This window comes from Ochlerotatus camptorhynchus, unplaced genomic scaffold (assembly GCF_037179485.1).
Source record: "Ochlerotatus camptorhynchus isolate MF236.1 unplaced genomic scaffold, CSIRO-AGI_Acam_v1.1 ptg000340l, whole genome shotgun sequence".
In the NCBI taxonomy this organism is placed as follows: Eukaryota; Metazoa; Arthropoda; class Insecta; order Diptera; family Culicidae; genus Ochlerotatus; species Ochlerotatus camptorhynchus.
Window position 1 is genome coordinate 455,385 of NW_027040828.1, and position 72,089 is coordinate 527,473.

The following is a 72,089-nucleotide window of genomic DNA, read 5'->3' on the forward strand; positions in this document are numbered from 1 at the left end:
GTCAGGGTGTCGACTCAAAGTCGAAAAAAAACCCTGACTTTCCCTGACTTTCCAGTCGGTTTTCAGAAAAATTTCAGTTCACAAAACTCCGTTATGTTAACCTAAGAAACTGCAACGTGATGTGCTTTATTATACCGTAGTGCAAATTAAGGTTAGTTTAAAATGAGCAGCAGGGTAAGCTTTCGAAAATATCAGGAATAGCATACTCATGGCACGTACAACAGAACTTGATACTAATACAATTTTTACAGAACATATGACCGACTACCTACGAAGGATGTTAATAGGCCTAGGGCTATAAATACATATTATAATATAATAATGAATAACTACTGCTTACAACTAGGCTTACTATTCATTACTAAGTAATAATAGGAATGTTTAATTAATGTCACCAAGCTCTCAATTTGTGTTCATAATTTCACAGCCAAATAAAAATCAACTCGTAGACGATCCTTTCTCTTAACATATAAATTATTGTAAAATAATAGAGCAGTGATTATTCTTGCTTTGGCAACCGAACCTGAGGACGCACTGCTCATGCATTAGTTAGTTTTGTACTCTCTGGAACTCCATATGACAACCGCAGACATGGCAAAATGAGTTAAGTTTAATTATCATTAACATTTTATTATAACGAGAAATTACAAGTTGAATATGTGTTTATTTTCGGATTACTTTTAAAAATGTTTATCATTCGAGCAGAACAATTTTCTCCTGCAAACTCTCGGCTTCTTTTTGAGCATCTTGAGCTATCGGAATCAAGAACTTCTTTCATACGACGATCCTTGTCTACATAGAAAGCGAATACGATTTTTCGAACTCGCTGAATAAGTTCATTCAAAATCTTTAAGTTTTCCAACCCGCCTGCATGAGTAACACCATCATAGATCTGACGTCGCGCTACGACTGAAGGCCCACATGCAATGTGGGCGCAAGCGGAACGGAAACGGCAAGTTTGACAATTGTCACAAATGACATCAAGATACCTAACCGCAGTCGATTTGATTCTAACTAGTTTTCAATCCGACAAGTAGGCTTACTCAGATCGGGCTTTTCCGCTACCACTGCCGATCCACTGTCATTGCGCTTGGGCCTTGACTCTTCCCTCATGTATTCAAAAAGATATTCTGAATTTACCGAAAAACCTCTCTCTGTATTGGCGTTGCCATGCGATAAGCAGCAAATCATTTTCACAACCAACAATAGTTCTGAATACGCCGACCAATAATGAGTAATCCATCCAATAATTCATTAATGAACCTTTCCATAATGCCTCTAACCATTTGAGACATCGCGTTGCAAAAAAAAGGCACCTCCGTCTGAAATTCGCATAGAAATGGCTCAACTTCGACAGCAACTGATTTGAAGAAAGCTAGCTTAATATCACGTTCATACTACAGAGTTATAACGGTTGTCAAATAATTGCAACACAGAAACCACCATCAAGATAGTGCTATAACATGTTATAAATCTGTAGTCTGAACGTACTATTAGCCATCAGCAGTGAGTCATTCAAACAGTTTTTAACATCTTGGTAGGAAGCTGACGTTGGTTCGATTTAGTCTTTCTGGACGCCTTGAATAAATTTTCGTATTTGCGGAGTAATTTTGATTGCCCTCTGAACAGCAGCACTATTTTCCAACCATCGGTGACCGCAAAACTTTAACGGGAATATGGTAGATCCAGAATACATCGTGATAAACGCTCGTCTTGCTGGTACATCTTTGAAGATATTGTAGATACCACGCAAATATTTGACAACATCCCAACTGATACTGCAAACACTATCCTTGAATGCATTATGCAAAATATACAGCCCACAGCTTCCCAGATCTATCAGCTTCTCGGCACCTTTTTGTACATCTAGCATCAATTCGCATTGGGCCCATCCATGGACACTTGCAGCAACTTGTTCGAAGAGATACTGGCAAGGGCGTCCATAAACGCAGCGAGTAGATCTGATGCCCAGGATCTTCCCAAAAACTTTGACGTCATGCACTGATAAAATTTCAAAGATTGTTTTTATGTGTCACATGATTTTTTGCAATGTGATCAACATTATTTTTTCCCTGACCTACACTAAAATTCCCTGACATTCCCTGACTTTCCAGATCATAAATAGAATTCCCTGACATTCCCTGACTTTCCAGGTTTTCAGGTAGTCGACACCCTGATAGTAACAGAAATTCACACTACTTTTTCGAACTGTGTAGGTTCCAAGTGTTTTACACTCAAAATAATCGACACGTTGTTGTTACGTGAAAAATCACGTAGGGTATCTCATTTTCCTTTGCTGTCAATTTTACGTGGCCCAAGTAAACTCTACATGATACCACTTATATGTGAACCGAAACTCCTTTCGAAATCGTTAGATTTTTTAATGACGTTTACGTGAATTACACATACACAGATTCTACGTTCGTTTCACGTAAACCCTAAGTGATTTTCACGTCTGAAAAAAAAAATGAGTGATTCACTCATAGTGCTATACAATATGGCGCTAGTTCATTGTGCATGTTTACATGCCATTGAAATCCAGATTGGTTTGGTCTTTACTGAGAATGTTTCGAGTTGTAAGTATAATTAATTAAAATTTTACAAGGAGACTATTGTTGTTTGTTTAGTATGACGACAAAGAACCATCATGTATGAACCTCAAATCGAGCTTCAAGTCAAGTGGAAGTTATAAGCCGATGCATTTTGTTAGTGTTCTTGTCTCTGTCGAATTTTATTTCATTATATGTTTAATGCCAATGTGTTTTTTGTCTATTTATGTATGTCTATTAAGAAATAAGGAATACATTTTATTAAAATCGAATCGGAATTAAATAATCAGTTAGAATCACTATGCATTTTATCGAAAGAATCACGTAACTTCTACGTGATACTCCAGTGACGATGAAGCTCACTGAATTGAGCGCTTCCATATGAGAATCACGTTAGTCTTACGTGTTAAATGCGATGGAAAAAATCTATGTGTGTTTTCACGTAGCATTGATGTGAGGATTATTTTGAGTGTACTTTTAGTAAAACATTTGTATGTGTCAATATTTATTACTATTAATTGAAAAAAAAAGTGAATTATATCTACTTTCTACTGGTATACAATATACTGACGAGGAAACTGAAGGAATTGATTCTATAAAAGAATAACTTAACGCACATGCTTTAATGAACAACTTTAAAGAAACTTCGTTGAACGTCTTTCTCTTCCGGTAGTATAGAGATTAGTGACGTTTAACGCACGCACACTAGCGGATGCAACACCGTGTAAAGTTGTTTATTATTTTCCTCTGGCTAACCTAAAAAATGTATGAAAGTAGACCTGTCAAAATGAGTTTGACATCGATTTGTTATGTATTTTCCTCGGATATTCTCTAACACGCTCTCACATATCGCCCCAATATAACCGGACGTGAAAATCTCAATAGTAACGAATAAATTGCATCAGCCTACGAGATGCCGGTCGGTCGCTGCACTCATCGTAGTTGGCTGCGTCAGCAAAGCTGTCAAACGTGAAAAAAATCGAGGGGCACGCACTTATTACATACATTATGTGCATCATAAACATTTGGCGCATTTTGCACAAAAGTAAAAAAAAAACAGAACCACTTTTCAGAATTCTCTTGGCTTTATCTTCAGGATTTGAATGAAATGCTTCAAAAAATTCCCTTGAAATCAAGAATGAATTTGCAAATGGCCTTTCCTGCATTTGTGAACCAAAATGCAAACGTCAATTTGCCGAAACTCTTACCTCGCCCACACAAACATCAAAACTTTACCCTACCTGATGAGAAATTAATTTGCGTGGGCGAAGTAATATGCTCAAAACATTAACCTTTGAATCTTTATTTACAAAAGCAGATACGTTTATTCTAAAATTTCCCTCAGAGTTGTGTCAATTTTTTGCATATTATATCCTTTGAATTCTTTTCAGAATTCGCATCAAATTCTTCCTAGAGTTCACCTAAAATTTTCTTCCCAATCCTCATAGAATTTTCCTCAGTAGTTTGTAATTTTACTCAGAACTACATTGAAATTAATCACTGAGCTCTGTTACCGTTTGGGTAGTTTACCCTATATCACCAGCACTGAGCGTTGAGAGTGAGTGTAGGTCAATGACATTTATATAAGGTCTGGGCCAACAAGCAGCTTGCTGGTGTTAGAAGCAAAAATGTTGTAAACATTGCTGAACATCTGCGAACAGATAGAAATACGTCACTGCCAACAGCTGTTTCGTGTAAAAAGATAAACATTGCAATAAAATACGCACACCACAAACATTTGCACACGTCACTAACACCAACAAGCCCTTTGGCCTTGTATAAACGTCATTGAGTGTATCGGTATATAGGTATCGGCAATCTAGCCCCGTAAAGTGGGTAGATCACCTTTTCGTGGTACGTTACGGGATGTAAGATCTACCACCGATTCCTAGTCCTGACTACTTCAAACTAGGGGAACAGGATTTTTCAGTAATTCAAGGAACACATCTTAGTCCTTGTTACTTTTTATGCCTCGTTGATACTGACAAGACTCGGCTTTGTCTACCGAGGATGATCTTGAAACAAGGCAAAAAAAAATGAGTTAGTTGTCTTCATCTATGTGATTCCTAATCTTCTCTTCGTTGTTCCTTAGTTTGAAGTGGTTAAGACTAGGGTTCTGATGCATGGTCATTATCGGTGTCATCCTTAATTTTGTTGCTTAGGGATCCAATTTTGACTGACAAAGGGGCGCGCCTTTGGAGGGTGTTTCAACACTCCGAAGGGTATAAATAGCGGGACCGTTCAATTAGAGTCGGATCCTTGCGATAAATGCAAGAGTGGCATCTGTAAAAAAATCGAATACTTCATCATTTCTCAATAGTGATGGAGTAATACGACATGCACTAAACTAAGGACACGGGATATACTACAATACATCAATTTACTGGTCGCAGTAGTATTAGGTCCCGAACAGAGGAAAAAAAAAATATCGGCAATCTATACTGCTATTAAGTATGAACGAGCAAGGCCGACTGTTGATATCAATATACTATTGAGTTATTTACGAGGTTATTTATTATATTAAGCTATTTATTTAACTGTTATACATAAAGTTATTGTTTATTTATCTAATGTTCTATGTTATAAAACTTAATTTATTAAAAACAAATGAAAATGTGTAAAGGATAACAGAACATATTAAACATACCACTCCAAAGAAACGGTCAAATTAAAATTATCAGAACACAATTTGTTAAACATAAGGTACACTTCCCATACAGACACCACAGACAGGATCGGATCATAGAAGAGGGAAATAAATGGAAAGTATGAAGTAAACAGGGAGCCTATCATACTCCAAATAGGTAAAAATCGAGGTTACTACTGGGTCAGATCGAATGGGCAAGTTCTTTTCCACTTCAGCTCTTCTCGAAGGAGGTTTGGAGCATAGTTCGCAGATAAAAGCCAAAGTGTTTAAACAAGTGATAATTCAAGTCGAAGTGACTTTCCAGTTAAATTAAGTGAAAGAAAAACTCTGGAACGCGTTAATCAAAAGAATCAGGTAATATACCTAACCCAACTGCCCAGTAGTTTCCCTATAAATAAGACCTCCCATTGTTTTACTCCCAAGGAACCATTTTCCTTAGTTTAAGTCTCCGCTGTTCAGCGTTTAGCCACGGCACGCTTTCTAGACCGTCGGAGCGGTAGTTTCAAATCTGGGTTCTTATCATAGATAAAGGTAACTCTAAGACCAGAAGGTCTCAAAGAGACGTTAGAATTTCGACTAGAATGGGGTACGCTTATAGATTTACTTGGGACCAATAGGCTAGTCAAGTAGTGAGCCAATTTGAAATCGTTAGTTTCCACCGGTTGTTTATACTATGAGATCAGCACTATGGTAATTTATGTCAACATTTGATCTTGTGACCGGAATGTGGATCTTGGAAGCCACTAGATGATCATTCTGATGATCCAGAACACCATGGCCAGTTCTTGTCGGTACGGCAGTCAGACGGCTGAAATAGGTTACCTCTAGAGACGATTCGTTTTCGACGATGGAATAATTGTGAAAAATGCCCGACGGTTGGCTGCAACAACAATTTCATTAATATTAAGCAAATAGATCTAAACTATACGACGGGGATGGTGGAACACCTACGCTATGCTGTTATTCGTACGAAAAGAACTACGAAGGAACTATGAGCATCGCGCTTGATGAATCCTTACAGTCAGTATTGGAAAATTTCACCAAAACTCAATACGACTCACGATTTCCTTGATGAACTTCGTGAAATATCGCAAACTTTCCCAACGCTGCTCACATTCTCGCCCACATGGTTTATCCAAAGGTCACTCATCGGAGGCGTTATTCCAGAATACAGTTCTTATTTTTGAACTTAGCATTTCATACGAAGCGTACAACGAAGGATCCGAGCAGGATCTTCTGCGAGAGTTGAGGTACATTAACAATTGTATTTATGCAGAATGGACAATAAAGAAGAACACAAGCTTATTATAGGGGGTGGCCAGATTTGAATCCCGGTCTTGCCGAGTGTCTTCGGGACAGAAATTTTCACATTTTCTCCTGTGTTTTTCCTCGGATATTCTTGTCAGTCATTAGCCTCAATTCGCATGGACTTCGATGGAATGACCACAGGACTTTATAGCATAGAATGCTGCGCCCACGTCTGTAAGGGGGAGATGTTTGATAGTTTTCATCGGTGGTACATTGCAGAAAGTACCTCAACTGCATCAAATCGTAGCTTGGTAGGCAAGGAGGTGGTAGAAGGCAACATAATCAGCAATACGATAGGCTTGGGTTATATCTTTGAGGACACGCACTTCTGAGTCGATCAGATGAATTAAAACTGATTCGACGATGTTGCTCCTAGCGTGGGATTGCAATGTCGCTCGTTCCAGTTCTGGGTTTACTTTAGTCGGGGGGGAATTTCATTCTTCATCGATCGGGTTTCTCCTTTGTTTCTGTACACCTGCAAGGAATCAACAATTCAAAAGAACATCGAGCAATGCGGAATTTGCTTGAACAACATATTGGTTTGATGGTTTCTAGTTCTTCTTACACCTCTTGACCCGCTAACGCTCTAATGAGAATGAAGCTGAATGCTTGCCATCCATCCATCAGAGAAATTGAGAATGTAAACACAATCACAAAAGTCATAACTTTGAGGGTTACCAAACTCATGGAATATTGATGCCTTGATAGGCATATTTTGATTGACCTTGAGAGGCACGTTCGGCACAGCGCTCGGCCCAGCTTTCGGTACAACTCAATTACTCGGCACGAATTAATGTGTACAGAGTTGAATACCCCTAGCCTGAAACTCTACGATCAGTTTCATGAATTGAACACTTCAACAGATCTTCCGATTTTCCGCATGGCCACCAGTGTTCCGGACTCAGATTCAAATTCATTCCCATGTCAAGTGCATTCAAAAGATTTTGAGAAGGTCTTAGAACAGTTTCGAGAATTGACCATTTTTACGAATGTTCAGGGTCATCCTGAGAACCACCCATCCCTAAGTTCACATTTCGATCCCAGATTCGAGTGACCCAAAAAAAAAAAATCACGTGTCTCTAGAATCAGTTTAATTAATTGACCACTATTACGGATGTTCCAGATCTTCCGGACGATCATCATGTGATCCCAGAGTCTACAGTCAAGTTACAGATCAAAATTCATTCAAAACTTCAACTGATGTCAAAAGAATTCAAAGAATTTCTGTTCAATATGATGCACATAGGGTTTTTGATTCAATTTCCGTCCTACTAAGCACAACCCGTGCTTTACCTCTCTTTTCTGAACGAGTTTAAACAAAAAATGGAATATTTATGTCAAAGATGGTTTGATAAATAGTCACAAATTGTTGAGATATTGTCTAAAATCTAACACTGCTTCTTGATTCTAAATTCGTTCTACGAGTTTCAATTCCGTCCTAACGCATTGAAACGCCTTTAGATTTTCTTCGTCCTACGGATAAACGTAGAAAAAGGGGATTCGCTAGAAGCGCTTCTTGTGTTTTGAGAACAATTAGCGTAAATATTTGTACAATGCGCTCTAACAGGATTTATGTTGTAGCTAATGAACTAACGCATCGGAACAAACCTATTATTGAAATGTGCACGGTGAAATCATTGATATTATTGATCTTTTCTGATCGATAGAACGGAAATGGGCGATTACGACGAAGTAGTGCTCTACTACCCTAAATGGAGCGTCATATATCATATAAGTTTACATTATATATCATGTAATGAATAAGTTTACGTGAATGAATGTTTACATCACAATTAAAATTCAGAATTTTTATCTGTGTAGGATCACAGCCTTCTAAGTCTACATTCCGACTACAGATATTCAATCACGATTCATCACTACATCAAGGCTAACAATTGAAATGGCCTTAACTCCATTTTGTAAACAAACCTCGTAAGACCATTTTCTCGCGAACCGAAGTCCGCAAAGGCAAACCAACATAATGAACAGGTAGGGGAAATTCTCCTCCACCCGATTGTGGTTAAGGTTTGCGACAGAAGGTTTCGGTTCGCGAGAACATGGCCTTACAAAAGTTTGTTTACAAAATGGAGTTAAGGCCATGTGATTTCAAATGAAATTCTTGAATCAGTTATAATAATTAATTCGTCAATTACAGATGTTCCAGATCATTCGGAGGACCGTCCTAGTCCACATTCCGGTTCCATATCCAAATTAATACTTTTATCATCACTACAAATGATTTCATAACAAATTTCACATTAAACAAAATAATGAAGCGGGGCTACTAAAATAGCTTTAACAGCGCACCAATACGGTTGCGGTTCTGAGAATTACCCAGAAGCTCTCTTCAGAATTTCCTTGGATTTCTCTCAAGAATTTCTTCGGTACTATTCCGAAAACTCGATTCTTTGGAATTATTCCCGGAGCATTGGAGCTCAAATGGAAATGTTTTCAGAATTCATGTGGAGATACTCCTCAAAACTTTATTCCGCAAAATGGCTTCTCCTCTGAATTGCCATGGAATTCTATTTCTGCTGTAGAATCCTACTTAAAATTAACTTGAATTCCTCGATAAAACTTCCTTGAAAATATCCAAAGCATTTTGTAAGAAATTTCACGCACATCTTCCTTTCGAATTCCCTTTAAATTGGCTCAAAACTCCCTTGAGTCATGATTCCAAATTCAAAAAAAAATTAGTGTCCTAGATAATATCATAGTTAGGGTTCGTCCATAAACCAGTTCGATACTTTATGTTAACGAGTACATATACGAATTATAAAATTTAAAATGTGTATGATATTTGTCTATGGAGCGAAGGGGGCTCTGAAATCTGTTTAAAATTATTTCCGTAGTTCATGGAAGGGCCTCTTTAAACGATAAGCGGAAAAGGGTTAAAAGAAATATTCAAAACGATTGTTAAACAATCCTTCTCAAAATTAATCAAAATCTAATTTTCACTTAAATTTAAAACTAGCCGAAATCGATACTTTTACGGTACTACCTACAACACTAAAAACCGTTTTGATTATGAATGATGATCTTGAGCTACATACCTTTATTTACACTTCTTCAGCACTGCTTGTTTCCAACACAACGACAATGCGATTTTCCTTTTTATTTACATCACAAAACTTTTCTTCGCAATCACGTCGGGGCGGGTGTGTAGGTACTTTCTCGCCGCTTCCAAAATTCACATAAATCCAAATCAAACGTAGTTTCGTTGATTCGAGCTTCCGTTTGGCACGTCCAAATCACACAATCACTACCAATTGAATGACGACAGCATCACACGTAGCAGCTGGGATAAACCATGCGTAGCATCACCGAAAAACAGAAACTTGTTTTCGGCATAAATTATTATTTAGCACCCGATAGAAACTCCGGCACGGCACCGATTTTAACTCCCGTTGTCCACAGTCAGTCGCTCTCTGTGATGTAAGTGTTTACCGTAAACGTTGTTCATTCGTTCCGCGGATCCGGACCGAATGACATTCCAACACACGCACACGTCCACAGCAGTTTCATTCTTTCTGCAATGTTTGTTTACGTTTTTGCCGAACTTTTTTTACACACGCTCCCGTTCGTTTTCGGTTTCACTTACACAACTACATAGCTTCCCGATGCAAGGGGGGCACTTAAATAATGTTTCAGTCATGAAGCGACCTCTTCCTCTCAAAGCGAGAAACTTTGTCTGCTTTGAAATGACCGTTACAGTTTGCTGAATGGCTCGGGTGATGGTTTTTCAGAATCGTTCTTCTTGCAAGGTCTTCAATGCCGAAAAGAGATGTTGTACAAATGAGTATTCTTGTTTCGGAAGATCTCCAGGATGGGCAGCCAACAGTAGCGCACTTTGGAAGCTCATTTCGAAAAGGAATATCCATGACATTTTGTGATTTATGATGGTCATCGGTTGAATGTTGTCTTTCGAATCACCAAAATCTGGCTGGAAAATTCAGCGATGACTTTCTGTCAATCACGTATTCCGTATTCTGGATGAAGCAACAACGTTCGCTTTGGTCTTTGGTCAGAATAATCAGTGGACCCATGGTACTTTGTTTTTCTGGAGGATCAGTGTTCTGAAATGAAATCACACTTGATTTAGTTTATGGGGTAAGTATGTGGCGATGAATGAATTTTAATAAACTTATATAGTTGAATAATAGCATAATAGCACATATCCATTAGTAAAAAATTTAGAAAAGGGCACTATTATTCAAAAAACTTGAATAATACACTATTTTCTACATATTCTCATCAAAATTGCAATATGCAATATTGACATATGCAGATATGCCTTGCAAAAAAGCGTTATTAAATGTGTAGGCACAAAAAAAAACATGTTGAAGAAACTCGAATTTTAGTACCACCAGTATTCTTTTTTTGGTACCTCTTTGGCTGAATAAACAAAATCATACTGTAAACCAAAGTGGTACATGTTTGTTATACATACTAATACATTATCTGAAATTATGTTAAACTTTAACAATGTTGAATATAATAATGAGTGGAAGTCTGAAGACGTCTTCTAATGATAGTTTGGATTCCGAGATGCTGGTGGATGACCGGAAATTAGGCAAATCTCATCAATATGGATCTTTAAAAATTGATGAAAGTTGTAAACCAAGTTACGAAACAAATTTGGAGTCTCAACTGTATTCAAGTGTACCTCAAGACGAGTGATTGGGCACGAACCTTGGCTTTGGAGATTTTATTAATCTATTTTTGTTTAGCGTGTTCTTTAATGCCATAATATCAAGCTAAACATTGCATTAGGTCCTAAGTAATGTTGATCTATTCTCTTCGTCTTTCCTCTTTCGTTATAAATTTGAGAACATAACCGTTTCTTGTCGTGTTTGTCGTATGAGATGCTAGATTAATGCTTCTTTTATCGATATGTGTGCTGAAAATACATGGGAATGTCTTTACATGGCCGTGGGGATACAAAGAGAAAGTCGACGAAGAGAATCTGTCAATGTTACTTCCCAAGTAACAATTTTGGTTTTATGAAGGTTCAGAAGATCATGATTTAGACTTGTAGAATGCTTTAAACCGCGATAAAACTTGCAATGCTACTTGGGTTAGGACCTAATGCAATGTTCAGCTTGATATGTTTAATTTCTGACTACGTTTTGAGCTTACCGTTTTATTTACAGTCCATCCTGCTTAATACGAACTGTTGTCTAGATTAATATTTCAAGATACAGACAGGTCATTTATCTATTAATTTCAGAATTCATTCGATATTCTAATTGAGTAACCACAGCTTTGCAAACATGCTTCATGCTATTTGTACCAAATGGTTTAAAGAAAAACAAAATGTAATCTTCTTCTTTTTCTTCTTTTGCTATTATGCCCCAACTAGAACTTAACCGCAGACAAACAGACATAACTCTTACAATCACATTCTTCGCAAATAAGGTTTTAGTTGGGAATGTGCTTGCATTTGCCATGGTGGCGCCACTGAAGTGTTTAGCAAGCCACTACATTTCGAACTTATCAGTGATGCCAGTTCTTTTTCAGGACAATTCAGGCATAACATTTGATAACGGCACAAAAGCATTTGTAAGCAAACTTTCTAAGGCCCTTTACACGCGAACCAAAGTACGCCCACGCAAACCAACAACATCATCGTATAGGGGCAACTATCACCTATCCGAAAGTGGTATTGGTTTGCGTGGGCGTACTTTGGTTCGCGTGTAAAGGGCCTTAGAAAGTTTGTTTACAAATGCTTTTGTGCCGTTATCAAATGTTATGGCTGAATTTAGTAGATGTCAGCTCTTGAGAATGATAAGGGGATCAATGCATCCCAGTGGAGACATATACAGTAATGACCCGATTTATGACCCCCTTTATGAAATTCTATTCTAATGTTCTACGAAACCCATGCGCTTTTTCAGTGGTCTTATTACACCAAAGTATACCTTAAACACCCATTCTTCAAGATGCATGAGAATGATTTGGAATTACGATTTTATGAAATTATTTAATGATAAAAGTCTGATGCGATGAGGGGCCGACGAAATCGGATCATTACTACTGAACAAATCATTTTAATTAGTGTAATCTCATAGAGGTAACTCTAAAACTAGTAGGTCCCGAAGAAACGTGCTCAACTTTTTGGCTCAGCTCTAGTACCAACAATCAATACGAAACTAACGACTTTAAATTGGCTCACTACTTGACTAGCCTATTGGTCCCAAGCAAACGATTAACGTACCCCATTCTAGTCGAAATTCTAGTACTACGCAATGTTTGTTTTGATTCGCTATGAAAGTTTGACAGATAAAATGAGGGGTTATTGGTTTTTCCTATGTTTCGAGGGGTGAATCGATTAGCTTGGGACCGAAGAGAGTACCAGAGCTGAGCCAAAAAATTGAGCACGTTATTTCGAGACCTTCTAGTCTTAGAGTTACCTCTATGCTAGTACTATCTTCGGTCCCAAGCTAATCGATTCACCCCTCGAAACATAGGAAAATCCACTAAGTGATGCATAAGCACGTTTATAAACTTGTTTCCAGCAAAAGAAAAATAGCACTAAACAAACAAAACAAATCCCTAAAAAGACTGAGCTTCTGTGAACTTCTCCTACGGATCCGTATTTCTGGCAAATTCAATCAATTCTACGGAAAATTTCGTAGAACCTACATCACTGACTTCCATCTGTTTTGTTTTTATAAACACAGCTGACGCGCGTTGACAGAATGAGGGAAAAGTAGCTAGTGAAAAAATGCATGAACGAGGGATGCTCCGGTTGCAAAACAATTCTTGGGAATGTGCATGATAGAGGGTGCTGGCAACCCTTGGAAACTAACGATTTTAAATTGGCTCACTACTTGACTAGCCTATTGGTCCCAAGCAAACGATTAACGTACCCCATTCTAGTCGAAATTCTAGTACTACACTATGTTTGTTTTGATTCGCTATGAAAGTTTGACAGATAAAATGAGGGGTTAGTGGATTTTCCTAAGTTTCGAGGGGTGAATCGATTAGCGTGGGACCGAAGATAGTACCAGCTGAGCCAAAAAGTTGAGCTCGTTTTTTTCGGGACCTTCTGGTCTTAGAGTTACCTCTATGGTGCTAGGGTGCATGCAAAATACGCTCGACGATATTTTTTGAATAATGTTCCTCTAAGAGCTATGTCTGTTTGTTTGTACAATTATGGTCAAATCTAAAGCTATTAAATATTCTTACCTTACACAGAGAATGGAGAACATAGCGATGCTTGTGACAGTTGACGGATTCAGTAGGATTTGCATAATATTCACACACAAACACAACACAACACACACACACACACACACACACACACACACACACACACACACACACACACACACACACACACACACACACACACACACACACACACACACACACACACACACACACACACACACACACACACACACAAACGCGCGCGTGCGCGCACGCACGCAGCGAGAATGCGTTTTCGTCTCTTACAGCTCCTGCATGGCCAGAATGATATTCTGTAGAGCCGTTCGCGCATCGGACGGAGGCAATCGATCCAGCACCTGCATTGCCGCATGGCTGTGCTTCCTCATGAGGTTTTTCGTCCGTTCCAGTCCCGGTCCGGTTCCGATGGCCCGGTGCAGATTTCGGTAATCAATTTCGTCAACCGAACTGCTGCCTTTTTCCAGCTCTTCGTAGATGCTGGGCTCGTACTCCAGGTGAAAAAGTACGGGCGCCGAGACCAGACTGAATTGGGCTCCCAGGGGCAAACTGCTGGAGAGGAACGGCTGCAAATCGATGCAGGCTTGCCACGCCAATGAGAGATGCCTGCCGAATAGGTAGCCTTGCTTTTGCAGTTCTTCCGGCTGTCCAGCCAACATCAGTGCACCCTGACAGCTCTTTCCGAGAAGGCTTCCTCCGCCAAGCACGTGCCGCAGGGACCATTCCTTCTCGGGATTGCCCATGGCATTTTCCATCCTCATTGGTTGGGTGTTGTCTTCTAGGTCCCCGAAACCGAGCTCTTCCAGGGTGCAGTCCGCTGAAGACTTTCCACCCACCTCTGAATCCGGTCTGGATGGAAGTGGGTAGTTCTGTTCATCTCGGTCCCCGATGAAGTTGGATTCAGCCAAATCTCGATAGGCCGACGAAATGAGCATGTTCAAATCTTGGTTTCTGAAAGCAGCAGATCTTGTTATTCGTTTGTGCTTGAAGGAAATAGAGTATAGAAAATACCTGAAAGAAGCAATCTGTTGACTGGCATTGGCCAGCAGGTAATCTCCTCCAAGCAGTGCCATTTTGTTACCGAATATCATTTCGCTATCTCCACTCAGATCATTGCCAGCATTGTCCATCGCTTGCAAATTGATCATCCCCTGGTGGATCAGATGCGACGTGCGGATCATTTCCGTAACTTCGGCCAGCGCTCGTTGGGAATGCAGCACTCCGGCACTTTTGTCCTGTTCCATATCCGGAATGGAATCCGCATGGCCAGCGGCCTTGGACACCAACAGCACGATCAGTCCCCAGGCTTGCTGATTCTTGTCGTTGTAGATCAGTGTTCTGAAATGAGTTCCTTTCGGTTAGTTTCGGGTGTGATCTCATATAGCACAAAGATACATAAAGAGTTTTTAACTTGACTTGTTTCCCTGATTCAATGTTTGCTTGTTATTTATGTGTTGTTCGATTGTACAAATATTCAGCGTTAGCCATTTATCAATCGATACAACGAAGAAACGTGTCTGGCAACGGTAAAAATATGAATTTAAACCACGCCGCTTACGACTTTGAGTGTAAACTTCTTCTGAATCGACCCCACAGAGCACACCTGTGTGGGCAGTTTCGGCAATTTTGAATTTCTTTTTCAATCCCGGTCATCGTGCGTTTCTTCGTTCGTTCGTTTGGTCGGTTCAGATTGTTACTGTTTTGGTGGCCAGCCTACATTTTCGGCGAGCTAGACGCGGAAAGCAGCCGGAAAGGGTGGTAACAATTTGATTTTACTTTCCATTTCGAATGTACTTTTCATTTTGCCATCGGCGAAAAAAAAATGGTTTGGAACTGTAAGGAAAGCCGCCCATAGGTTTGTTTGTATTTTTTTATTCTTCGATTTAAACGTACCGGTTTTTGTTTGCATTTAGCGAAAGGTGCATGGTGCAAGGGTGCAATACAAACCTACAAATGTTTCGTTTGCGTGGTAACTGAACTAGGTTTTTAGCCTAGTAGGTTAATTAATTCATTGTTGCACGGTTGATACAAAATGCTAAAACGTTATAAAATCCTTTCTTAATACTAGTATTGTTCAAAATAACAATTTTAGTTCTATCCTTCATAACCAATGTAACCCCTTTAACTTTGAGTGAAACACGAGTATCCGGTCACACCCACACTAGACTTAGATTTAAGTATCTTTTGATAAACTTCAAATCTGATAGCATAGCTCCGTAAAGCACCCGTGAATACGAAAATTATAAATCGCAGCTCTAAAGAATCAAGCATGATTTTGTAGGGGGTATGCATTTATTTTGACAGAAGAACCACGGGGTCATAATCAAGCAACAATTTTGGTTTTATGAGACTATGGTTTGAACTTGTACAATTTTCATTCAAAATGTATAAAGATTTTTTTTTTCCTTTGATTTGTTTTCCGTCGATCTTGTTTTCCGTGCTGAGCACCAATGCTACCGACGACAGGGAGGCAGCTCCCACACCTGGACCCTACCTATCGACCCATCAACTCATGAACCGGGGACCAACGGTTTTACTTCCCTTCCGAAGTAAGGCTTGATCAGAGATGTTATGCCTCAGAACATCCCGGCGGCGCAGACTGGGATTGAACCCAGCCCTGCTGGGGTGAGAGGTAATAACGCTTACCACTACACCACCGGCGCCGCTAATGTATAAAGATTATCGCAATATTTTATGGTGCATACTGTAGTGAGTTATTTATCATGAGCATTTCCATAAACGAAACAGCTTGAAGCACACGGCGAATGAGAACGATCCAAATTTGAGTTTAGTTCACTCATAATCGCCAAAAGTGCAGGAACTCAGCGGCTATGCACAGCGTTTTTTTGTTTAACTGCAACATAAACTGGACTATCCCAAAAGTGCAAAAAAGTAATTTCCACACAAACTTCAAACCATTTGCATGACCTCTAAACCATCATCAATATTTAACTTTTAGGCACAGGCTCATATTTTGGGGTAATGGACCAAACTGGAGGGAGGCCAATTAGATTGCAAATTCTTTTTTCAAAATGAAGCGAGTATTAATAAGTGCAACAGTGGCACAGTATTTCCGTCTGAGTGACGGGGAGGGGGGATGGTTATTGTGTAAAAATTACGTTATCAAACAATCTGTTTTTTTTTATTAATTACCAGTGATATCCTAGGAAATTATAACTAAATTAAATGAAATGATTAGAACTAAAAAAAAACACATTATTGAATTCAAGAGCTAATAATTCAATCTTCTGGGAAACATTTGAAAACAGTGATCTAAAATGGGAAAATGAAGTACACCGAGTCTTTTTGATCTGTTTTCTCTAACATGAGAATCCTAGAAGACGATTGTATAACCAAAGAGCTTTAAATGTGAACAGTCCCCTATACAATTAAAGAACATTTAATTACGGTGCAGTCAGTCTAGCGTGTTCATCATATGGAAGTGTTGCATATTTGTCGAAGAATTTATGTTGTTTTTTTTTTTTTTTTTTTAATTACTTTATTTGTACAGGCTCAATCGAATAAACTTTACAGAGCCAAGTTATCATTTTCTTTATACATAAATGTCTTAAATCTAAAATTAAAGGATTGGAACCGATTACTCGCGGTCTTCTCGAGGTTAGTGGATGACAATTGTTTGGATCGGGAGAGGGAAAAGGAAATTTGGAATAAGATTTATGATTCAAAAATGTCACTATTTCTAAAACATATACTTAATCCTATCGACGTTATATCAACTCTGTAATTATACAATTATTACAGAAACAAATCTACAAAAAAAAAATACACACACACATACAAAACACAAACTAAACACAAGGTTAATCAAACTTACAATCTATGGTTAATATTCTTCAAGAAAACATATATGAGTTGCATAAACTCCAGATCGCGTCTAGCCAAAATATCCCGAACTGGAACATTAGGTTGTCTACCTCGAGCCCGAAGGGAATCGTACAACTCGGATCTGACTCCACGGTGCTCAGCACATGACCAAATAATGTGATCTGCGTCCTGGTAACCTTGTCCACATTCACAGAGATTACTGTCCCCCAGCTCAACACGGAACAAGTGAGCGTTTAAAGAGTAGTGATTGGACATGAGGCGAGACATCATACGAATGAAGTCTCGACCCACATCCAACCCCTTGAACCAAGGACACTTCGACACCTTAGGGATGATTGAATATAACCATCGTCCCAAACTCCCTTCACTCCATTTATTTTGCCAGCTGGGGCGAGGGACTGTTGACGATAAATGAAGAAAAATTCGTCGTAGGCGATTTGTCGATCGTAAATATCGCCTTCCATAGCGCCCACCTTTGCAAGCGAGTCCGCCTTCTCATTGCCCGGAATCGAGCAATGAGATGGGACCCATGCAAAGGTGATGACAAAAGATCTTAAAGATAAAGCACTTAGAAGCTCTCGTATTTTCATGAGAAAATACGAGGAGTGCTTTACCGGCCTCATGGAGCGAATAGCCTCGACAGAACTGAGATTATCCGTAAAAATAAAATAATGATCTGGTGCAAGTGAGGCGATCGTTTCTAGCGTACAATGTATTGCCGCCAGCTCAGCAACATATACGGAACAAGGAGCTTGAAGCATTCGAGAGGCGCTATGAAATTCGTTATAAATACCAAAACCAGCGGACGCCTCTATTAGTGATCCATCTGTGAAGAACGATCTTGCGGAATCAACTTGGCCAAACTTTGCAGCGAAAATTGACGGAGTAATCATGGAACGATGATGCTCTGGGATTCCGCGAATCTCTTGCGTCATTGATAAATCAAAATGAACAGAACTGTCGAAGTCGGAGAAGCAAACACGATAGGGATTATGCTGCGAAGGGCTGACATCCTGTGTTATGTACACGTAGTACAATGACATAAAACGAGTTTGAGGGTTTAGCTCAAGAAGCTTCTCAAAGTTTGCAATCACCAGTGGGTTCATAATTTCACAACGGGTGATGAGCCTGAGGGATATTTCCGAAAACCGATCAGAGAGTGGCAACATGCCCGCTAACACTTTGAGACTCATCGTATGAGTCGAGTGCATGCATCCTAACGCGATACGAAGACAGCGATACTGGATCCGTTCCAGTTTGATGATGTGCGTTTTAGCCGCCGACTGGAAGCAAAAACTACCGTACTCTAAAACCGATAAAATCGTTGTCCGGTACAACGTTAGAAGATCTTGCGGATGGGCTCCCCACCACGTTCCGGTAATTGTTCGGAGAAAATTGATCCTTTGTTGGCATTTGCGCTTCAGATACTCAATGTGGGATCTCCAGGTGCATTTGGAATCGAACCAGACCCCAAGATATTTGAAGGACATAGAATGAGTGATCGGTTTACCCAAAAGTTGAAGCTTTGGTTGTGCTGGGCTATGCTTCCTAGAAAAAACGACCAACTCAGTTTTCTCCGTGGAGAATTCGATACCTAGCTGGATAGCCCAAGTAGACAAATTGTCTAAGGTATCCTGTAAGGGTCCTTGCAGGTCGGCCTCTCTGGGTCCTGTCATAGACACTACTCCGTCATCTGCAAGTTGTCTCAACGTGCAGTTGTCCCTTAGACAATTGTCAATTTCTCTGACGTAGAAATTATACAGAAGGGGGCTTAAACATGAGCCCTGGGGGAGGCCCATGTAGCTAAATCGTGAAGCTGTAGAGTTTCCATGAGAAAAGCTCATATGTTTCTCTGACAGCAAATTGTACAAAAAGTTATTAATTAATGGAGAAAGGCCACAAGCGTGGAGTTTGTCTGAAAGGACTTCAACCGATACTGAATCAAAAGCCCCCTTAATATCCAAGAAGACAGAAGCCATTTGCTCTTTATTAGCAAAAGCCAACTGAATTTCAGTGGAAAGCAACGCGAGACAGTCGTTCGTTCCCTTGCCCCTACGGAAACCAAATTGAGTATCTGAGAGTAGGTGGTTCAACTCAACCCATTTGTCCAGGCGAAAAAGGATCATTTTCTCCAACAATTTTCGAATACACGATAACATCGCAATGGGACGATACGAGTTGTGATCTGACGCGGGTTTTCCAGGCTTTTTAATAGCTATAACTCTCACCCGCCTCCAATCATCCGGAACAATATTAAGCTCCAAGAACTGACCAAACAAGTTCAACATGCGCCTCTTAGCGACGTCTGGGAGGTTCTTCAACAAGTTGAACTTGATTCTATCAGCCCCCGGAGCCGAATTGCCACACGAAAGGAGCGCGAGTGAGAGCTCCAGCATTGAAAAAGGCTGGCTGGTCTCGTCTACCGAATTCGTCGTTTCGCGAGGAATCATCTGTGCCGGCACAGAATCAGGACATACTTTTCGCGCGAACTTGAGAATCCAACTATCCGAGTACTTCTCGCTCTCGTTGTTTGAAGACCGGTTACGCATCCTTCGCGCCGCATTCCAAAGCGTATTCATCGACGTTTCGCGCGATAATCCGTCCACGAATTGCCGCCAGTATCCGCGTTTCTTGGCTTTGATGAGGCTCTTGAGTTCGCGTTCAAGAGCCGAGTACGCTTCGAAATGTACGGGTGTTCCACGTTTCCGGAAAAGCTTAAACGCGTCGGACTTTTTACGATAAACCTCAGTGCATTGCTGGTCCCACCAAGGGGAAGGAGGTTTCCTACGGAAAGACGTTCCTGGAACCGGCCGAGTTTGAGCTTGAAGCGCGCTGTCCAAGATCAGATTGGAGAGGAAGTTATATTCCTCCAACGGTGGAAGCCCTTCTACCGACGTTAGGGCATCTTCTATCACATTCTTGAACTTTGTCCAATCGATATTACGGGTAAGATCGTACGCGACGTTAACGGGTTCCGACGGATTGAACCCACTGGCAATTGAAACTTTGATCGGCAAGTGATCACTACCGTGGGGATCTTGGATCACATTCCACGTGCAATCCAACGATAATGAGTTAGAGCAAAGTGTGAGGTCTAATCTACTTCCATTCGAGGATGGGCCAGCCAAACGTGTTACTTCTCCATTGTTAAGAATTGTCATATTAAAGCTGTCGCAGAGGTCATATATCAAAGAAGAACGGTTGTCATCATACAGTTCCCCCCAGCCTGTACCGTGGGAATTAAAATCTCCCATAATCAACCGTGGAGCAGGTAGTACCGAACAGATATCTGAAAGTTGTTTGCGATTAACAACGGCTCTAGGAGGAATATAAACAGAAGCAATACAAAGGCTCTTACCTTTAATAATAGCCTGACATGCGACAACTTCAATACCTGGAAATTGTGGAAGATTCACTCTATAGAAGGAATGGCACTTTTTGATCCCCAAAAGTACTCCTCCTCCACGCGAATCCTCACGATCCAGTCGAATAATGTTAAAATCATAAAAAGGAAGATCGATATCTGAAGAGAGCCAAGTTTCACAAACAGCAAATGCATCACAATCATTATTGTGAACTAAAAACTTAAAAGAATCTAATTTAGGAATGAGACTTCGACAATTCCACTGTAGAACAGTGATCAAATCCCCGACCTCGTTTGGAAAATTATCCATCGAAGGAAATGATTGCTGCAATGAGGGGCCACTTCAATGTCAATTGCTTCAAGAGGGTCTTCACAGAAGGAAGCATTGCCAGAACAATGCTTTTGAGAGGATCAGAAATATTGAGGTACTTGAGAATATCGTCCACAATTTTATCAAATGAGAACAACCCGGATGAAGAAGGGGCTTCTGTTCTTAAAAATGGGCCATCAGGGGTTTTTGATGTCCCCGGGAGAGATGGAAAGTTCTGGTTATAGTCAGTTCTGCGGAAACCAGGAGGAGTTGAAACTTCCTTTTTTCCATCACTCCTTGATTTGGGCAAGCTGATTTGGGGTTCCTTATCTGCAACTTTCCGCGAACGGATGCGTTTTCGTTTCCGTGCAGAACCTTCCGGAAAACTAAAAGAAACTCCCTCCTCAGCCAAGTCAGAGTCAGACTCGTCATCAGACAAAACAGCAAAGGGATTTTTGTCGTTGGTTGATGGTGTGGCTGTCTTTAGCATTGCTGCAAAAGACTGCCTGGAACGCTCCTTAAGAGAGCGTTCTAGTTTCTCCCCGCGTTGTTTGTACGCCGGGCACGACGAGAGACCATGAGGAGTTCCCTTACAGTACACGCATTTTGGTGCAGTGACTGTGCAGGCGCCATCCTCGTGCTTCTCCCCGCATTTGGAACAGCGTGCCTTGCTGCCACAGTGAGAGGCCGTATGTCCCAACTGTTTGCAGTTTTGGCAGTTCATGACCCGAGGAACAAACAAACGCACAGGTAGCCGAAGTTTTCCCAACTCGATGTAGTGAGGAAGGGCTGAACCAGAAAAGGTCACCCGAAACGAGTCTGTGGGGGTAAAGCTCTTTTTACCCTCGCTGAAAGATACTGAGTTCAGCTTCTGGACTTCCAGTATCTCAACCGTGGGAAGCAAGGGGTTCTTGAAACGGCCAACCGCTTGCTTCGCCAAGATCTCGGGGGTCAGACTCGCTTCGGTGACCACACCTTCGCTCTCCACATTACGAGCAGGGATGTACACTCTATACTCGAGTGTAAAGAGCTGGGAGGCAGCAATCTCGTTAGCTTGTTTCAGGTTAGAGACGACAACGCGAAGTTTATTGTACCTCACCTTCGAGATTTCGGTCACGGCCGAGAACCGCTTCGTCAGATCATTAGTAATTTGCATTACATTCAAAGGTTTCTTTTTGGGCTGAAAGTAAACAACCCATGGGCCAGTCGAGTCTTCTGGGTAGGCTCGCGATCGGGGGCTTATCTGTCCCTGTCCATTACCAGACTGAGATGACGAAGCAGGGATGGCATCATCTGATTTCTGGGATGACAGACGTTTTCGACCCTTCTTGCTATCGCGTGGCAAAGTGGTGTCATCTTCCGACAAAACGTCCATTTCGTCTTCCGACAAAATGTCCATTTTGCCGTACTAGTGGGAGCGAAAAACGCTCTACCACTGCAACGATAATCAAAATTACTCGGACACAATACACGAAGAAAAAAAAAAATACTAACACAGAAACACAAACTTAAAATTTAACAGATGGGAGAAAGAAAGAAACAAGAACAAAAACTTATCTGATAATCCTATACTACTATCACCGAGCGTTTACACAGCAGCAGCGGAGCGACGCGCAGCTTTGATGATCTTCGATCCGCGTGTGCGGGCGGTCTTCGTTGATGTGTGCTTGTATGAAGCTCGGCACTCAGCTGCACACACGATGATGGATGAGCGGTTTGAATGTGGAGGCAGATGCTGACACTCGATGACGATGATCCGTGTGCACAGGTATGCGTGACCACGCACCGATGGTGCGCCAAATGATTGGCGAATTGCCAATCGCAAAAACAATGTTCGATGATGCCGAAAACACACTTTCTTCTCAGAAAAAAAACGCACTTTTTGATAAATTTATCGGGAATTATGCCAGGAATCACTAAGCGAGAAAAACTGATTATTTACGTCAGATAATAGCGAGAAAACTTCCAAATTAACGGAGCGCGTAACAAGTCGACCGTACTTCTTGCTAGGACGCAGTGGTGTGAAAACTTATTCTGATTTATGTTGTTGTTGACTGTATATATTATAAAATAAAAGCTGAACACAATGAAACTGTTTATTCTCAAGACTACTAAACATTTAACAGACTAATCATAGTATACCGAACTACTGAATCTATATATAACAATAATTTGAAAATAACAATCTGGTTTTTTAAACGATAAAATGAAGCCTGGAAAATGGAGCATTTTTGTAAGGTTATCGTTCAGCTCATTAACCCATTTAATGAGCATGCCACCAATATCGCCACATATTTTATAATTTGTGACGTAAAATCATTGTAACTTTCCACTAGAAGCTAGTTCAAGCCTCTAAGGGGACATCCATTAAGTAAGTCACGCTCTGGGTGGGGGGGGGGGGGGTGATGCTTTCCAACTCAATGGTTCCAACACTATTGAAATAATTTCTTTAAACAAAACCTGTAGGACCATAATGTCCACATGGGAATGTTCAAAGTAAGCGTCTGTAAGAAAAATATCAGGTGAATTGAATGTTATGATAGTCAATTTTAATAACCGTTCTAAATTTTGTTCTGAGCCGATCTTTCGATTTATACTTGTCTAACTTGGCGACCTTTATGAGCTTCAAGTAGACGGGTATCGTATGGAGGAATGGGAATGTTGTTCATTTCTGCGGCCCATAACGCTACGGAAGGTATGAGACTCGGCTCTCCGGATGCCACATGTTCCGATGCCAGCTCCCACCAGCTTAAATGTCCGTAGTCATTATCACAGGATCAAGATCCTAGTGGGTGAAAACCTCGGTGAAAACTATACTTATAACAAGATAGTCATTTCCAGATCTGTATTTTGAACGATACATTTAAACGAGCAATAGTTGAAAGGTTCCAATGGCCATCAGTATAGCTTTCTCCTGGGACTGGATCAACGAGTCACGTACGATACGGTCAGTGGTGTGTAGTTAATTCTATTAACATTGAAACTCACAACTGTTTGACACCGGGACTTCTGCACCGTCTCTGAAGGGGACGTGACTACATCTCTGACTGCTAGTCTAAGCCAGTCGGCAGTTGTTGGGGTGGACACCAAAGGCCTGTTTTGCTCCCGGGTCTCCGGGCGTTGGCGAGGTAGGGAGAGTTTTCGGAATTATGAGAAGCATTACAAAAGGGTTAATTTAGGCTTTAATTGAATGCTTTAATTGATCCAATGGCGGGCGGGAGGTGAAACACTTACGCTGCTGCAGTAGAGAAACCGGCCGCTGTCTATGTCAAGCTGCCGATCCTCGTGGCTATCGGCGGCTGTAGTGTGAACTGATCCCAGATCCTAGGAGCCCACGAACGTTAGCTGTCCCAGAGGTTGCTATTTCGGTCTCCGAAAGGCACAGTACCACTGCCTTATAGGCTCTTCATACACTGCCTTCCAAAAATGCACTCTAACAACGTGCCTCACGTCTCTGAACCCCATCCAAATTTCATCAGATCCACTCTGTTCCACAGCTCCAGATTCACTGACCTTCTCTCCTCTTCATCATAGCTCATCCACCACCCTTTCGTTATGCGTTTTTCTATCTACTACAAATTGACCGTTAACTTTCTGAGCATACTGAACACTGTTTCTTTTCCTATCGTCCTATATGCAACAAAAAACTGTTACCGTTCGGTTATAATATAATAAATGTTAAATGTACGCAAAATCAGATAAGATTTGAATCCAAACGTCAGATAAACAAACAAATGAAATTTGTTTATAGGCTATAGCAACCGAGCAAACAAACCATCGTTAGATATTTCTTAAGTATTTCTTAAGTTTTTATAAATATTCCCGGATATCTATAGGTATATCGATAGAAATACCAAATTTAGAGTGGGATGCCCCTAGGGTTTTATAGCAAGCTAGCCTTTTTAAGGGAATAATAAATAAGATGGATAAATAGAAGAATTGCTAAAAACGCGAAAGAGATAGGGTTCAAATAAACACCTGAATAAGATGATTTATCGACATATATGTTTTCGCGTCATATCCGATCCTTTTATCACAGACACACAGACATAACACTAACAATCACATTGGGGGCGACCCCGGCGTAGTGGTTAACATCCATACCTCTCACGCCAAAGTCAAGAGTTCAAATCTCACCCCCGGACAAGTCACGAATTACCCAAGAGTGTTAAAGTGACTATAATAAAAAAAAAAAACAATCACATTCATCGCAAATAAGGTTTTAGTTGTGGATGTGCTCGCATTTGTCATGGTGGCACCACTGAAGCGTTAAGCAATCTACCATATTTCGAACTTATCAGTGATGCCAGTTGTTTTTTTAGGTAAATTTAGTAGATGTCAGCTCTTGAAAATGATAAGTGGTCAAGGCATCCCACTGGAGACATGTAGTATTACGATGTGTAATATTACGATGAACACAGAGTTTGAGAACAAATCGTTTTGATGACTGTAATATTCTATCAACGTTTACCAGTTATTGATGTGCAATACATCACCATGAATATCATTGATTGAAACATATTATATTTGTTTGCTGTGTACACATTAATGTGATGAGCGGTGGTAGAAATGGCTCTTATTAGTGATGCATTACCACGTTTGAAAACTTGTTTCCAGCAAAAGAAAAATAGTACTGAACAAACAAAACAAATCCCTAATAAAAGTCTGAGCTTTTGTGAATATCTCCACGGATCCGTATTTCTATATTTCTTGGGATGCCGCCATCGTTCGTCTGTCACCATCAAATCGCATCGCATCTCACTGAACTTAAATCCTGTGCAGGTAAAGACTGTACTCGAAAAAGTGAGACACTCTTAGCTAGTTTCGGTGAAAAGTTCATCAATTTTTACCCACACCCTTCCTAGACTGTCGGTATTTTCATTTCTTTCAATACCACAATGGCCGAGCACCCAGTACAATGTAACTTCGTTCCTTTCGGCCAATTGATTAAAGAGAGAATACATTCCCACACTAGCTTCGATCGACATCTGAAAACCAAGCGCATTAACAGCTGCTTAGGTGTCCAAGAATATACAAATCTTGGTAAACCTGTATTTCTTTATTAGAAAGATATTCACACATTCTATAACTGCTTAAATTTCTGCTTTAAATACTGTGGGACTATGTCCCATTAGTACAACTTTACTGACATCACTTACTGAACCTCTTCCTGACAGCTGCACAAGATGGGACCATCACCAATCGATTCCTTGTATTTATTTACATAGGTATATGTAGCTTGTTAGCCTGCAAACTAGTGCCATCCAATTAAAAACGATTACGAGCCCGTTTTTCCCACTGTGCGTTGGAAGACGACCCTTGCATTGAGAGACACTGCCATAAATTGAATTGTTTAATTTTGAAAATTATATCGGTTTGTATACATAATCTGTAGGAGCTTCCTTTTATGAACACATCTCGATTGTTTAAATCAAGATTTAAATGAAAATAATAACTCCACTGTTTGACACTAGAATATTGGGAAATATTTTCAGTCGATTTGGCAACGTGATTTGTTCTGTTTACAAAAGCTGCCAACACTTGCCGAGCAAACTGTTTCAGCTTTGTACGTGATTTTATCGTTGTCTACGCTACGAGTTTGTTTACTGATTTCTTTAAATTTTAAACAACATTAATTGAATATGAAGTGCATTGCCAAGTTTTTCCTTAACCACGGTCGTGGAAGTGCAGCGAAGTGTAACAGTGTGAGTATTTTCCGGTTTTCGAAAAACGCTGAACTTCGTAAAAAATGCCTGGGGATTCTTTCTTAGTAGATTCTATGCGTTTGTGCAGTGTATGATACAATGATCATCATTATTTGATGGTATCTAGTTAAAATGTAATGCTTCTTCCAGTATCACTTCGAGCACACGCAATTGTATTTTGCTAAAGAAGGTGGAAATCTGAAAATTCTGACGCTGCCCGCTTATATGGAATTTACGATTGGAAAACCATTTTTTTTGTTCATATCCATCTCAAAATTCACCATTTCACTCTGTTTTAAAAATGGATAGCTATGCTTGTAGGGAATTTTCTCAGCTACATTTTTTCTAAAAATATCTTTTCGATCAAATGTACGAAACAAAAGTTATTAATGAGTCATGTCACTGATGTCTTATGATTCAGCTCAATCAACTGTTCAGCAGGCAACATTGGTCTTTCTGGCGCGTAGAATACAGTGTTGCCCACAAACAGCTGCTTGATCATGCTATAAGATTATCAATCTCTTAAACAGTCAATAGCTATTTAACGGAACAAACAGTGCAATATGGAAGAAGGCTAAATAACAATGAACAAAAGTTAAGATTTCCCATACTAATTTCCATGGTTTGTGCCAAGTCAGTTTTTTACCAAATGAGTTCAATTTCGGGAAGCTAATCAAGAACCGATTTGGAACCGTTTGGAGCGAACACTTCAAAATTTGCATCAGTCTACTCAATACCCTTAATGTTCAATTGACTTTGATGCATTTTCTAAACATTCAAAAGCAGCATTTCAGAGTGCAAAAAGCTCGCGTCGTTCTATTTATTTTGCTATTTTACACAAAATGACACGAGCTTTTTGCAATATGAAATGAAGCCTCGAAGAAAATTGATCTTAATTTTTTTGAAACTACATCATTTATTTGAACCATAAAGAACCATTATTAATGATTAAGACACTTTAATTATTTATCAGTAATTTTTTTTTTTTTTTTTACTAGTAAAATTTGTTTTATTCAGAAAGTTAAAAAATAATTACAGTACAATCATTCAAACTTCGTTTTCCAAAGCAAATTCTAATGCGGTTACGTCGATTACATTATTACATTGCATAATAAAGGTGACATATTTTATGAACAGTTTGAGTAATTTATATTTTTTGTTTGTGTCTATATTCCTTAATTGGGGCCTCAAGAGTTCGTCAATCGAGAGTCGGCGCCATCCATTGAGTAGAGTTGTTATCTTTCGCTTCAGTAGTCTCCAAGCTGGCTCTACCCTTACGCATTCGCTGAGCTTGTGCTGCAATGTTTCACATGCAGCGTTGCAGTGTAGACAGTTTTCTCCATCGGCTCTGTTCATTCGATACATCAGTTTTCGGTGCTCAAGCTTTCCGTTGACCAACAGAAACAAGGCGCTCCGTTCATTCGAGTTCAGCTTTCGCATGGATATGTTTTTCCAGATTTGGCGCCAGTTCGCTGTTGGATGCTCATGAGTTACCTTCGGTGCTTCAGTTTGGCCTATGAAATGGTTATGAATGCTATCGGCGGAGAGGTTTTGTTGGATTTGCGGAGGGAATGTTGGGAGACTTGAAAGAATGAGTTTTATACAAGGACAGTCTGCAGGTGGGGTAGGATTTGTCTGGGTAAGAATAGACCTGTAGAAAGGAAGGGAACCGATATCACTCACATGTCGATGAATGAGAAGCGCCTTGCACTTCATGGCTGGTAGCTGGAGTTTTAAACCCCCTGCTTCTCTGCTACGCGCCAGCTGTTGCATTGGAACTCTCGCCGTGATGCCTCTCCATAGGAACGTGCCCATCGTCCGAGACGGTTTTATGACAGGTGTGCAGGAACTCACAGTCTCCCAGTGTTGGTGAGTTCTTTGCCGTTAATGTTCACGAAAAGTTCACTATTTTGCTATACAGAAATTCAAAACAAAAATTTTATCTGCGGATTTGAACAGTTTTTGACCTGTTTCATACTACCGGAAGGTGTATTCTGGTCACAAATGCCGTGCCAAACTGATTTCCTACTCAATTAATCAATCTTTGATGTGAAATTCGCTAATAAACACGAGGCGCATTTCTTATAGCAAACATGCCATAACAAAATGGGCATGGTTCATTTAAGTAAACAAACTAAGGCCGATTACATAGTAACGCGGAGCGTCGAGCAACGCGTGTTGTTTGTGTTTGCTGAATTTCAATAAAGCGTCGAGTGATGCGTGCTATGACATACTCAACGCGTTTTTGAAAGCGCAGCTCGCATTGTTGTTGGTTAAAATAACTGGTCTTTACGCTAATTCTAAGCTACCCAATTTTCAGTAAAGGAGATTTAGTAGAAATGTTAAATATTTAATGTAAGATGTTAATTGCTGAATGTACATGTCAAATGCTAAATGCTTAATCTTCAATGATACATGTTAAATGTAAATTGTTAATTGTTACACATTACATGTTCATTTGTCTTCTTGTTAGTACCAACTTTTAGCACTCAATTTTGAGTAGCTCTAGTTTCGATACTCAAAATTGATACGAACAAGATGACATATGAACATGTAACATGTAACAATTAACAATTTACATTTAACATGTAACATTTAATATTCAGCATTTAACATTTGACATACACATTCAGCATTTAACGTCTAACATTAAACATTTAACATTAGCAAATAAACTTTGACATGCACATTTAACATTTAACAATTAACATGTAACATTTTTACAATCACCATCTAGAATTTAGCATGACATATTTAACATTAATTTAAAAATAACCAATTTAATATTTAAGACTTAACATTTATCATTTAAAATTTAACATTTCAAATTTCAAATTTAACATTAAGCATTTCGCATTTAAAATTAATCATTTAAAGTGTTACGTGTTGAATGTAACAATTAACATTTAACATTAAGCATTTAACATTTAATATTGACAATTAACATTTAAATCTAACGTATTTTATTAGCATTTAGCATTTAACTTTCAGCATTGAGTATTCAACATTAAGCATTTAACAATTAACAAATAAAATTTAAAATTTTACATTTTGCATTTAAAAATATACATTTAACATTAAGCAATAAACATTTGACATGTAACATTTGACATGTAACATTTAACATGTTACATTTAACATTTAAAATTTAACATGTAACATTTATCATGTAACATTTAACATGTAATATTTAACATTTAGCATTTAGAATTCATCATTTAGCAATTAACATTAAGCATTTTTAATTTTACATTTGAAATTTAGAATTTATTATGTAGCGTTTAACTTATAACAATTAACATTTAACGATAACCATTAAACATTTTACATATAACAATTTCTTATTAACAGTTTGTATAACATTTAACATGTAACATTAAACAGAACAACAACGGCTATATTTAAAACGTCCGATCTACCGATGCTATTTATACGTAATCGCAATTTCCTAGTCGATCACCATTTAAATTCGATGGCAGTACAACAGTCTTTTGCGTGCACGCGCGTGAAAACACTTCATGGAGTGCTTTGACGCTATTGCTGACGCATCGCAACGCGTTTACTATGACATGTGTAAGCGTTTCACCAAGCATTTTGCATGGACGTTCATCAACGCAGCTCAGACGCACACGCACACGCGCACGCGCACGCTTCGCAAAACGCGTTACTATGTCATCGGCCTAACACTTCTTCCGACTGTTACACCTATGTATTAGCCGTCTCGGGGCAGTGTGAGTTGCTCGTTTTCTACTTCTTGAAAGAGTGCGATGTCTATATCCAGCGTGCGTAGAAAGGTTTGTAGTGCGTTGAGTTTTGTCGAGTTGGTGATAGTGTTGATGTTTATCGAGGTGATATTGTAACTGCAGAGAGCCATTATAGTTCGCAGTCTACCTCCTCGCTCGCATCACCGTCATAGTGTTGTCGCTGCTTCTTGCCTGGAGGACGACCACTACGGCGCTTGCTGCTTCCAGAGGCAGATGACCCATCGGATTCGTTACCATCGGTAGTTTGTCGTGTGACCATTCTGCTGACAGAATTTATCAGAGCCGTCGGCGCCATGAGAGTAGCATTTTGCTCAGACTGATTTGTTTTCGCCAGCTTTGACGCAATTGGGTTTTGTTTAGGTGACTTCGGAGCAGCGAGCGTAGGCTGCACGCTCGGTTGTTGGGATGGTGGATTTTTACGTTGTTGGTTCGTCTCAACGGGCTTCGGTCCGAACGGTTTAACGAGAGGCGATTTCTCCTTCGTTGCAGTGGGTTTCGTGGCGTTGGGTTTTGGCGCGGTGGGATTCGGGCCGATGGGGTTCGGGCCGATGGGACTCGGGCCGATGGGTTTCGGTCCGGTTTCTTTTGCTACATTGGCATATGTCTTCTGCACAAGTAATTTCTTGTTTTGTACACAAGAGATGCCATTGTGGACGAATTCGCCGCAATGACGGCATGTTTGCAGCTGTCCGGAGTAGGTCACATTCGTTGACTGACCGTCGATAGTGACGTAGCTTTCGATGTTACGTTGCAACATCATGCGCACAATCCGAGCGCCGGTCGGGCGTCCAGCAAAGCGGTATTTGATGTCCCAGACTTGCTCGGTCACCGAGAGAACCTCACCGTATGCGCTTAGAGCTCGAGCGACTTTTTCGTTCGTGGTGAGCTCGGACAGGTCCGTTAGCTTCACCTCTACCGATCCATCCTCCAGTGTGATCCGAAGCTTGTACGTTTTGCCGTCGACCTCGATTTCGTGGATGTTGTCGTGCTCGGCAACGATTTTTTGTGCAAGCTCCAGGTCGACAACCTTCACAAAAGCGCATCCAAGAGCCCTACTTGGCTGGAGCCGGAGAACCTGCTCGTATTCTAGACCCAACTCGATTGCAGAGCTGCCAGGTGGTTTTATAAAAAATCTGCATCCACTCTATTAAAAAATCTGTATTTTCTGTATTGACGATTTTTTTCTTAATTAATCATGTTTTGTTGTTTTACAAATACAGTGCATACAAAATAACCATAAAAAGTGCTTAACCACCTATTCGGGCTATCGTACTAACCATACGGGATATAAATGCGCCATTTGTGATATCGTCCGTACTTATTTATAAGAGTGATATGAAGCCGTTTGAAAATGTATGGAGATTTTGGTTTCTATTCATTATCTTCCTGATAAGCAGTTTTAAATGCAAAAAAGTGCACGAGTTCATTACTATTTGATATTTTTAATATAGATGAATACAATTAATTACATCATTTGTGTGGTAGTTACACCGAAAAGTCGAGAGATGTCGCCCCGCCAGTGCTGGTAAAATCATTTTTGCAGTATGGAGAATATCAGAAAATCCGCAATTTCTTACGAAATACATTTTCAATGCAAGTAAAATGTTTACGAGTACTTGTATTTGTACCATTTTAATGTGCTCGGGCACTTTTCTTGTATTTAACATACATGCTTATATTGGAAATATTCAATTAATACTGTAAATCCCCATACAATCTCAAATCGTTTACCAACAGGTCCATATGCATCCGAAAGCGGTTGGTCCTCTGGTTGTGAACGGGCGTGACTGCGTTTTCCGTTGGAGGGAGTGAGAAAAGCATAAAAGAAACAGCAACGACGCGAGCAGATCCCACTGCAAAAAATATGGTTTTTAGCACAACAATTAATTTTGGAGAGAAGGGGGTACGCTGATAAAATCGAGCAAGTTATCTTGTTTTCTCAAGCATTTTATAAAAATCTGTATAAATCTGTATTGTAATTTAAAAATCTGTGATAAATCTGTATTCTGTATCGGGTCTGTATTAAGATTAAAAAATCTGTATAATACAGATAAATCTGTATAAATGGCAGCGCTGCTCGATTGCAACGAAATCATGAAGCTCCTCGAAGGACGGCTTCTTCGGCACGTTTTCGTAATGAATACGAAACGTGTTTTCGCGTCGGACACTCATCGCGGCGAAACTACGCGGCGACAAGAACTCGCGAAACAAAACTCTTCAAAATAAAGAAAACAATATAGCTTGCGAATGCCTTCCAGCGAGAATAAATCGACTGCTTCGCTTGGAAGTTGAGCGCTAACTGATCAGAAATTTTTACTGGGCTTTTAATTCCGAAAAAAAAACTGGTTAAAATTATCATTGCTCACTTATGTGACCGTTACTCGCTAATTATCAACAATATTGACATAATTTATTTTTTATCAACCCCGACTGTATATCCGGCTCTCGTTAAACTGACGACCCGATAATCCGACATCACGGTCTCTTATGGAACTTGTTTTACATTGTTACCTTGATTTGTAATCCGGCCAGAAATTTGTCGGAGTAGCGAGAGGATACTATAATTTACCAATTTTTCAATTGTTTGAGTTTAAAAGTTGAGTTGACCGAACAGATCCGTATTTCAAATGTAACTGGGTAGCTAAAAGTGAAATTAGTGTGTAGATGCAAATAGGCGCGCAATATTTATGCTGTTTGTTATGCGCAAACGTTTACAAAACTACGGGTTTACATTAAATCGCATTGGTGTCTTCTGCGCACTTAATAATAAGGAATAAGGGCGCCGAAGACACCAAAACGATTTAACGTGAAGCCATAGTTTTATATGAGTTCGCGCACATCCAATAGCACTAATATTACGTGAAATGCGAAATATTAAATACAGCTTTAGGATCTCTGAGCAGTGCCGTTTGCGAAAGATTTGTGTAGTCCATTTTTGGCCAGCAAAATATTCAGGTTTTGTCAAACTAATTTCCATTAACCTGATCTAATCTTCATATCATACCACTTGATTTGCATATTTATCTTTTCTTTACGTTCGCCACGCGCAAAATCCTATCTCTTGCATGATTTCTCACCGCTTGTGGCAACATGGAACTAGGTGTCCTGACAATATAACCTAGGCCTGGCAGAGACGTAATGGATTTCGAATTATCAAAATCGAACCATTTTTTTATTGCTGCGCGGTCGAAACGGATGCGAAACGCTTTCGACAGCAAAAATGATTATTGATCGCACAAGGTCTTGAATTGTTTTTAATTTGACAAGTAAAAGTGATTTATATTTCGAACCTTGTAAAATGAGTTAATCTGAATTAAATAGAAGTTGCAGATTTTGTGTAGCTTCATATAACGACTTTCTTTGGTATGAACATATAAACAATTATACTCTGTCAAAAACCCTAGCAACTAGTCATCAAGGACAAAGCTAATGACAAATAGCTAACTATCAATAATTATTCAGAAAATTATTGTGCAACTTGAAAAACATGGTTGAGCCGAAGATTTCAAGGCTGAGCGAACGTTGTATATTCATCATCTTGTTCTTTGGCTTCATTACGTTCCTACTGGAACCACCAGTCCTCAACTTTGTGTTCTTTAAGCACTTCCACATTTGTTAATTAAGGGCGTTCTACTAGGCCTTAACAATTTTTATTTAGTATAATTATGTGGCAAAAACAATCATACCGATAAGTCGAAAAAAAAATCCAAGACTCGAGCTCAGCCGCCCCCAGCATGTACTTGTCTTACAGCTGCACCTTTACCGACTGAGCTAAGGGAAGCCCTGAGAGACCTTAGGGTGATAGATATCTTCATCTAGACCATAATTAACCATTGCCAAGATGAATCGATTTCAGTTATAGATTGATGCATGCAAAAATTCCTCATCCACCACGATTCCATCTGACCTTCACTGACTGGCCATCGACCCCCGTAGATCTACGCTATCATTCCTTCAACTTCGCAACGCACAAACCTACCCCACGTAAATTATGAAACAGGATTCTCCTAAAGAAAAAGGCAGGAAAAACGTAACACACAAACTCACTTGGCCGTTTTCAGCAACGGATGATTGCTGCCAACCAGTTTGCGCAGATGAAGCGCTACATTTGCTATCTCGTCGCTAAGCAGCCAGCGCAGACTGAGGAAAGACGTCGGGTAGCCCACGATCTTCTCCGCCTCGCTTACGGCCCTGTTCCAGTCGTGCTTCTGGACCGCTTTGGTAGCCGTGGCCAACTTTTCCCCAACCGTCGAGCTGGAACTGATCCGCCGTCTATCGATTGCACTTCCGGATGCTACCGTTAGAATGCGTCGGGGAATACTATGGCTAGTGCTCGCAAGTTGCTGCTGCCAGCAGATGCGGGCGATTCTGCGGAACGCCATCACTCCACACTTGACCTCAATATGATTCACTTTTCTTCAGCACGATAACCTCGTAAAATTTGGACACACTTCAATCTTGATGCTTCAATCACGTTTAAATCACCTCAACGACGACGACGGTGACGACGCGACGGACGTCCAAAATGGGGAAATGAAAGAAAGCACCGCAACCTTTCACTGACCGAAATCGGAGGGCCAGTTTGGGAGGGCAGAGCTTTTGGTTGCTCTACTGTATAGTGATTTTTTTGGGTAATGAAAAAGCCGCTCGCGAAATAGCTCTAATAAACGGACCGCACGCTCGAACTGCCAGTACAGGACTACCCCAGAAGGTGCGTACGGGCCGCGGCTCTGCTCAAGTGGTATAGCGCGCCAGTTTCTTGAGAGTCACATTTTTTCCTGCAGCGTTGGCAGATTGTAGTGTATTTTAGCGAGGTAAAATAGTTTTGCGCCACCGTGAACGTGATTAAATGTTAAAACCGAAATCGATGGAGAACAGAATGATAAACTTGAAAATCTTGGGATTTAGTCGGTGATGATCATGATTTCAGCAAATTCGGAGGTGAACCAGGCCAATGCTGAGAGTATATTTAATAAAGAAAACCCAACCTAACCTAACTCAGTAAGCATAAATGGTCATCTCTAGGTCACCGAGCCCTTCATACCCCCACAAACTATTTCAACCACTTTGTTGTAACTGAATAATCTGACTGACACGTAAAATTTAAAATCAGTAAAATCGAAGGTATTTACATAAGATGAAAGTACAACTATGATTTCCGACCAGGAGTAATGCATCACAAATATCACTCAACTAGCCCCAACCGAAGTATATTATGTTTTAAAGCAGTGTTTCACAATCCACCAGATCACCACAATCATCCGCAAGCCCTTGCACAACTGCTTTTTTTTTTGGGATTTGCTTGGAATGTGGAAATGAATTTTCCCAAAATTTCTTTGGCTTTCACCTCTAAATTCTTCTCAAAATTCCCTCTTGGTATTATCTTGGAATTCTCTTGAAACTCGCCTTAGTAGTCCATTTGAAATATCTTCAGATTCTCTTATAGCACTACTTATAGTTTCTCTGAACCAGTCTTTGGAATAATTCTTGACCAACTTCACTAATAAAAAATAACCATTATAAAGAGCTTAACGACGTGTTCTGGGTATCATCCAAACCATTTGTGGGATAGTTCTACCATCCGGGCTACCGTTCGTTTATGGCGCTTGTTTAATATGGTTGCTAGCTTGCAAGAATATTTTGAAGACGTGACTCACATTATTGGACAGTTGGAGGGAATAATACCTGATCAAGTAGAAGTCTTTAAATTATCCAAAGACTTAATGGAGATCTTTGATTAACTGATGGAAAATATACTAATTGGCAATAGAGCTAACTCTTTTGCTTTTCGTAGCCACGATTTTCAGCCCACAAGCTCAGCTTTGCGTCAGATAAGGTAACTATTGTATATAAAATATGTATATAAATAAGGTATATAAACATTACGAGGGATGCTTCAAAGCTTAAATAAATGTTAAAACAAAACTTGTTTAAACATTTAATTTCGAATTCCCATAGGCTTCAGCAATGATCGCAAGATTTTTCATTGATTTACAATGCAATAGAATTTGATTTTTCGTGCTTAATCATTGCAACTCACTCACCCCTCGACTGCAATCAAAAGCAGGTTGGTTGTCTTTTCTGACGATAGGTGTCGTGTCGAACAGAATGTGTCTGTACCCTGACTGATGTATGGGAAATCGAAGTGTGAACTGTATGCAGTATATGCAGTATATTTGCTGAAGGTTTTTAGAATAAATTCTGATGAAGATGATATCTTGAAAGAATATGCGGGAGATTTGATTTAAATTGTTGGACAGCTGAAGACTTCAGAATAATAGCTGATCACCCTGGAATCTTGTAAAATATCGAAAGAACTTTGATCGATCAACTGATAATCTTTGGAATAATTTCTGATCTCCTTGTTATCTTGAGAGAATATTCGGGCGACATTATGTGAATTATTGGACAGTTGGACAACTTCAGATCAGGCTGAGGTCATGTAAAAATATCCAAAGAATTTTATGAAGATCTTTGTTCAACTGAAAGTATTTTGGAATAATTCTTGATGAACTTAGTATCCTCTGATTTGAATTGTTGGACAGTTGGAGATCTTCAGAGCCATAGGATTTTATGAAGACTTTTGATCAACTGAACGTGTTTGGAATAATTTCTGATGAACTTAATATCTTTTGTGCGACAAGTTGAAATTCTAAGCATTATTTCTGATCTACCTGAAGCCTTAAAACATATATACAAAAGAATTCATGGAGATCATTAATGAATTGGTGGTTTTGAAATAATTTTGGATGAACCTGATATCTTGAGAGCAAATCTCGGTAACTTCTATATTTTCCATAAAAAAACAATTAATGCTGACTGAAAAGTCGTAAACCTTAATTAAAAAGTATCAAAAGAATATGAAAATCTTTGATCTTCAGAAGGTCTTTGAAATAATTTATGATGAGCCTAATATCTTGCGAGAATATCCAGGAGACATAATTTATAATTAAATAATATTGGAGATCTTCCATGGGGCCATAAATGGGGTCTTTGACCAACTACCCAAGAACGTGTACATCTTCGTCTACGCGGATGACGTCCTCATTGTAACGGTGGGTCCCACCCTGCAGAGGACGAAACTGAGAGCGCAAGCGGCAGTCTCCTCGGTGGTCAGATGGGCTGATTCTGTTGGTTTCCAGCTTTCCGCCGGCAAGAGCGTGCGCTGCCATATATGTACCACCAGGCATCGCAACAACGGACAGCCCATCATGATTAAAAAACAAGCAATACCGACTAAAAACACCGTGAGGGTCTTGGGAGTGCTCCTCGATCGGAATTTATCCTTTGAGCCGCACTTCCAACAAGTAAAGAAGAACTGTCGCAGTCGGTCCAACCTGATTAAGACCATCTCCCGCCCCCACCGATCCAACAATCGCGAAATCCGCTTCCGCGTAGCTAGAGCCATCATCGACAGTCGCCTACTGTACGGTGTAGAGATTACATGCCTTGCCGCCGAGAAAGCCGTCCAGATTCTGGAACCGGTGTACAACGGCTACGTTCGAACAGTCTCCGGTCTCCTGACATCTACCCCGGCCGACGCTGCATGCGTTGAAGCAGGTATCCTACCTTTTCGGCTCGTTTTCACCGCAGCTACTGCTACCAAAGCCGCTGCCTTTCTCGCAAAAACGTCGGGAAACAACAGGATCGTTCTCCTCGACGAGGCGAACCGACTCCTCCGCACGGCCGCCGACGTAGATCTCCCTCCAGTGGCCAGGGTCCACTGGCACGGAGACAAAAGTTGGCAATCGCAAAAGATTAAAATTGACAGCCGAATCAAGGACCGCTTCAGGGCAGGAAACAACTCGCTAGGTTTACGCCGGACAGTTGTCGAAACTCTCGGGGCGCACTACCAAGGTTATGAAGTTAGGTACACCGACTCTCTCTCCAGAAGCGGAGTGGGAATGAGGGTCTCCGGAGATGGTCTGCTTGTGAGCAGTTCGCTCCCGACCCAATGCTCGGTGTTCTCAGCTGAGGCAGCGGCCATTCTCTACGCGGTTAAGCTACCGGCCAACCAGCCGATATTAGTCGTAACTGACTCACACAGCGTGATATTGCCCCTAACAACAGAAACACCGAAGCATCCGTGGATCCAAGGAACGGTAAAGCACGCGCCACCCAACACAGTATTCATGTGGGTACCCGGTCACTGCGGGATCCAAAGGAACCTAACAGCCGACCACCTCGCCGGCTCAGGCCACACCGGACCCAGGTCCACCGGCAATGTACCGCTCCAAGATGTCAAAAAGTGGATCAAGCGGACAATTCGGAGAGCCTGGAACACCGAGTGCAGGAACAACAGGACACACTATCTTCGGAAGATCAAGGCGACCACTGGAACCTGGAAGGATCGACCAAACCTACGAGAACAGCGAGTGGTGTCAAGGCTGCGCACCGGGCACAGCAGAGTCTCTCACAACTTCGGAGGAACACCGTTCCGGAGGACCTGCGAAACCTGCGGAGTACCAGCCACCGTGGAGCACATCCTCGTGAACTGCGTGGAGTTGGAAGACCTTCGGGCTGCCTTCAGCTTGGAGACAATCAGCATTCGGAACCTGTTGGGCGACGAGTCCCCGGCAGCAGCCGCCCTCATCACCTTCCTAAAGGAGGCGAACCTTTACCACAATATCTGAGTGTTCCTTGTTTGTATTTCCGTTTTGTTGGCCCATTTGGCAGTTTTCTACACCTTTTCATTATTGCAAGATAAATGTACCACAGCCAAGATTGGGAATCTCCTTCTGAGAAACCAATTTTTTTTTATCTCCATTTTCTAATCTTTTCAATCTAATCATGTTTTCCTGACATTTCATAACTTTCTTGGAGCAATGTGAACTGATATTTCCGGAACATTCAGAATGTTCCCACTATTTTCCTGAAGTAAGAACGAAATAAATAATGTGGAAGATCTTAGATTTTCAAAAAAATATGCTCGAAATTTTCCGGAAGCTATTGTAAGCTAAGTTACTACCCTTAAATTATCGATTCTAATTTTTTTTACTTTGATTTGTTTTCCGTCGATCTTGTTTTCCATGATGAGCACCAATGCTACTGACGCCAGGGAGGCAGCTCCCACACCTGGACCTTACATATCGACCCATCAACTCATGAACCGAGGACCAACGGTTTTACTTCCCTTCCGAAGGAAGGCGTGATCAGCGATGTTATGCCTCAGAACATCCTGACGGTGCCGACTGGGATTGAACCCAGGCCTGCTGGGGTGAGAGGTAATCACGTTTACCACTACACCACCGGCACCGCTATCCTAATTCTTCAACATCCTAAAACTTCCCGGATGTTATTAAAACTGCACATAATATTTCTGAACATCACGAAGATCTCTAAACTTCCCTTAATTTCTCGCTATTTCTTGTACTTTTCCTGGAGTTTTGAAAACTATCGGAACTTCCTCTTAAATCTCGTATTTTACCTGAACCTTTCTGAACTGAAGTTTTCGGAACTATATTTTCTAATTTTCCAGCTATTTTCCATATATTCATAGTACTTCTCTGTAGACCCTTCTATGTTTCTGAAGTTTTCGGAATATTCCAGAAACTTTCGGAATATCTCATATTTCCTCGGAACTCCTTGAAAGTTCCTGCATTTTTTCTTCTTTTCAGAAGTTAATGAAACTGCTCTGAAGTTCTCTGTGCATCCTCGTAGTACTCGAAACATCTCTGAATAAAATGAAACCAACCATAAATCTCTTATACTTGTTTGAAGCTCTTTAAACTTTCTTAAAAAATTGGGTACAGTTGAAAATTTCTCGCAATTTTCGAGAAATCAATGGAGCTGCCTTGAAGTTCTCCGATCTTTGCTGAAGTTCCTGCAATTTTTTTTGGAAATTTTTGGAGCGGCCATGAAAATCATGGAACTTTCCTTAAACTGTTCTCACATAATGCTGATGTTCATTAACTTTCCAAAACGTTTCCCAAACTTTCTTGAAGCCCTCGGAGCTTTACGGAACTTGTTTTAAATTCTGGAACACCTCTTCAAAAATCCAGCAAGTTTATTTTTCCCTTGATTCGTTTTCCGTCGTTCTTGTTTTACGTACTGCGTACCAATTCTACCGACGCCAGGGAGGCAGCTCCAACTCCTCAACCCTACCTATCGACCCATCAGCTCATGGACTGGAAACCAACGACTTTACTTCCCTTCAGAAGGAAGGCATGATTATAGATTGTATGCCTCAGAAAATCCCAGCGGCGCCGACCGCGATTGAACCCAGTTATCTTAAAATTGTAGAAATTTTCCTCGAAAGCTATTCTTATTCTTATTTTCTTCTTATGTTTCTTCATTTCCGGCCAAAAACTAGTGTAATGGTTTCGACGGCAGCCGGCACTGTGGGGCCAAGCGTCCCACAGGCAAGTTCTGAATCGATAGAGTTACCAGCACCGATTACTGCGGCACCTTGCACTTTTACAGGCGATCCGCCACCGACACGAAGACCATCACTATCCTCATCGTCGTCCATCACACGGTCAGCTGATATCAGTTACCACGGTGGCTGCTTCGCACTTCAGTGGAATATTCGCTCAGGGGCAACATCAGCGAACTGAAACTCCTCGTAGCTGAGCTCGAACCCTGCATCACCGCACTCCAGGAGACCAAGGTGAATCAGACTGTCGCACCACCAGACTACATCGGCAAGAACTACACGCTACTGTTGGAATCCAATAACACGCACTACTGGCAACACGGGGTTGGTCTTGCTGTCCGAGAAGGCATACCTTTCGAGCGACTGCAAGTAGACACCTCCTTACACCTCGTCGCTGTGCGCATCCACACACCGATTCAGATAACTGTAGTCTCTATCTACGTCCCGCCGAGCTCAACACAGTGCCAGGATGCGTTGAGTGATCTACTCGACCGACTGGAAGGTCCTATCATGTTTCTGGGGGATTTCAACGCTCATCATCTAGTATGGGGATCACAAACAGTGAACGCGCTCGGCCGTTTCATCTCAAAACAATGGCTCACCCACTCGCATCGACCCGGCCACAGGCAACACCTCTGCAATCGATTTGACCTTCTGCTCCGAGAGTGTGGCTCGCAGATTCACGTGGCGAACCCTACCGGACACGCACAATAGTGACCATTTCCCGATAACAGTTTCTATTCCTAGGTGGTCATCCTCACGAACGACGCGGCGGAAATGGTTGTATATGAACGTATCACCGCAGAAACCATCCGGCCAGATGTTGAATGGGACGTAGACAGCTTCACGGAGAAGATAATTGCAGCAGCAGCTTGTGCCATACCGCAAACCAGCGGCCGTATGGGGCCTAAAGCGGTACCATGGTGGTGCCCTGAAGCGAAGGCGGCGATTCGACATCGACGAAAGTGTCTTCGATCTCTGCAGCGGCTGCAGACATCTGATCCTGATCAACCCGCTGCATTGGCGAGGTTTCAGGAAACCAGAGCTGTAGCACGGAAGGCGATAAAGGAAGCAAAAGAACGATCGTGGGAGAACTTCGTGGCCAAAATTGCACCAAGCAGCACGACAACCGAACTGTGGCGAACGGTGAACACGCTACGTGGCAGCTGACAACAACGTACCGTTGCACTCAAGCGATCGGATGGCTTCACCGATGACCCCGAAGAAACTGCGGAAGCGCTAGCCAGTATTTACAGCGATAGATCTGCGACCTCCAGTTACCCTACTTCTTTTCAGAAGACTAAGGCAGCAGCTGAAAGAGAGTCCTTAGATGTTTCGCCAAACACGGACGACGTGTACAACAGCGACATTACCTTAAGCGAACTTCTGTGGGCTCTCGAGAAAGGGCGAGCTGCCTCGACAGGACCCGACATGATAGGGTACCCAATGCTTCGACGTCTACCTTTGTCCGTGAAGATGACACTGCTAGAGCTGCTCAACCGGATCTGGCGTAGTGGAGAGTTTCCAACCAGCTGGCGAAATGCAATCGTGGTGCCCATTCCGAAGCCAAACTGCCTCGATACCGGACCCGCTGCGTTCCGTCCAATCTCGCTCACCAGCTGCATGGCGAAGCTGCTTGAACGCATCATAAATCGACGACTGATCACCGAGCTATAGTCGAGCGGGCGACTCGATAAACGACAGCACGCTTTCCGTGCCGGGCGAGGCACCGACACGTACTTTTCCGAGCTCGAGAGAACGCTTCCAAGCACAGACGAGCACTGTCTGATAGCATCCCTGGACCTGTCGAAGGCTTACGACACCACCTGGCGGCGCGGCATAATCCGCACTCTGAGGTCATGGAGAATACGTGGTCGGATGCTGAACATGATGAAAAGCTTCCTCTCGGAGCGAACGATCCAGGTATCCGTTGGGGGGCATATGTCCGTTGGAAAACGGAGTTCCACAGGGCTCTGTCCTGTCAGTGACGCTGTTCCTCATCGCGATGCAGCCCATCTTCCGAGTAGTGCCCAACGGAGTCTTCATTCTTTTGTACGCGGACGATATCCTCTTAGCAGTGCGAGGTGCTAAAACTGAAGGCTTACACCGAAAACTACAGACCGCCGTCAAAACCATCAACAAATGGACGAAAAGCGTTGGTTTCACTGTGTCGGTAACAAAGTCACATGTCTTCTACTGCAGTCCGAACGCACGACGGGATCCCGTGCGGGATATCTCTATCGAGGGAACTCCCGTGCCGAAGACCAACCGGCTGAGGATTTTAGGTGTAACCATGGACTGAACGTTAACCTTCAAACCTCACTGCAATATGGTTAAGAAAGCAAGCGAATCTCGGCTACCGATTTTACAGATGATCGGTGCAAAACTTCCACGTGGCAATCGGACTTCTCTGCTGCAAGTTGGGTCAGCCATAGTTACTGCGATGCTGCTCTACGGGATTGGACTTGTTAGTCGAGGAGGGCCAGCAACCTTGCAGACTCTCGCTCCTGCCTACAACAAACTGCTAGCAGCACAGACCACAGTACGCATTGCCATCCGAATGCTCGCAAAGAATCCAAACAGCAGCACCCTACCTCTGATTACACGCGCTTCAAATCGGTAGGAGCTGCATTCTTCAACGAAGGGCTATCTCGGACCTACAGTCTTCCGAAAGAATGTAGTGTTTTCTCTGCGGAGGCCTACGCTATTAAAATGGCCGCCACCATCCCTAATGTTCAAAATGAGTTGGTTATTCTCACGGACTCCGCAAGCTTCCTACTGGCTTTGGAGGCTGGAACTTCCCGGCACCCTTGGGTGCAGGACGCGGAGAGAATCGTGCAAAGCAAAATTATCCGTTTCTGCTGGATCCCTGGACACGCCGGCATCAGGGGAAACTCTGAAGCTGACCGACTAGCCAATAAGGCTAGAAGACAACCAGCCATCGACGTACCGATTCCAAGCGAGGATGCGATAAAAGCGGAGAAACATGCGATACGTGGTCAGTGGAATAAGCAGTGGTTTAGCACAACAGAATTAAAGCTGATCGAGGGGAAATTCGACACGCACAGATGGACAGAACGAGGAAGTTCAGCCGACCAGCGTATGCTTACACGTCTGAGAATCGGCCATACGCGACTAGCCCACACGTTTCTTCTGAAGAAGGAAGCCCCACCGGTGTGTGAATGTTGTGGCACGGTGTTGGGTCTAAAGCACATCATTCTTGAGTGCAGGAAATACGACGAAGAGAGAAGGAAAAATGACATCAGCACCAGTCTACGTGAAGCTCTGGACAACACGGAAGAAAGAACAACACGAATGCGCAATTTCCTACATGAAACGGATTTGTACAAAAAGCTCTAGAATAACAAATTAAAAGAACTGTAGAATAACAAATTACACAGGTAAAGATGGTAGAGAGATGAAGAAATTCGTGAAAAAAAGCGAAGTAGGAGAGTAGTATGAAGTGAAGCGAAGGAGAAAAGTAATTGTTTGGAAGCAAAGAAGAAAAGAAGAGAGAAGCAACTGAATTGTAGCACTTACACTAACAAAAACACTTGCACACCATACACAATACACCAAACAACAAATCGAACGGACATGAATGCATCGTGGAGATGTAAAATGTCCTTAATGAACAAGCAAAAAAAAAAGAAAAAAAAACAACTCAGTTTAATTCAATTGGCTTGAAAAGTTGAGTCTGGTTCAACTTTTATCAATTCAAGTGAGTTGATCAAGTTAGTTGAATGGCATGGCTTACACGTTCGATTCGCGTTCAAGTCAGTTGAATTCAACTGACTTGATCAATTGACTTGCCCTGTCTAAACCCAGCATTACTCATGTGGATTTTCATAAAATCTTTGAAGCTTCCCCTACCAATCACTGAATATCCCATAAAATCTATAGACAGTGGTTCTCTGAACTACTTGGAACTTCTTTAAAATTCAACAATTTTCCACAAGTTCTCTCTACAACTCTGAAGTTCTCTTGACTTTCCTGCAAAATTCACGGGATATTCCTGAAGTTCTTAAAACTTCTTCAAAGTGTATGCAGCTTTGCTGAAGTTAATAGGACCACCTTTGGGTTCATGAAGCTTCTCTGAACTCTCTATTGTCCTGATCATGTCTCTGGAATTGTCCTGAAATTAACGGAACCACCGTAAAGATCCCTTAGCTTCCCTGAAGTTCTCTGGACTTCCGTGAATATCTAGAACCTTCATTGAAGTTTTAGATTTTTTTCTTTAATTTTCTAAACTACCTTGAAGTTCTTTGGACTATACTTAAATTTTGGAACTTATTGAAGATTTCCGCTATTTTCCTGAAATTAATGGAACTGTCCTAAATTTCGGATCTTCCCCGCCCTAAAGTTTTCAGAACTACACCAAGATTTACTTAAAAGTTTTTGGAGTTTTCCTGAATTTGATACAATTTTCCCGAATTCTTTGGGATTGTCCTGAAGCTATTGGCCCAAATAAAACCACATTTGTAAGCAGAATTTGTTTTCAAACGTTTCTTTCTGAGCTTGGAATATTTTCATTCCCCATTTAAAGGAGCAAATTGAATCTGGATGAAGACAGAACATTTCTCATGTTGTTTGTTGGAATCGAAATTTTGCAAACATGAGAGCGCATAGTAATCTGGATGGGCGTCCAAAAATTCCCTTCTACATTTTAATGCGTAGCTTTTGTAAGAGGAGCGCAAGTTGATAGACATTTTTGCACCCGATTAATATTAATTAAAGAAATAATAATAATAATAATAATAATCACTTTTTGGAGCCGGTTACTCTTGGATATGCCAGTCACGGAATACATTACCAACTCGATTAACGAATTTACCGAGTTTTCCAAAATCCGGTAAATTCAGTAATTCGATTGGTAAAGGAGTTCGTGATATCCAGCATTCGAAGCAAAACAGATGCAATTAAATTTCACGATTTTTCGGTTTTCAAAAAAATAAAAATTGATACACCTGCACAAGTTTGGACACCTAAAAGTCCACCGAGAACAAAAACTTTCCGTCAAATTTTTGAACTTTTTTTACATTACCAGTGAAGTTTTCTGCAAGGATTTACGGTAAGGGGCTGTTCATACACTACGTAGACAGTTTATGAGGGGGGGGGGGGGTTCACAATTATCAAATGTCCATACAAATAAAAAAATTGTATGGACAATTGTCTACGTAGGGGGGGGGGGGTTTCAAGAATCCTAAAAAAAAACCGTCTACGTAGTTAATGAACAACACCTAAAATGTCGAAAACGCCATTTAGAAAAATTGCATGCTACAAAATAACCAAAGCCAAATGTGAATAATTTCCCGTAACAAACAGGGTCTCCCGAAACGTTGGATGGCAATAATTCAAAACGTCAATAGAAACCTATCTAATGTTACTCGAAATCTATGTAATTCTAGCAACACTACTGCATCTGCACAGTGTTCAAGTTTAACTAGGTTTAACTCTTTCTTTAACCCCCATCCCGAACACAAGCTTACGCATAATTTCTTCAATTCCGTCAGTTTCCTGTTCGTATAGGAAAGCAGTGAAAATTTTCGACCATTTTCGTAATGTACCAAGTCGGTGGGTCAACACTACCGCAATCATGGGAGGGAAGACAGTGAGCAAAGTCTCCACTTACCCCATGGTCCTAAGTCTACACAGTTTAAAAGCCGCTGCTCGTTGCCCGAATGGATGGACCATCCATGGAAGAAGTGCGTCCGCATTCACTTTCCATACCATCTATGCGTTCGCACTCTCCCGGTATGACGATCGGATTCCAAAAAAAAAGGTGAGCGGCTGTACATATACATAACTATTCGCATACAGTCAGTGTGCAGCACAGGGAGGTTCACGTTGGTCAGAGAGCTCTTATAGGCTTCATAACAGTACGTTGCTCACGACTCGGATTTCGGTTATGCACACGTTAACCTCCTATAGCTGTTTGATTGTGTCACTGACTATCCACACCGGTAAGTTAATACGTCATGCATGTAAAGTGATACGCTTTCATTTCACATTGATACGGCAAAACGAGTGACTGAAATACATCTAAAATATGATCGATTTCGACTTGTTCATAAATTCAACGGACTACGTCATCGATTTAGAAATTGATTGCACAGTCTGAACGTGCCTCCAGCGCGTGTCTGATGAATGCGGCTTCTCAGTCACCTCTTAATTCAATCAGACTGGTGGTACACGGCAAATGAACCTAACTCATAGTTGAGTCCGGTTCACTCAATTTCGCAAAAGCGTAAATTTTTACTCAAATATGCTTAAATGTCTTACGTTTTTGCAAATTTGAGTGAACCGGACTCAACTCATTTGCCGTGTAGTTACCGCCCATCCGACTCTGCTAGTGAAATTAAAACTGTCAGCATTCTGGACGCACATGCACTCACGAGGAAGGCTATAGGGAAAGCCGCAAAAATGTCTTTGTAGCTCTCTCGTCATTTGTGTCAAACTCATAAAACCGGGCAGCAGCGGTGGCGGTGAAGTAGACTCACAACAATCTCTTTCCTTTTGAAAAGGTCGGTTGACGAATATTTATGGAAAAATCCAGGAGTAAACAGCGCTTAATTACTCGCCTACAGGTATCCCCCGAATAGCGCGGTGAGTGGTGCAGTCCACCCACCGCTATTGCTCAGCTGTTCTCCAACCAATAGATTACCATCATGGCTTTTTTCGCAACAGAAGTCACTAGTAAAAAATGATAAGGTTATTTATTTTGAATGCAGAAAACCGAAAAAAAATGTTGATTTTCACAAATTAAGAACCAATTTTTACCAAACTAGGTAGGCCAAATATGTTTGCAAAAACTTAAATCATCAATCTTCCGTTATAATTGCTTATCTTTATTGCTTTATCTACTTGCAGACTTCATCAGTGCCAAGTGGTGTTGAGTACTTGGCACTGATGAATACTGCAAGTAGTAGACGAAATACGCGTATCTGTCAAAAGATAAGCAATTATAACGGAATTTAAAGAAAATAATACAACACACTCAAGGCTCTGTATTAAATCATCATTCATTTTCTTCAAAATAAATTTTTCCCCAAAGAAACGTGCCACCATACTGTCAGTAGTGTGAGATCAAAGCTGACAGCTTACGGTAATCGTCAATCAGCTCAATCGGTTGGAGGACAGTCGAGAAATAGCGGAGGGAAGACTGCACCACCCACCGCACTATTCGGGGGATTCCTGTACTACGTTACAAAACACGGGTGCGTCGTCCATAAGCAAGCGATAAAATTGTATGCAACCGGTTCCGAAAGTTTGCCTGGTTTCGCGTAGGACTTAGGGACAATAATACAACCACTGAGAATCAGAGAGTACAACTAAAAGTGCTTTACTCACGCCGGTACTCGCAACGCCCGCCGCTGCATGAGTAACCTGCAAAGTGTTGTTTTTCAAGCGTGCAGCAGTGTACAAATTGGGGCTTTCCTTCGGCTGCATTCCATCACACATGTGTGCTATTGGGTTGCATCAAAATACAAAACGACCGAAGAGTGACACACTGATCGATTGATTGATTGACGGATTGTCGCCGCGATGCACGGAAACAGGTTTCAATCTGGAATAATGTTATGGAACATTTGGAACGTTTCTGACACTCGTTTCGTTGCGTAAAATTCTAAAAATCACCTCTACAACTAACTCTGCACTACGACGGTTGATTGATTAATGCATTAATCAAAGCGATAATAATTTTAATATGATCTCTTGATGTCTATGCTAAGAGGCATCGAAATTACTAATAGCCGTCGGATGTATTTTCCAAATTGATCACATTTGTCAATTTAAATATCGGGATCGATATTTGACCATCGTGAGTTTTCTTTGCTGCAAATGGTCTATCTGTAATCCGCAACGAAAAATAAATAACGATGTCTAGAGGGCATAATATTTACGGTTGAGCTTGACTCAGCAAGCTTTTGAATGAAAGTGGATATTAATGTTTGTGATTCGTATTGAGGTCCCCAAACACTGTGCCAATTTTGAACGATTTTTGTTATGATCTGGATTTGCGGTAGAGCTTTATAATTTGTATGGGAAACGGTTCAATTGCTTGTCAAAAATTCAAGAATCGCCCAATTCGTCCCAAACCTGGGACTTAGATTGAGAAAACTATACAGAACATTTTCGTTGGTGGCCGCAAATCGATTCGACTTCTGTGTAAAAAGTTATTATATTTTTTATTTATGGCCATATGTTTCGTGCATACTTACTGGGGTGCATATAAGCTTGTAGGTATACGCGGAGCACCAAGGCGACAGTAAAAAATAATAACTCTGTATAAAAGTCGAATCAAATTGCCGTCTTGGACGAAATTGTTCTGTATAGTTTTCTCAACCCAAATCCCAGGTTGGGTGAAGATTGAGCAATTTAGAAAATTTGTTTAGCAAATTAATAGTGTTGTTCCGTTTCCCATACAAATTATAAAGCTCTCCCGCAAATTCAATCCGCAAAATTTTAAATCTTTCTATTTAAATTATTTTTTCTTTTTAAAATCATTAAAATTTGGCACAGTTGCTGGGCATCCTAATACGAATCGAACGAGCTGAGGGGAGCCGGGATTTGTAATCCACTATAAAAAGTTGATCCACCCTTACACACATGCATCGTACTTTCCAACAATGTTTACAGTAAGCTTACGTTAAATACCGTACACACTACGAAAAAGTCATGTAAATTTCCGTGCCCTGACACCGACACATGCAAGCGGCCCAAATGACATAAGAATCAGTTGAAAGAAACGAGAAAATCAATTCAATCAAGCGTACTTCTCGTCAAGTTACGTATACGCTTATATGCTTATATACGTATATATGCTTCGGTTTAAGAACACTTAATTTTACATGACATGTTTGTTTACGTTCCATAATTTACGTGAAAAATGGATTACGTCTCGTGTAAAAATAGTTATTTCTAAGTGTGTAAGGTTCGCTGAGTGCATTGTGTCTTTGTCTAGATCGTTCTCTATAAACTCCTACTCCCGCACTCGAAGCTTTATTCAATGTGGCACCACTATGCATATAAAGGGTGATACGGTCAAAATTTGGTCAAGGGAAAACGCGTGTAAATCGGTGAAATCGTTTATTTAAAAAATCAAATTAAATTTCTTTTTCAAGTTCAATTAGTATAAAATTCAGGAAAAATATTCAGTTAGGCTTCCGCTTTTCCAAATCCGAATTGCCGGGCCTTACGCTTGACCCCTGCCATCAGATTTTGTACAGCCACCTTGTCCACCTTCTTCGCCGCAGAAAGCCAGTTTGCCTTGAACTGCTGCTCGCCCTTAGCAGTTTTTTTGGTCTTCTTTAGGTTCCGCTTGACAATAGCCCAGTATTTCTCAATTGGGCGGAGCTCTGGTGTGTTGGGAGGGTTCTTGTCCTTGGGAACCACCTGCACGTTGTTGGCGGCGTACCACTCCATGGCCTTTTTACCGTAATGGCAAGATGCCAAATCCGGCCAAAACAGTACGGAACAACCGTGTTTCTTCAGGAAAGGCAGCAGACGTTTATTCAAACACTCTTTCACGTAAATTTCTTGGTTGACAGTCCCGGAAGCTATGAAAATGCTGCTTTTCAAGCCACAGGTACAGATGGCTTGCCAAACCAGATATTTCTTTGCGAACTTTGACAGTTTCATGTGCTTGAAAACATCTGCTACCTTTCCCCTTCCTTTTGCCGTATAAAACTCCTGTCCCGGAAGCTGCTTGTAGTCGGCTTTGACGTAGGTTTCGTCGTCCATTACCACGCAGTCAAACTTCGTCAGCATCGTCGTGTACAGCCTCCGGGATCGCGCTTTGGTCGTCGTATTTTGTTTATCATCGCAATTTGGAGTCACTACCTTCTTGTAAGTCGATAGTCCGGCTCGTTTTTTGGCTCGATGCACGGTTGTAGACGATACACCCAGCTTATTTGCGGCATCTCGGAGAGAGAGGTTAGGGTTTCGCTTGAAACTACCGGCAACTCTCTTTGTCGTCTCAGCGGCTTCCGGTTTTCGATTTCCCCCCGATCCAGACTTCCTGGCTGTCAACAAACGTTCCCCAAACACTTTAATTACATTTGTAACGGTTGATTTGGCAACTTTTAGCGATTTTGCCAACTTTGCGTGCGAGTAGCTCGGATTTTCGCGATGCGCGAGCAAAATTTTGATACGCTGCTCTTCTTGCTTGGACGGCATTTTGACAACTGAAGAGTGAATTCCAAAATCAAAATAGGAGCAACATTCTACACACACACACCTTCAAAATGAGGGGTGTTCAGGTTTTTTAAATGCAAAATTGAAAGAAATACGTCAAGTTGATATTGACCAAATTTTGACCGTATCACCCTTTACACTATCCGTCATAAGTATGAACTCGGATAGAAAAGTATTCACTCATTGGAATATTGCATCAACCCCCAAAAAGTTTAGCATTACCTGGATAAAATTGAAAAAGCTGAAAATCGTGCTGAATACGTTTGGGAAGATATAATTTGCGTTTTTGGAACTTGAAAAAGTTTGGAATCACTTCTGAATCAATGCAAAAAAATTCGAAACAAATTCTGAAAGTGCTGCATTATATTTATTTAAATTCGGAATCACTTCAGCAATGTTATTAACCTCTTTGAAAAATAATGAATCACTTCAGAAATCAAAGGGGTTCTAAATCTGTTAAGATAATTCTGGCAACCCTGCTGAGATACAGAAGCGATTTCACATTGTCTCACTTTTGTGTTCAATATTCTCATTGCAAAAGTTTAGATAAAATCGCGAGTGATCAAAGCACATACATTGAAAGTGTAAAAGATCACGAAAAGTGTATTAAGGAGGTAGGAATTTGCAGGTTTCAAAACAAACAAGTGTTTTAATTTCCTAGTTAAATTAGTGCATACAATAGAGTATCTGACAATAGGGCGATAACTGTTATACCAATGTCTCTCGTATCTCATGTTGCATGCAACATTCCTTATGTGTAGTTGTAAATAAAATCCTGGCTACACAATAAAAAGTACTGAGTGATCTACATGGTAGCAATTACTTGGTTGTATTATACTACGGTACGAAACAACAGAGCATGCGTATGTGTATCGTAGTCTTCAATGTCTACAAATTTCAGCTAATTATCGGCACTGAGTCAATAATTCTCTCAAACAACACCACTCAAAACAGAATGTAATCACAATCCATTTTCTCACATAACTTGTTTTTATGCTTTCAGCAAAAACATGAGTGAACTTAACATCAATACGATGCAGATGGAGGTTGATAGAGAAGAGGCAATTATGGAAAGCAGTTCGATAGAGGATATTCCTTCTTGCTCTTCGTCTATTTTGGATACTCCGGTTGGAGACGGCGACGGTTTTGAAGACGACGACGACTTCGAAGATGGGATAAATATCACCATACTGTCAACAACAACTAATACTTTCCCCGAAAATCCACCTGCAGTTGCTACTGAGACTGATTCTACTGAGCAATCAAGTTCATTGGGAAACGGCTCGGGAAACGGTTAGAATACGAAGTTAAGTGGTGCTGCTAGGAAACGCTATAAGCGAATGATAAACGACGGAATGAATGTAGAAGAAGCTTATCGTACCGCTCGAATTCCAATGCAGAAACCGAATCCTGATCTTCAAAAAAGATCGCGTAGTGCTGAACTTAGTTGTTCAAGTAGTAGTGGAGGTAATCATCGTCCAAGCAAAATCCATTGTAAGTTTTCGGAACCGAAGCCTGGTTCACACCGCCCTGATCTGGGAAAGGCCTCGGTGCACAATCGAATAATTGTCAATCAGAAGGATCGCTCTGAACGTGATGAAAATACACGGAAAGATACTAGACCTCTTTATCGTGATGTGGTGAATAGTGTTAAGCTAGTTTTATGTATTGTAACTATCTATTTATAATGATCCAACAAAGTATTGTTTTTAGCTACATTTCTGGAGTAAAACAACGAAACACTTATGTGGTCTGCAGCTTGTGCAGTAAAGAGGACGAGTCCAGCTCGCAGTGTTTATTTATAATAGCCTAAGCCAGTACGGACTTTTGAATAGAGTGTATAAACAATCATTATTCTTCGAGCGCTACCACTGTTAAGGGTGGTATACACCACACTAGGAATCATTCCGGAAAACTACCCTAACGTTGAATTATCCACGCAAGGCTATCCTTACAAAAGTTGTGCAGAAACGGAAGGAGAAGGCCAAGCCTAAATTTGCACAATGTGTTTTTAGGACGAGGTATCTAGTTCTCGTCTGCAAAAATCAGGAAACATCTGAATGGCTGAAAACCGTAATTTCTACCATTACAATCTTGGGAGAAATAGAACTTACTGCTGTGGATGAAAAAATATTCCTCGTCCTGAAATTATTATTGGTTTTTTTTTTCCTGTGAGTGCTGAAGACTCTACTGATGATATTCTAGCACTTCTTGAGAGTCAAAATGAAGGGGTAAATACTGATGAATGGAGAATCTTGGAAAGAAACACCATCAATCAGCTACATGTTGAATTAGTTTTTAATGTGGATGGAGTCTCACTGAACACTATCAAGAAGTGTGAATTCCTTCTTGATTACAAGTTTGGAACACCTCCTTTCCCACGCAAGAAAATGCAAAAAAATATTACAAATCAAGGCTACTAAAAACCGGGGTGAACAAATCACCGATAAAAGACTAGATGGAAATACTGATGACAAACAGGATAAAACTTAAGATAAAAGAGAAGAACAGGATGGCGATCTCTGAATGGAGGCAAGGAGGATGAGCAGCTGAAGATCCCTCTAGAACAGCATAAGAGTACAGGAAGTATGAAGAGTAGTTCAGATTCCAAAGTACTGTGCTTACCGGGACCTAGTGGAATTATTAAAATTCCCTAAAGAACCAGTAACACCGTACAAGGACCACAGAACACGTTTCAACAACCTCCAGGATCTAAAGGTTCTGTGGGGTCCAAACAAAATGCTTACAACTCTTCTAGAACCCATCATACAGTACCACACTCCAAAACTGGTCTAAACAAGGGTCACAAAACAAACAATTCAAGACCAACAATTGAAATGGCCTTAACTCAATTTTGTAAACAAACCTTGTAAGGCCATTTTCTCGCGAACCGAAGTCCGCAAAGGCAAACCAACATAATGAACAGGTAGGGGAAATTCTCCTCTACCCGAATGTGATTTAGGTTTGCGAATGAAGGTTTCGGTTCGCGAGAAAATGGCCTTACAAGGTTTGTTTACAAAATGGAGTTAAGGGCATTTCAATTGTTGGTCTTGAATTTACATACAAATAAGTACATTTCAAATTACATGAAAAATTTGCGTGATCGCGAAACCAATACTGGCTGAAAGCACCCCAGAAAAGCGATACTCTACCGAACACAAAATGAACAATAATATCGCAAATAAAATTATTATCAACAACAACAACTGCCTAGACAATAGTACGAATAACAGGAATGGCTATGGAAACAATAGTCAAAACAAAAACAACAGCAATATCAAATTTATTCAAATAAACTTACATCATGCAAAGTTAGCTACAGCTTCCAGCTACACTGGAAGTAATGATGCAAACACATTTCCCATGTTCAGTACTTATAAGCAAAAACAATTTACCAACCTTACAGGACAATACTGATCAAATCAAACCCAAGACAAATGCTCAGGATGAATCTAACATAAATAGGTCCAATGCTGGTTTATTAACATCTACATATGATGTAAAAAACATATCTGATGAAATGTTTACTAGTTCTAAGGTAGAATGGGCTATAAATGCATTTGAACCATTCAAATCTCCTGCAGGTATGGAATATTTCCTACCTTTCTTCAAAAAAGTAATGGGATACTTACTTCATCTCTTACTAATATGTTTAAAGCAAGTCTTATGCTTGGGTATATACCGTCATCATGGCAAAAAATACGTGTTGTATTTATTCCGAAAGCTAACAAGAAAGATACGACTTCACCTAAATCGTTTAGACCAATAAGCTTATCATCCGTAATGCTAAAAATCATGGAAAAGCGTATAGATCAACACATAAAATCAAAATTTTAGAAAAGTAATCCTTTGAGCAGCCATCAGTTTGCTTATCAATCAGGAAAATCAACTATAACAGTGTTACACACACTTGTTTCAAAAATAGAAAAATCGTTTGAATTAAAAGAAATTTTGCTTGCAACATTTCTCGATATTGAGGGAGCATTTGACAACGCATCACACACTTCTATGGCAAACACAATGTCAAAGCGTAGCTGGATTAGTGAAATGCTTTTAAAACGTGAAATTTCGGCTGAACTCGGTAGCTCATCTACTTCAGTAAGAGCTGTTAAAGGATGCCCACAAGGGGGTGTTTTATTTCCACTTCTGTGGTCATTAGTAGTAGACGATTTACTAACAAATCTAGAATCACAGGGTTTAGAGATAATTGGGTATGCAGATGATATTGTAATAATTGTTCGGGGAAAGTATGACGATGTCATTACAAACAGGATGCAACAAGCCATAAATTACACCATTGCGTGGTGCAAGTCAGAAGGATTGAGCATAAATCCTCAAAAAACACATATTATCCCATTCACAAAAAGAAGAAACATAAAAATAACTGGTCTTAACATGGAAAGGACATCAATGAAACTTTCACCTGAAGTCAAATATCTAGGAGTTACAAATGATTATCAACTTAACTGGAACCAACACTTAAACCAAATCATAGGTAAAGCAACAAATGCACTATGGATAAGTAAAAGAACCTTTGGAAATAAATGGGGACTGAGGCCAGTAATGATGCAAATCTATGCATCTTTTCAGATAGCCAAGCAGCTTTGAATGCTTTAAAATCATTTACATGTACTTCCAAGTTAGTATGGGAATGCATTCAGTTACTTCAACAGTTGTCTAATAACAATACAGTAAATCTCTACTGGGTGTCAGGACACTGTGGAGTAGAAGGTAATGAAAAGGCTGATGAACTAGCCAGTCAAGGATCATCTAAACAATTTCTAGGACCTGAACCATTCTGTGGGGTCTCATCAAGATGGAATCAAGGAACTGGAAAAAAATGATGATAGATTGTAATTGGAATAATACTATCACAGCCCGACAATCAAGAAAGTTTGTGATGCCAAATGCATCAAACACACAAAAACTCCTTATCCTCTCAAAGAAAGACCTGTGTACTTACATAGGACTAATTACAGGGCTCTGTCCAGCCAAATATCATCTTAGACTAATTATAAAAGTTGATGATGATATTTGTCGGTTTTGTGACGAGGAAACAGAAACCTCCGAACATATATTGTGCAACTGTACAGCACTTCTTAACAGAAGGGTAAAGTTCTTTCATAAGGCACTAGTAAGGTAGAACGTTTCATACGACACATAATTCCTTGCTGGGAATATACCTAAAGTTAGGCGTTGATGGTTACTTCTAACAGTACTTTTTCACCCTAATAAGGTTAACAAAAAAAACGTGGAATATACTACAATAGATCAAATAAATGGTCGCAGTGGTAATGTACCCAACAGGAAAAAAAATCTCTTAAGAAAGTACTAGATTACTTGAGAAATTTTCGGAGTCACTGAATCACATCGAAAATGTTTGAATCACTTCGGATAGCTCTGGACAATTTTATAAAAATTTAAAATCATTGCATTTACTGAATCATCCCAAAAATATTCAGACTGAATTCGAAAAGCACTGATTCACTTCAAAAAAGTTCTAAATTAGTTCGGAATGTACTGACTTACTAATGAAAAAATATGAATCACTTCGGAAAGTACTGAATCACATCAGAAATGTTCGGAAACACTTCGGATAGAAATGAATCACTTCAAAGGAATTTAAATTACTTCGAATAGAGCAGAATAACTTCAAAGCAAACTCTACATTACTTCAGAAAGTGCTGAATTCCTTTTGTAAAATTCGTAATCATTTCGGAAAGTACTGAATTGTTTCTTAAATGATCAGAATCACTTCAGGAAAGTTATAAATCACATCGGAAGGAACTGAATCAATTCAGAAAGTTTCATAATCACTTCTAAAACAACTGAATCATCTCAGAAATATTCATTATCAATCTTAAGAGTATGTTTTTACTTCAGACAAATTATGAATTACTTCAGAAAGTACTAAATCACTTCAGAAATGATAGGAATCACTTCGGAAAGAACCACTTTTCAATTTCTCCGCGAACTTGTCTACCAGGAGCGCTAGCCATTTCAAATTTAGCATTATTTTTTTTTATTTTTCCCTAATCGTGTATATCAGAGATTATTTGTTTTTTTTTCTGAATTGCTCCGATCCTACCAGTCCAAGTAGACTGGTACGGGCACCATACTACAGACTTGCCCCGGAACGTGATACATTACGGGACGTAAGATCTACCACCGATTCCTAGTCTTGGCTGCTTCAAACTAGGGGAACATGATTTTTCCGTAATCAAAGGAACACATCTTAGTCCTTGTTACTTTTTATACCTTGTTGATAGTGATAAGACTCGGCTTTGTCCATCGAGGATGATCTTAAAACAAAGAAAGAGTGAGTTAGTTTGTGATTCCTAATCTTCTATTCGTTGTTCCATAGTTTGAAGTGATTAAGACTAGGATTCTGATGCTTGGTCATTATCGGTGTCATTGCGTTGTAGTGCGATCGGAAGGTCAGCGCTGAATCCAGGATGACGCAAAGATCGCGAGCTCGAAGAACACGCTCAAGGGACTGACCATTATTTGAATAATCGTACGTAATCGGGTTGAACTTGCGATGAAACGATATAATGCTACATCTGTGGATGCTCAACGTCAGCATGTTCCGGGTGCACTAATCAGCAAAACTATTCAGCAGCAGTTGTAGAGCATAGCAGTCCTCGATACCTTTATTGATCATGCATATTTTGACGTCATCACCGTAAAACACACGGCAGCCAGATGGTAGTACGAGGGAAAGCTCGTTGATGAAGTGTGAAAATAACAAAGGACCCAGGTTGCTACCTTGTGGCACGCCAGATTCAAAGCCGACATTAACGGTGAGGTTACGACCCGTAAGGTATGATCCAAATTAGAGAGGAGTGGATTCAAAACAAACTGCCTTGGCAACCTATGTCTAGGTGATTTCTAGCAACACTGCCAATACAATCAAGATAGGCGCTTCTGGATTGGCTCTGGCTTTGACAGTTCGTTTGGCTCAAAACCAGCCAGTCCACTCCTCTCTTATACTAGACCTTCTCTAATACAAACCAGCTAACAAGATCCGCGAAGACACCAATTCTTCCTATAGGCTCTGTAGATTATTCTAATTGTAGAGAGATTGAAAATAGGGTCGTCTACTTTTTTCAAAAGCAAAGAGTCGTTTTTTTAAAGGTGTGTTTATGGGTTTCGCAAGTGGTTTAAAATCCATAATTTAGATTAATGGGCACAAATGTTCATAATTAGCCAGAATACAGTCATGTTTCCTATATATGGAACCTAGAGATAACGGAACGGTCCTCGAAAGATCCGGAATATCCATAAAAGTGGTCTATCCAAAAACCCGTGATCTTAGAACTCCGCGGTTTGTTCGAAAACATTAAGAACTGTGATATAAGAAAAAAATTGGGTTCATGACATAATCATGGGCGGGTTCATCCGTGAAAGTGTTAAATCTATGAAACTGATCCTAGAACTCCACGGGTTTTTTCGAAAACACTTGGAATTAATTAGGGGTCATGCCATAACCATGTACCAAGAAGGCTATGGGACCGTCATACGGAAGATCTGGAATATCCTTAAAAATGATCAATCCATGAAACTGATCCTAGAACTCCGCGTTTTTTTTTCGAAAGCATTAGGAACTGTGTTATAAGAAAGAATTTGGGGTCATGACATAAACATGGACCTGTATAGCCATAAGATCGTCCTCCGGAAGATCCGAAACATCCGTAAAAGTGGTCAATTCATGAAACTGATCCAAAAAGGATCTATGATGATAGAATTAATTTGGGGTCGTGACAAACATGGACCCTGATAGCCATGAGACTGTCCTCCCAAAGATCCGGAACATCCGTAAGAGTGGTCAATCCACGAAACTGATCCTAGAGTTATACGTTTTATTTTCGAAAGCATTTTATACAGTGATATAATACATAATTTGGGGTTAAGACAAAAACATGGACCCGGATGGCCATGGGGCCGTCATCTGGTAGGTCCGGAACATCCGGAAAAGAGGTCAACTAATGAAACTGATCCTAGAGCTCCACAGTTTTTTTTTTTTTTCAAATACATTAGGAACTATGATATAAGAATTTGGGGTCATGGCATAAACATGCACTTGCATGGCCATAAGATCGTCATCTGGAAGATCTGGAACATCCGTAAAAGTCATTCATCCATCACAGTTCCAATTGATTAAAAAAAAAACTGCTGAGCTGTAGAATCAGTTTCATGGATAAACCAATTTTACCGATGCTTCGAATCTTCCGGAGGATAGTTACACAGCCATCCGGGTCCATGTTTATGTCACGACTCCAAATTCTTTTTTATATTACAGTTCCACGTGTTTTCGAAAAAACTGCGGAGCTCTAGGATCAGTTTCGTGGATTGACCAATTTTATGGATGTTCCGAATCTTCCGGAGGACCGTTCCGTTGTTTCCAGGATTCATATATAGGAACCATGATTGTATTCTGGCTAATTATGAACATTTGAGCCCATAAATCTAATTTATGGATCTTAGGCCACTTGCAAAACCCATAAAGACTCATTTAAAAAAAAAAAGTGTAACGACTCTTTTCGCTTTTGAATAAAGTAAACGACCCAATTCTTAATCTTTTTACTATCAAAATAATCTACAGACCCTAGGAATTCCACAATTTTTGAAATTCATCAAGAAATGGCTAAGTTGTGCTATTGCAAACTTGCCGTTACACGTTTTTCCGAGGCATCGTATTCGGAGTGTTAAGACGCCCACATTCATCAGAAAGTTATGCCGTGGATACACTTGTATGACAAATTATGAATATACACACTAAGATTATTTTACAGATTTCTGTAAAATTTTACCGAAATCTCAACAGCTGAACGTTCGGTAAACAATTTTACAGTTTCCTGTAATTATTTACAGATAGCTGTGAAAAATTCACAGATATTTGTGAAAAATTACAGGAAATCTGCGAAACTGTTTACCGAACGTTCAGCAGTTGAGATTTCGGTAAAATTTTACAGATTTCTGTAAAAATTTCTACGTGTGTATGCATCTCGATGCCAAATTGAAGAAGCTGTAGAACCAACAATCAATACGAAAGTAACGATTTTAAATTGGCTCACTACTTGACTAGCCTATTGGTCCCAAGCAAATCGACAAACGTACCCCATTCTAGTATAAATTCCAGTACTACACTGTTTGTTTTGATTCGCTATGAAAGTTTGACAGATAAAATGAGGGGTTAGTGGATTTTCCTATGTTTCGAGGGGTGAATCGATTAGCTTGGGACCGAAGATAGTACCAGAGCTGAGCCAAAAAGTTGAGCTCGTTTCTTCGGGACCTTCTGGTCTTAGAGTTACCTCTATGGTAGAACCGCTCTCTATTCTTGATACCAATCATCCCGCTTTTGACGTAACTATTTGTCTTTCACAGCCTACTGAATTTAAGAGTTGCTCGGACGAATTTAGAAATAGAATTTTAGAATTTAGAAGCGCTTCACCAAACTGACTGGTACATCCTTGAATCCGCTGAAGATATCGACATTGCGCTGTATAGTACTTCACCAGTGTGTTGAAGATTTACTTGGTTGATTTTGTTACACTGCGCAGGCCATCTTCGAAACCATCTTGAAGAAATACACATTTACGACGATTCAAACTTCTAAGATGCAAAGCCCTTCGAACCTACTGCCAGTTTCGTTGTCCTTTTGCCACACAATAGTTCGCACGGGCTAGTAACAAATTATCGCACGTATAACCGTTATCTGTACAAACGTCACTGCAAACGAACTCAGGAAAATCTATGCAGACATCTTGGAAATATGTCAACTCTAAACGGAAGGAGAATGGGTTACCCGTTGAGATATTTCTGGGCAATGAAGTCGCCTCTTCCGCTTCGGAAAAGTGCAATTTGTTTGCCACTCAGTTTTGCAGGGCATTCAATAATTCTACGTCGTCTGCACGTCAAATCACAGAAGCTTGTAGAGATACACCTATTGGTGTCTGTTCTCTGAGAAGCTTTGCAATCACGGCAAATCAGGTGGACTCCGCAATAAACAAATGGAAATACTCTGTGTCCAGTCCAGATGACATACCGTCATGCATCCTGAAAAAAATGCGTCGAAGAGGTGATTTTCCCTCTTATGACACCATTCAACATATAATTACGGATGCGTAGTTTTCCCACAAGATGGAAAAGGTCAGTCATGTTCCCCGTGTTTAAAAAAGGGGATCGACAGAACATCGAGAATTATAGAGGAATAACTTTGTTGTGTCAATATCATAAATAATTATGTACTTTTCGACTCCTGCAAGAATTACATCAGCCCAGTTTATACCCCAAAAGATCAACGTCTTTCCATTTAATTCCACTACCAATTTCCATTTAATTCCACTACCTTGTTTGCTTATCCTTGACAGACACGTGTATTTCGTCTACAGTGTGCAAACTTCTTTAGTGTCTTGTACTCAACTGTCAAAGTCTGCACATTGTAGCCGAAATAAGTTATCTGTCAAGGATAAGCAAATAAGGTAGTGAAATAAAATGGGAATTACTAATACTTCTCTCTTTCTTTATACAACTAACTTACTTTTGGGTAGAAAGCCAGTGGAACGAATTGCACACAAGTAAATGAAAACTACTTTGAACCGCATTAACACTTAGAAATAACTACTTGTACACGAGACGTAATCCATACTGGACGTAAATCATAGAACGTAAACAAACATCTCATGTAAAATTAAGCGTTCTCAAACCGAAACACCAGCTAGTCGACGAAGGGAACGTTTGATTGAATTGATGTTCACTTTTAATTCCACTACTTTATTTGCTTATCCTTGACAGATACGCGTATTTCGTCTACAATGTGCAGACTTCTTCAGTGTCTTGTACTAATACTCGACTGAAGAAAAACATCGCATTTACCGAATATATATTAACACAGGTACATTTTGACTTAGAAACTAGGTAAACTTAAATTTAATTTTCTATAGGAACAGGTACTCCGCTGCTTACTCGTTGATTTGTCCTAGGTAGTAGCTTGAAAAGCCATGTGTGTCCGTTTCCTTGATCCCTGTTGAGTAAAGTTGAATTACGTTGTTTGTTGATCTCGAGGCTTTCTGCAACATCCAATTTCCATGGTGTAGATACGGTTCGTAAAATCGTTATGTCCTCCGTCGATAGTTGGTGGTCCTCTGTGAAGATGTGTTCTGCATTCTTTAATTTGAAATCATATGTTAGGCCTTCTTCTTCTTGCTTTTTGGCCTTATTAACCTCCGCTATATGTTCTTTAAATCTAGTTGCTAAAGTTCTCTTGGTTTGTCCTACATATACTTTGCTACAATGATTACAGCTTATTTTATATACGCCTGCTTTACCTAAAACATTAACTGGGTCTTTAGTGGATCCTAACAATGATTTCAACTGGTTATGTCTACTGGTGAAAACTAAATCTAATCCGAATTGTTTTAACTGTGGTCTTAGTTTACAAGTAATATCTTGATCAAATGGAACGGACACTCGTTTCAATGGTTCAGGTGCTGTGGTGAGGGTTGTAAATAATCTTCTTTGTAGAATTCTCGCTTTTTTTTATCGATGATTGCCTGGATTGTGGTCTCCTTGTATCCGTTGAGTCTTGCTGTTTCGAAGATGTACTGTAATTCCTTAACCTTTCCTGTATCGCTGAGTGGAAGAGTCTGCATTCGGTGAATCATGTGGTGAAAGGCGGCCATTTTCTGCCAGAACGAATGGTTGGAAGTATAAGGGATAACTATTTTGGTGCTTGTTGGTTTCCTGTAAATTTCGTATTCAAGCGAGGAAGATGATGACGATTCCCTGATGACTAGAAGATCGAGAAATGCGAGTTTCCCGTCTTTTTCTACCTCGTGAGTGAATTTGATATCCTTATGAATTCTGTTGATCTCATCTAAAATTTGTGGAAGGGCTTCCCGTTTAACTACGCTGAAGATATCTTCAACAAACCTCCACCAACGGTTTGGTAATAGTCCTTTCTCCTTCAGGATTGTCTCCAAGTTGGCCATGAAAAGTTCACACAAGAAGGGGGATAGGGGTTTCCCATTGGGGCTCTACAAGCAGACGAAAGGAGCCCCAATGGGAAACCCCCTATCCCCCTTCTTGTGTGAACTTTTCATGGCCAACTTGGAGACAATCCTGAAGGAGAAAGGACTATTACCAAACCGTTGGTGGAGGTTTGTTGACGATATCTTCAGCGTAGTTAAACGGGAAGTCCTTCCACAAATTTTAGATGAGATCAACAGAATTCATAAGGATATCAAATTCACTCACGAGGTAGAAAAAGACGGGAAACTCGCATTTCTCGATCTTCTAGTCATCAGGGAATCGTCATCATCTTTCTCGCTTGAATACGAAATTTACAGGAAACCAACAAGCACCAAAATAGTTATCCCTTATACTTCCAACCATTCGTTCTGGCAGAAAATGGCCGCCTTTCACCACATGATTCATCGAATGCAGACTCTTCCACTCAGCGATACAGGAAAGGTTAAGGAATTACAGTACATCTTCGAAACAGCAAGACTCAACGGATACAAGGAGACCACAATCCAGGCAATCATCGATAAAAAAGCGAGAATTCTACAAAGGAGATTATTTACAACCCTCACCACAGCACCTGAACCATTGAAACGAGTGTCCGTTCCATTTGATCAAGATATTACTTGTAAACTAAGACCACAGTTAAAACAATTCGGATTAGATTTAGTTTTCACCAGTAGACATAACCAGTTGAAATCATTGTTAGGATCCACTAAAGACCCAGTTAATGTTTTAGGTAAAGCAGGCGTATATAAAATAAGCTGTAATCATTGTAACAAAGTATATGTAGAACAAACCAAGAGAACTTTAGCAACTAGATTTAAAGAACATATAGCGGAGGTTAATAAGGCCAAAAAGCAAGAAGAAGAAGGCCTAACATATGATTTCAAATCAAAGGTTGCAGAACACATCTTCACAGAGGACCACCAACTATCGACGGAGGACATAACGATTTTACGAACCGTATCTACACCATGGAAATTGGATGTTGCAGAAAGCCTCGAGATCAACAAACAACGTAATTCAACTTTACTCAACAGGGATCAAGGAAACGGACACACATGGCTTTTCAAGCTACTACCTAGGACAAATCAACGAGTAAGCAGCGGAGTACCTGTTCCTATAGAAAATTAAATTTAGGTTTACCTAGTTTCTAAGTCAAAATGTACCTGTGTTAATATATATTCGGTAAATGCGATGTTTTTCTTCAGTCGAGTATTAGTACAAGACACTGAAGAAGTCTGCACATTGTAGACGAAATACGCGTATCTGTCAAGGATAAGCAAATAAAGTAGTGGAATTAAATGGAAAATACTAATCCTTCTCTCTCTCTCATTATACAGGTATTCCACTAAGACGCCCACATTCATCAGGATTGATTTTCACGTTTCTTTCAACTGATTCTTAAGTCAAAAGACCCGCTTACATGTGTCGGTCTCAGGGAACCGAAATTTACATGACTTTTTAGTAGTGTGTAGTTTTGCATTCCTGTACTATAGTCCTGAGATGAGTGAAAAGAGCTTACTTTTGGGTACTTTTTTCATACCATGTATAAGCCACAAGTGAGTATTCGAGGTCTTTTCAAATTTAATCAATTGAATTTAATTTTGAGTGATTAAATGTGATTTTGAAGCGATTAATTGCAATCTACTTTTAGCTATTTGCTCAATTGAACCGAAGATGGAATATGGATGAAAAGAACTTGAAGAACTCCATGTAGTATGTTACGGAAAATGTACGATTACGAATGGAAAGTTGATTTTTGGATTTTTATTTATTTTGTTTTCTGGAATGGAAAATGTTACGTTACAGCGAAAGAAATTCAATAGTGTAAAAAAATTAATTGGTTGTTAAATAAAATAAATGCTTTATTTTCATGACCTTGCCATAATAAACCCTTTTAAAACTGTTAATAGTTGTGATTTCGTTTTTTTTTATCTAGAAACAGGAGTACATATATCAGCGTTACGTAATTTTAGGAGAGAAGATCTTGTCCATCGTTGCTTATTGTTACTTGAAGTTACGTAATTTGTGTATCGCGCTTTTTAGTCTTGGTGAGCTAATAGTGGAGTTGCTTCGTACATCCTGTGGAAATGCTCTCATGATTATTCAATCTCATAAATAGTGTAAACATGGTTCACGCTGATTACCGATTGTTCCGTTATCACGCAACTAAAGGGTGATACGGTCAAAATTTGGTCAATATCAACTTGACGTATTTCTTTCAATTTTGCATTTAAAAAACCTGAACACCCCTCATTTTGAAGGTGTGTGTGTGTGTAGAATGTTGCTCCTATTTTGATTTTGGAATTCACTCTTCAGTTGTCAAAATGCCGTCCAAGCAAGAAGAGCAGCGTATCAAAATTTTGCTCGCGCATCGCGAAAATCCGAGCTACTCGCACGCAAAGTTGGCACAATCGCTAAAAGTTGCCAAATCAACCGTTACAAATGTAATTAAAGTGTTTGGGGAACGTTTGTCGACAGCCAGGAAGTCTGGATCGGGGGGAAATCGAAAACCGGAAGCCGCTGAGACGACAAAGAGAGTTGCCGGTAGTTTCAAGCGAAACCCTAACCTCTCTCTCCGAGATGCCGCAAATAAGCTGGGTGTATCGTCTACAACCGTGCATCGAGCCAAAAAACGAGCCGGACTATCGACTTACAAGAAGGTAGTGACTCCAAATCGCGATGATAAACAAAATACGACGGCCAAAGCGCGATCCTGGAGGCTGTACACGACGATGCTGACGAAGTTTGACTGCGTGGTAATGGACGACGAAACCTACGTCAAAGCCGACTACAAGCAGCTTCCGGGACAGGAGTTTTATACGGCAAAAGGAAGGGGAAAGGTAGCAGATGTTTTCAAGCACATGAAACTGTCAAAGTTCGCAAAGAAATATCTGGTTTGGCAAGCCATCTGTACCTGTGGCTTGAAAAGCAGCATTTTCATAGCTTCCGGGACTGTCAACCAAGAAATTTACGTGAAAGAGTGTTTGAATAAACGTCTGCTGCCTTTCCTGAAGAAACACGATTGTTCCGTACTGTTTTGGCCGGATTTGGCATCTTGCCATTACGGTAAAAAGGCCATGGAGTGGTACGCCGCCAACAACGTGCAGGTGGTTCCCAAGGACAAGAACCCTCCCAACACGCCAGAGCTCCGCCCAATTGAGAAATACTGGGCTATTGTCAAGCGGAACCTAAAGAAGACCAAAAAAACTGCTAAGGGCGAGCAGCAGTTCAAGGCAAACTGGCTTTCTGCGGCGAAGAAGGTGGACAAGGTGGCTGTACAAAATCTGATGGCAGGGGTCAAGCGTAAGGCCCGGCAATTCGGATTTGGAAAAGCGGAAGCCTAACTGAATATTTTTCCTGAATTTTATACTAATTGAACTTGAAAAAGAAATTTAATTTGATTTTTTAAATAAACGATTTCACCGATTTACACGCGTTTTCCCTTGACCAAATTTTGACCGTATCACCCTTTATAGTGAATGTACCATTGAAGTCTTGTCACTATTTCTAAACTTGTAAAATCCATATTCAACAAATATTTTACCCTCCATGAAAACAACCCAAAGTCGCGCCTCGCATCTTGAAGCATATCAACAAATCAACCAAAACCAACAGTCGAAATTTTCTATTAAACAAACATCGAAGAAACCGAAACCAGAAAGCCGATGTAAGATGACCTCATTGACATCCGTTTGTTTTTCTCCGGGTAGCAAAGGGGGCGGGGGGGGGGGTGGTCGCGTATCGATTCTCCACACCACACCCATTCGTACGTTAATCGAATCAAATCGTAAATGAAAACGAGTTTTTGGAACAAATGAAATTCTTTTCTTCTTCATTCAAATCAACATACTGGAATCCAAATCGAAATAGCTTCTATAAATTTATTCCCCCCAACAGGTTCAGTATGTAAATCGCATAATATGATGAGTTGTTAATCCTATAACATAAGTTCAAAATGCAAAACACTCTCAGACTAAGATTCGCGAAATATGCACGTATATATCGCTAAGCTAAATTCAAAAGTTTATAATCTCACAGCTGCTGCATGGCCAGAATGATATTCTGCAGAGCGGTTTGGGCATCGGTGGTGGGAAACCGGTCCAACACGTTCATTGCTGCCATACTGTGCTTCTTCTGAAGGTTTCTCGTCTTCTCCAGCCCTGGTCCCTGGATGATTTCCTGATGGAGAGCCGCATAATCCACGTCCTCAATTGAGATCTTGCCCTGTTCGATAAATTCGTAGACGCTTGGATCGTACTCCAAGTGGAACAGGACCGGCGCGGACACCAAACTGAATGTGTTTCCTGGGAATGTTGGAGTAATTTTAAATGAAATTCAAATGGATATAGGAAGCAAATACCTACCTAGTGGAAGCTGATTGAGCAGGAACGGTTGCAGCTCGATCGAGGCCTGCCAGGCCAGGGACATGTGCTTTCCGAAAAGATAGCCTTGCTTTTGCAGCTCATCCGGGTGTCCTGCCAACATCAAAGCTCCGTGGCAACTTTTACCCAGAAGGCTTCCACCGCCCAGAACGTGTCTGAGAGACCATTCTTTCTCCGGGTGTCCCATGACTCCGTCAATCAGCATCGGTTCCATGTTGTCTCGCACGTCTCCAAAGTCCAGCTCTTGCAGTGTACATTCCGGGGTGTTCGTTCGGGCAGGTGTATTCGGCTTCGATGGTAGCGGATTGTTCTGATCGTCACTTTCGCCTATGAACGCGGACTCTGCCAAGTCCCGGTAGGCGGATGTCATTAGCATGTTCAAATCTTGATTCCTAGAATATTTGTCCTATAACGCTCATTACACACCTCTATTACATGGACACCAACCTTAGGGAAGCAATTTGCTTACTGGCATGCGCTAGCAGGTAGTCCCCTCCCAGCAGTGCGATCTTGTTCCCGAAAACCATATCACTGTCCCCGCTCAGATCATTCCCGGCATTGTCCATCGATTGCAGGTTGATAACGCCCTGATGGATCAACTGGGAACTGCGGATCATTTCGGTTACTTCGGCCAGGGCTCGTTGCGAGTGCAGTACTCCTACGCTGCGATCCTGATCCATCTCCGGCACGGAGGCCGTATGCCCAGCTGCCTTGGAAATTAGCAATATGATCAGCCCCCATGCCTGCTGGCTTTTGTCGTTGTAGATCAGAGACCTTGAATATTCAAGTTTATGAAATGCGAAATTAGAATTTGAATATATGTTAAAATTAACCTCTCTGCTCAACAACACACACCTGACGGAAAAAAAAACTCGATATAGGAGAGAGCGTTAATGTGAATCATTCTGGTTTGGCAGGTATTATTTTGGACCCGGTTATCAAAAAAATAATAACGCTGTTAAATTTCTCAGATTAATTGGCATGCTTGGTGGAACAGGTTTGCGTTTCAGCAATTGAATCAAGGTAAGCTGGGAAATGCATTTTTATGTATATTTCTAGGGGCAAGACAGCTGCACAAAGAGTTTATATTTTCACAGCGAGTAAATTTGAGTAACTCATAATTACTCAAAAGTGATCAAAGTAGTCTCGCATTCGTCAAAAAATTATAAATAAATCAGTATAAACGAACATAAGCTGTCAGAGTAATCATGTTTTTTAGTTTTGTATTCTTGCAACAAATACTCAATAATCCATGTGTATTTATTTTCAGCATGAATTACTCCTATAAGCGTAGTCTCAGAACAATGGTAGGACAACAAAGTTGAAAAATCAGGAAAAGATATTTCCGAAATGATCCGGAGAAGGCCTGGTATGAAAAACGTGTTCGTATTTGGTTTGCTTTATGACGGGCCGCCTTAAGTTTTCGGTAAAGGGTGTGTTCTGCCAATAATAAATTTCCACATCTTAATGCGTTCACACCACTAATACGGAGTCGTGAGTGCGCTGCGATTCGAAGTGAACAAATATATCAATCCCAGTATAAACTAAGAGGAAAGGTTTTATATTAAATAAATTTTCTTGATATTACCCTCCGAAATCGCGAGTGAATTGTGATAGCACGGTACATTTGCAAAAGAAGAGAAAAAGTACTATCAGTCGATCAGTTTTCAGTCGTAGTCAAAAATCCGTAGTCTTTGGGGGTTATTCCGAGAGTCAAAGTGACTTTTATCATTAGTGAAGTGGGAAAAGTCATGTCGTGGTGATGTGACTCTCTGTGTCAATCAAATGGAGAATCGCGTTACCACGACGTGACTTTAATCACTTCACCAGTGAAAAAAGTCACTTTGAGTCTCGAACACTGACCTCTTTGACGCCACATGAACTCAAAGTTTATAGCGGCGCAGGAACATCTATAATCTTTTTTGTGTCTATGCAATATGCCAAAATGTTCGTAATGGAATGCTAAAAAACTGTGTTCAATAACCGTTTGTATCATCGCTATGATTAATTGTGTCACTACTCCATGTTAACTAGAAAATCCTACTATTATAATCGCCATCGAGTGATAAGATTTTCCTCGTCAAACATCTTTGCTTGATTGCAATAATTGTGGAATGCACACAAAACAAACAGGTTGCTATGTCACCTTGACATTGAATATTGAACATTGAATATTGCAACTCGAGTTACTCAGAGTTACTCAAAATTTACTCCAATTTTATTCATTATCAAAAGCTGTCTTACCCTTAGGTATATTTCCATTGAGATCTCAGAAATCGGAATCAAAATCCACACAACAAGCGAGCGATCGCGCCCACCGATCGTGAATATTCAACGGCGTAGATTTTAAATTGAATAATCGATCGGGTTTCAAAACAGCTTTTTGCACACGAAAAAAAGTGGACTCCATTTAAAGATCAGTTCCGCACCAAATTACGAATCGAAAAAAAAACTCGACCTTCTCCGATTTGCATAAAACTTTGCATAGTTGTGTGTAATGGGCAAACATTCGCATTTTTTCAAAAATTCGGCCAATTTGGATTCAAAATGGCGTCTTTGTAATTGTAGCACATACACATCACATCTGATCGAAATAACGTCTAAAACAAAGTTGTAAAGGAAAATAACGTTGTTCTGGGAAAATACACATGGATTTTTTTATTCGTCGACTTTCTCTTTGTATCCCAAAGACATTCCCATGTATTTTCAGCACACAGATCGATAAAATAACCTTTTAACTACCTAGAATATTATATTTGACGTTGTATTGATAAAGCAAGAAGAGGGTGTCCGATTTTTTCGTGAACAGATCTACGGATTGTTGACAATACTGCTTCGAAAGCCCTACATCTTTCCCAAACGGAGCGAAGTAAGAAGTGACCACACCCCTTGGAGGTTCGTCGCTTATTGTTCAACACGCTCAATCATTTAACGGACCGCCGCTCGCAGCATCGGTCGTTGTCTTGCCTTGATTGGATGTTGCTTCGCTTCTAACTGCTTTCTCCGAATATTTATGGAAATATTTCTAGCGCTCAGAACCATAAGGGCCTAAAGTGCGACGATTCTCTTCGCAAAACCACAGTTCATTGAACTTATTTTCTGAAATTATTACAATACTGCGAAAGGTTGAATTAGCTAGCAAAAGCATCACCAAACGCACCGAGAAATGTGAATCCAGTCAAGATATTAACAACAGAGAAAGCTATGAAGAGAATCGATCGTCGCAGTTAGGTTCGTATGATTCTGAACGCTAGATGTGTAGAATTGAGGTAGGTTACAGACGCACAAGGGGCAAAACAGATGGGTTTTGATTTGTGCGTATTCATGTGGAATGTTTTTTTTGTTATTTATCTTTTTTGGAATGTGCATTGCAATAACAATTTCATTTTTATACATCCCTTTTGTCTCTTCTTTTCTTGGAGATAGTTGAACCACAGCGTTTTTGGACATTTAAATTTGTTTCCCTGTATGCTATGCATGCATACATGCAAAGTAAACACCATTAATCGAGTGGTCCGCTTTCATATGAAGTGGTTTCGGAAAGATGGGACCAACTATAGTCGCTATATTTATAGTCTGATGGAGAAGAAAAAACAAATAAATGGCAACGTAAGTTTTCAAACCAAACCGCTAGCACCACGGGAAAATATTCCATCTGGCTATTCCGTTCGCATCGTTTGCTATTTTTTTCACGAAAATTATTATTATCTGTAAACTCAATTACGATGGTTTTTTATATGAACCGTGATTAACACCATAGAAATAATAATAAATATTCTAGTATTGATCGAGAAATTATGGCATGATCACAATACTTCTACTGCAAAATTCAGTACTGCTCGATTGGATTCGCTTTTTGACAACTCAGATTGGTTCCAGAATTAAGTATAGCGACTATTGGACCAACCGCCATGTTATTCCATATTTTAGAACTTCCGATCATAAGTCACCCTTTAAAAAACCTGTAAATGTTATATAGTTCGAGATGCTTAATGTCAAATATAAAACTTAAAGTGGTCATTTTAAACTATAGACACATAACATATGTGGGAATTGATCATCCAAAGTCGACCCCATTTCAGTGATTTCAAGTGGTATAGAAATACATCGATCAAAACGGCGCCGGTGGTGTAGTGGTAAGCGTGATTACCTCTCACCCCAGCAGGCCTGGGTTCAATACCAGTCGGCGCCGCCGGGATGTTCTGAGGCATAACATCTCTGATCACGCCTTCCTTCGGATGGGAAGTAAAGCCGTTGGTCCCCGGTTCATGAGTTGATGGGTCGATAGGTAGGGTCCAGGTGTGGGAGCTGCCTTCCTGGCACGTCGGTAGCATTGGTGCTCAGCACGGAAAACAAGACCAACGGAAAAAACAAACCAAAGGAAAAAAAAAAAAAAAAAAAAATACATCGATCTGTCA

General features: G+C 40.4%; 3 protein-coding genes across 3 annotated transcripts in view; all 3 read right to left on the reverse strand.

The window, feature by feature from the left end:
• Positions 1 to 10,055, reverse strand: part of LOC135708903 (all trans-polyprenyl-diphosphate synthase PDSS2-like) — a 30,586-nt gene extending 20,531 nt beyond the window's left edge. The window contains exon 1 of the mRNA XM_065231084.1: positions 9,558 to 10,055. The gene's annotated coding sequence lies outside the window, so the exon portion shown is untranslated. The remainder of the gene's footprint in view (positions 1 to 9,557) is intronic.
• Positions 10,056 to 13,961: 3,906 nt separating this feature from the next.
• On the reverse strand, positions 13,962 to 35,259 carry LOC135708904 (all trans-polyprenyl-diphosphate synthase PDSS2-like). The gene is made up of 3 exons (XM_065231085.1): positions 34,732 to 35,259; positions 14,707 to 15,033; positions 13,962 to 14,646 (listed from the first exon to the last, which is right to left on the reverse strand). Exons 1-3 carry the CDS (start codon positions 35,064 to 35,066, stop codon positions 13,962 to 13,964), a joined length of 1,347 nt encoding a protein of 448 aa, XP_065087157.1. The 5' UTR covers positions 35,067 to 35,259.
• Positions 35,260 to 67,263: 32,004 nt separating this feature from the next.
• LOC135708891 (all trans-polyprenyl-diphosphate synthase PDSS2-like) lies at positions 67,264 to 68,445 on the reverse strand (the record flags this gene model as incomplete). The annotated part of the gene is made up of 3 exons (XM_065231072.1): positions 67,264 to 67,593; positions 67,654 to 68,063; positions 68,119 to 68,445. Coding segments are annotated over 3 exons (1,009 nt in total), but the record flags the coding sequence as incomplete, so codon positions are not given.
• Between the last annotated feature and the right edge of the window lie 3,644 nt (positions 68,446 to 72,089).

Excerpts from the sequence above, each read along its gene's own strand:
- LOC135708904 (XM_065231085.1), bottom strand. The coding sequence starts at position 35,066 with ATGGCGTTCCGCAGAATCGCCCGCATCTGCTGGCAGCAGCAACTTGCG. Across the intron at positions 15,034-34,731 it reads CCGTTGCTGAAAACGGCCAA|AACACTGATCTACAACGACA; the intron begins GTGAGTTTGTGT and ends AACTCATTTCAG. Across the intron at positions 14,647-14,706 it reads CAACAGATTGCTTCTTTCAG|AAACCAAGATTTGAACATGC; the intron begins GTATTTTCTATA and ends TGCTGCTTTCAG.